Source organism: Spermophilus citellus (genome assembly GCF_964194105.1).
Source record: "Spermophilus citellus genome assembly, chromosome: 4".
Taxonomy (NCBI): Eukaryota; Metazoa; Chordata; class Mammalia; order Rodentia; family Sciuridae; genus Spermophilus; species Spermophilus citellus.
Window position 1 is genome coordinate 64,112,643 of NC_138185.1, and position 72,089 is coordinate 64,184,731.

A 72,089-nucleotide genomic window follows, 5' to 3' on the forward strand; every position below is an offset into this window, starting at 1 on the left:
AGACACTAATTCTAGACCCTGAAGAGACTGAGACCACCTGCTTCCCTACCACACTGTTAGAATTTGAGATTTCCAGGGAAAATCACTGGAGATGGTCCCTGGTCACTGCAGTAGCTCAGCACCATGGGGAAGACCACTGTTCACCTTTGCCCTGAGCAACCCCCCATTTTTCCTAGGTGCCGATTTTAAGGTTTTAATGATCCCATTAGCTATACTATTCCTTTCCCTTGGATCTTGTTCATGGAGAATAGTCATGGAGTGGCTGCTTGTGCCTCTTGATTAGCACACTTCTGTCCTACACGGGTGAGCCGTAAGGGGCAGATTTCATTACTATGACTTTTTGTTGCACCTGAGGCCACCTGCTTCCCTACCACACTGTTAGAATGAACGTATTAGTGTCACACAATAAAGACATCCTGGAGAGGTGCTGTCAAGGGGAACTTATACCCACCCCTGAAGATTCTGATATGCCCTGCTGGGTGAGGCAGTGTCCCCTGTGCTGCAGTGAGCCACTGTCACCAGTGGACAAGTTGAAGAATACAGGTCAGAGATAGTCCTATGGTTTAGCTGCCTCTGGGGTCATCCCAAAGGTAAAGTGGCCCATGCATCACTACAGAAGCCCCGAGGACATCCTGCCACCATGCACATGTTGTACTGTGTTTAGAGGTTCAAGGATGAATGACAGGTCTCCAGCTTAGTAATGAACATGCAGGTGGCCCAGCCATGGATTTCTGTCAGGATGTAATTTTGCTTCATGAAAACTAGGAAGGCTTGAATCCAGGACTGGAGTTTCTTGAACCTATTCATTTCTTCTGTCTCCAAATATTAGACATTGTTTCCCACATGTCTTATGTGTTTTTTGCTTGATACCTATATTTTGGGTGCAGGTATAATTTTGTGAAATCCCTCTAAAGTGAGTGGCAGGGACAGTTAGCCCCACTTCCTACATGAGAAACGAGACTCAGATCAGAGCAGTGACTCTTCCAGTTCACACATCTCATCACTAGTGGAACCTGGGCCTTCAGCTCCTCTCTTCATTTCCAAGCTCTTGCTATTTACCAAACCTATACTATTAAAGAACCAAGACTTTGTATTTGAGAGTAATGAGGGATTCTATAAAAAAAAAAACACCTTAGTACTGCTTAACTAATTTGAAAGCGCAAAGGAACTGAGTCAAAAAAGACTGGATAGGTGAACTGTTTTATTGTTATCAATTGTAATATTGTTAATAATGATTGATGCCAAATTTATATATCGATTAAAATTATGTGAGATTTGATACAAGGTCAAAATGACACATTGAATTGGCTCTCAAATTGTGCTAACTCCACATGAGAATCTCATTGTAACCACAATTTTGCAAAACTGATGAAATGAAGAGAAAAGCATCCAAGTGTCAAAGGCTGTGTTAGGAATGGTTGATAATAAGCTTGACCTCTCAGAGCTGTCTGGATGGATGCACAGTAGGTGCTCAATAAGTGTTGATGGATGTTTGGGTTTATGGAGATTTCATTTGGCCTTTCACCCCAGGGAGCATGATTTTTTAATGTGGTCGTTAAAATGATGCTCTGAAAGCTTATAAATTTAAAGACTGACTTGGAGAAATCTCAAACTGCTATTTTCGTTTAGGTATTTCCCCCTTTTTGGGCTGGAATACTATAAAGGAGTTCCAAATGTTGTATTTTTCACCTGCGAATACATCTATGTGTACTTCCAATAGATAAACATTAAAAACCCACCACAGCATCAAGGCAATGCAATTACCCATCATCCCTTAATAATCCAGAGAATCTCCTCTGTCTTGGAAGATTGTCTCAGAATGGTATTCTTGCATTAGGGTCCTCAAATCAGAGATCATAGATTAAAGGAGACCCAAAGCAGATCAACCAAATCCAATGTGGTGACCATGTCTGAAATCTGATTTGAAGAGAATTAGGGCTAGAGGCTTGATTAGATTCAGATACTTTAAAATACTTTATAGATAAAATAATGTACTTTAACTCACAACATTTTGAAAAAAAATTTCTATGTTTCATGAAGACATATCTTATTCCAGGTCTCAATTCCTGAACAAAATTGCTAACTAAAATGAGGAGTGATTTTGAGTCAACGGTTGAGATACAGTCCTCAACCACATGTTTGGGGTCAGACTCCTGGAAGTCACTGGTGCTGAGCAATGAGAGAAGCCACTGTGTTCCAGAGGCAACTGCCATGAACTCTCTGATGAAGGATTTAAGCCAGAGTGGAGGCTCCGATTTAAGGTCCATTTTCTCTGATTTTACCCGTAAGTCTAAGAAATGCCATTTTATTTTGATTGAAAATATGAAACAAAGTTAGAAGAAACAGGAAATCTGAAAATAGGAGAAGGGATGGATCACACCTACATGATCAGGCAGAAAACAGAAGAAAATCAAGACAAAAAAAGAAGAAATACAGAAAGCACAGAATCCAGGATTAACTGCTACAGAGGCCAAGGGACTTATTTTCCTCTTAATGAATGTGTTACACTTGTCTATTTACTTATAACATTTAATATGGCAGCAATCTTATGAGGTAGGTACTGTATGTTCTGCATTTTGCAGATAAAGAAACACTGAGAAATGATTCCAAAGCCACCCAGCTGGGGAGAAATCCCAAGGAGTGTTGACCTTTTTGCTCTGTGATCAAGTACAGATGTGCATCAGATCTGAGAAGAATGTTGAGATGTTGAGAGAAGAGTTGGTGAGACCCACATCTCCTGGCTAAGTAGTCAAGGAGCCGCATGGTTCATTTTGGGAAGACTTACACAGGAAATGGGAAAAACAAAAGGCTTGTAATCACTTTAGCAGCTTCAAGTTCCTAGAAAATGTACATACATCGAAGTGCAGAGATAAATGTTTGCAAGTCAGCACTTCAAAAAATTCTACAAACCAGAAACAGAAATGTTACAGCACTGGTTAAGTTAATGGGTTGATTTATCTTAAAGTATTATTTGGTATCCTTTCAGTGACATTGATATTTCCCGTTCCCTCTCTCAGCCTTGACTTTTTCTATGAATTTTTAGAATTTTTTGATAGGCCACAGCCAGTAAGCTCTACTCAGGAATTTTATTTTCTGTCCTTTCTCCTCTGTAACTGAAGATTAGATCACATAGGTGGAGTTCCCCATTGCATCCTGTAAGTGACTGTGATTATTAAAGAAATGACCTCTGTATTTGCCTCTTCCTGTGGTTGGGGGTGGAGGGGAAGAAAAAAAAATAGAAAGAGAGCTGGGGTTGTGGCTCAGTGGCAGAGTGCTTGCCTAGCATGTGTAAGGCACTGGGTTCTAGTCTCAGCACCGCACATAAACAAATAAATAAATAAAGTTACATCAATAACTAATACAAATATTTAAAAAAATAAAAAGAACATAATTGGAGCCCTTAGACTGGATAAATTCTCGATGATGACTATCTTACACAATTCTTAGGGTTGAGGATTTGGGGGAGATAAATCCGTTATCATTAAAGATGACACCCTGGTGGTCCACTCCAGCATCCTGTTACCTTCCTGAGACTCAGCCTTCTGGGGTCTGTGTGAAAGTCAGGAAACAGAGAACTCCAGCAAGTCGTCCACGTAAGATATATCTAGCCCAGCAGTTTGTGGCAATTTAGTGAAAGGACAAATAACCCACAATAATTCATCAAGTCCTTGGACCTTCAGCAGATAATTTTTGGTGTTCATGGTGGGGACTCAGTGAACAAAATGAATCTACTCTATATAAAGAGGGCAGGGAAATGTTTGGGAGAAAGAAAATTCTTTTGCTATTTAAAGAAGTTTCCTTTAGCAATCTGAAAAATTTAGCCATCCAGTAACAATTCATCTTTTGAAGATTTTCTAGCTTACCAAAGTTTCATTCTACTGCCCTTTTGAAAAAAATCATCCTTTGTTTCATGGCAGAGAAAGTTCTGAACCTCATGGACTAGTCTCACCTGGCGTGACATTTCTTCTGCACTTTCAACAATTTTCACAGCATATTGATTCTTCATTTCATCCTCAGACACATCAGTTAATTAGCTAATCTGGATTTTGATTCACACATATTAAACACCATCTTTTTTGAGCACACAAAAACCCCCTTATGTGAAATAAATGGCATTATGTCCAAAAGAATGGTGTTAGATTGTCTTTTACTTTGGAAGAAAAGGAGGTAATTAGTTTGATATATATTTTTTTTATTCACGAATGTTAATGCCATTTTCGCTGCGGAAGGAAAGGTGAATGGCTGTGCCAAGGCACTGCTACTGATTTTTGAGGTTCTGACATTATATAAAGGAGTTTGGGGAAATGGAACGGAATAAAAGGGCCTTAGTTGAATATGTGGGTAAGTAGTGTTCTTAATACTTCAACAAAATCTAAAAGGGTTTGCAATTCATATAGCTTTTTTGAAAGGCTGCCAAGAGGGATATTTTCAATAGATTGGTGGAATGAGGAATTAAATGTATATTATTTTGGAAGAGATTGGAATTTAATGCAGCATTTGAACAGGTTAAATTTATATCAATAAAATACCAGGTGGAGAATGGGACCGTTTAATTTCCCGCACACAGAAGACACATAACATTTCTAGAAAGGATGAACGCAACATGGCCTGCTGTTTCAAGACTCTGTGTTCATTTTCAAAAGCAGCCTGGGAAATTTCTGCCATTCTTTGGAATTCAAGGCAGTGGCAAAGCCACGGTCAGATGTGATAGACCACGCAGCCAATTTGCTTGAAGTTTGTGGTTCATTAATCCCGCTCTTTGAATTACAAAGAACCAAAGTGATGTCATTTGGAAAGTGCACCACAGAAAATTAATGGGGTTCCTTGGTCAGAAGTGAACACTGAGACAATGTGACAGAGAAGAAAGGGATTGGTGTTACTGATTTCTGAGGAGCCCGGGGGGGGGGGGGGGGGGGGGGCTGGTTCCCAGTGGGAAAACCTGCTTGGCTATTCAAAGCCCACCCATCCCCCCTGCAGCCTCTGAGAGAGCATTCTTTGTGGGTCAGCCCTGCTCCTTCTGAAAAACCACAGTGTGGCTTATTCTAGTGGTTCCTAAGAATTCAGCAGCATCTAAAACAGTAGTTTTCATCTATGGAACACAGTACAGAACTGCCTTGCTCTTCCTTTTCCCAATCCCCCAGCATACCACCCTGTCTGGCAGGGCTGGGCTTAGACTGGTGGAAGCCCTGCCCATGAGGGTGCAGTGCTGATAGTGGGTGCCTCACGCTTGATGGGCCTGAGGGAGAGTGGGAGAAGAGAGACTGAATCGCTGCCAAAGAGGCAGGCTGGGAACGTGGGCTAAGATGCGATCCCGCGAAAGATCCAAGAAAATGGTGAATGGGAAGGAGCTTCGCCTCTGCCAAACTGGGTGCTAGGTGCAATTATAGTTCATTGGATCACTGCAGCAATCATCTATGCTAGCAAGAGAAATATGTGCTTGGTACAGAGTAGGTATTCAGCAAATATTTTTTTTTGAATAAAAAAGAAAAGAAAATAAAACCCCAACTACAATTGTTCAGTGAGATTGATGATATTGTCCTTCCTTTTCAAATGAGGAAATAGATTTTCTCTCAGGACAGGAAGAGTTCTATTCTTTGTACTCTGTGAACTGCAAAAGGTGCTCTCCAAATGTTAGCTGTCATCACTGCATCATAGAATAAGATCACTTCCTGGAAGCCTTTGTCTCTGAAGGTGCCTGAATTTTCTATCGACTCAATAAGTTTATCCTTTGAATGACTCATTGACCACTGTGCAAGGAGGACTGATTGTATCTTAGTGGAACTATCACCTGACTAGGAGATTATACACATGAACACAATTCATGGGGCAGCGTGAGTCTACTAAGCTTATAAGAAAGTTGAAGTTTGTTATGCATTAAAAAAATAAATAAATAAAAAGAGGACCTGAGATGTTGCAGGATTGTTTTCCCCTTGGAAACCTTAACTTAGACTTAGAGGTCTTGAAAATTCCATTAGGACTCAAAATATACTAGCATTTTTATTAGGTAACAATATAATCTGAAAGAGTGAACAATTTTCTGTTTGGCAGTGCTGATGGTAGTTCTATTTCATATTAATAGTGGAGTCTAATGTGGGTAGTAGTTTTTGTTGCCTGTATGTTTATTAACATTTGAGTGTGATTTGAACTTGATAGCATGTTTTATTGCTCCTCTAACTGCAACTACTCTTTCACTTTAAATACTTTTATGATATTACACCTATATTTCAAGATATAATAAAAGCAAATTTGTAAAAAAAAATAATTCCAAACAGCTTTATGCATTCTTTTTTCCGTCCCTTACTTCCATTTGGGGTCTGATAGTCTTGCAAGTAGCCACTAAAAGTTGCTCAATAAACTGCAGCATTTAGAATTCAGAGAGAGAGAGAGAGAGAGAGAGAGAGAGAGAGAGAGAGAGAGGAGAAAGAGAGAAGAGAGCACGTGCTCCCTCCTTTGAAGGAGAACCCTCATCCCTGCGCTATCTTTCTCTAGGTGGTGAAAACCTAGATTTTTTTCTGTCTGACTGGAGCTGGAATCCTCACTAGCACTGAAAAGGTACAAAATCACCTGTAGGTGGACATTCTCAGAATGTTTTTCATAAGTTAAAAAAATAAAATTTTTATAATGGAAAAATTCCATACATACAAAATCTAGAAAGAATAGTTTCAAGAATTCCTATGTATCCTTACCTATATCCAATCATCATTATTATTTTGCTCATCTCTCTGTATCTCTTTGCCTCCATTTATTTTCCTAGACTGTTTTAAAGCAAATTCTATTCTATTTCACTGGTAAATAGTTCTGGTACAGATCTCTTATTGTTAAGGGCTTTAAAAAAACTATTTTGCAATGATGATGCCTAAAGCAATGAAAAGTTGTTCCCTTACCATCATCTATATGTTGCCCATATTAAAATTGTCCTGATTATTTTAAAGGTGTTTTTGGAGTTGGTTTGTTTAAGATCCAATTAATGAATGTTTTTCTTAAAGTTCAGATACCCTCTTGGGGCCCCTTAGGGGACCTTCAGAGACTAGGACTTAGGTCAGAAAGGTAAACTTGAGCTCTAAAGCATTATGATTCCGTCTGCTAGTTGGGGCCTGTGTGTGTGTGTGTATTTGTGTATGTGTGCGCGTGCACATGTGTGCACATAGCAGGGTTAACTTGGAAGATCTCTTTTGCTGGTATGGGATAGGGTGCCCCAAAGGACCAGCTATAATTCTATAGCTCATTCCTAATTTCATCCTGTGGTTCAAAAACAGCAGTGGAATTTTTGGAGACTGGTGGAAGATAGCAGTCTTTCCAGAAATCCACTCTGAGAAGGCAGGGAGTATCAGGTCTCATGGGGAAGAGGATTCTCTTACCCAGCCAATGAGCTTTATCTGTAGGAAGTAGATTACTAGGCAAAGAATTCAACAGAGGAATTGAAGCTAGACAGAGGGTGCCACCCAAGGTGGAGGGAAGAAGGGATGTGCAGCTGGCTCCATAACTCTTCAAGACACTAAGTAGCAAGTATGTTTGGACACAGATTATGCAGCTCATAAGGTAGGATCCCAATAGTAGGATATGGCTGTTGGGTCCCAGTTCTGGAAATGTGACTTAATTTCAATTCCTGATGGATTAGAGAAGAAGAAAGGGAGTAATCCACTCACATGCTGAGATGAGTCTGGGAACACTGTGACACTGTGAACATTCTAGGGAGAGATCTGATCAATGAACCCAGGCAGAGGGTAGCACTTTGGTGGGGTTGATGTTTTTTTATTTTTTTTTTAACAGAAATATGCATTCTATATGCTGTATTGCCAATCTTAATAAATTAGAACTTTTCAAATACATGAAATTGTTTAATTGTCCATATTACTCATAGTATTATCACTAAGTGTAGTAGTGATAAAAACAGGCATTTGAATAGTATTTCATGGTTTTGAAAACATTTTTGTAAACATTACTTTCATCTTTAGAAGAACCTGGATATTTAAACTTGGCTGAGTTTTATTGTTCTTACCATAATCCACAATTGGTGCTTTTTATGCCATATGTGATCTTCTCCCTCTATCCCTTCTTTAAGGGATTTTGTTTCTAAAATCTCTACTTCTTGTATCAGAAAGTGTTCATTCAAAGAATGGGAGTAACTATATGGGTCATTTTGTTATGGGGAATTGGTTTTTTGTAATGATGGATGCTCAGTGGTCTCCCCAAGGCTCTGTCTAGCCTAATGCTGGTGCCTGAAGCTCCCAGGCAGGTGGTCAGAAAGGCAAGGTCGCCAAAAGGTAGGAGCCCCATGTGCATAAGTGGAACCCTATGAAGACAAGCTGACCCCTTCTTCTGATCTCGGGATGAAGGTATCCTGCAGATGCCAGGCCTTCCTCACGGACCTGACCACACATCCCTTGTCTGGAGTGAGAGAAATGAAAGGAGAATCCAGGGGATGAGGAATGCATGAACAAGCCCTCATTAAGCCAATCAGCAACAAACACAGGCTGCAGTAGAGTTCCACAGCCTCCCTTCTGCTCTTCAGCTCCCCTGCAGCCCTTCCTGAAAGGAAACATAGGAGAGAGTTGAGCTCTGGGAAGTGTAGTTCAGCCTAACCAAGCCTGACCTTACAAAGCCAACATATATGTTCTGTTCTTGTTTTTTATTATTATTTTTACTTATATATAACATTAGGATACATTTTGACATAATCACAAAACCATAGTATGTGATTTCTCAAATTCAGTCCCCAGTACTTCCCTCCTTCTCCCTCCTCTTACTCCCCTCCCTCTACTCTACTGATCTTTCTGTAATTTATTTATAGTTTTAAAAAATGATTGCCTCATTGGTATACTTGATGCTGGGATTCACTACACTGTATTCATGTGTGTACATAGTTTGTCAGATTCATCCCACTCTTCTCCCTGTTTTTGGTCCCTCCTTCCCCCTTAATCTACTCTACTGATCTTTCTGCTGTTTTGATGAAATTTGTGGTGATGATTTGGTATGCAGGGAGGGAGGGACAGTTGGACCTGCAGGTGGGGGAGGTGGGGTTGACCTGTAGTATTCTGAGAGAGGATAAGGCAACTGGACCTTAGTGACCACTGAATCTTCCAGTATTGCAGTAGAAGCTTCACATTGTAAGGCTTACGCTGTGGTCTACTTGATACACTCAGCTCAATTTTGCATGAAATGGGGCAACATGTTTTGAGATTAAGTAATTAGCAGGGCAACATGGAGCACAGGGCCTACTTACACTAAAGGGTCATTCATTTGGCAGCCAGTGGCTGACTCTGCATTGCTGTTGTGCTCTTTCTTTGCTCTGCAGGGGAGTTTTCAGCATTACTTGGGGGAAAAAAGCTGCATCCTGGGGTGTGGCATCCCAATTGTAAGCAGCTAATTGTCATACACCCGTTAGCCCTGCAGGTCCATGCCTGGTAGATGTTTGCCTCAGCCTGATGGGTACCTTGCCTGTCATGATATCTTCCCTCAGTGAAGCCATCTTTTGGTCGCTGTAAATATAGCAAATTCAGGCTCAGGTAAAGATATATCTGGACCAACCTAACTCTCACTAATTTAGAAATACACCCCCCTCCCCCCCACCACCAAATACCTTGTAATTTGGGATGTCTACTTCTGAAAATCTGCCACTGTGCACACTGCAGGGCGAAGAGCAGGGATCATCTGGATGGGTTTGAGAAGTACCTGGATGTGGAAGGAGCTGACAAACCCTCATCCATCTTAGCTGTGATAATGTGACTTGGAGCCACCTTTGAAATCAAGAACAGAGAATGCAATGCCTAGCAGGCATCCAGACAATCCCTAAGGACAAGCTTAGAGATGGTTCGGTCAGCAGAGTCTATTGCACAGCCCAGGAAGCACACTGGGAGCACTGCACCTTCAGGGCAAGCCTGAGCTCTGAGTGCCTGGAGCAAGAAGACAAGCCCTGCCAAAGGGCAGGGCATGCTGGCTCTGATATCAGTGTGCTCCCTGGGAATATCTTGCCATTAATAATCTTTACTCTTTGATCATCACTTAATGGAAAAGAAAGCTCTGTGTATTCAGGGGAGCAGCTGGCATCCCTGGCTGGGATGTGGAGCTCAGGCAGGCAAAAGTGTAAGACGGTGCTGAGCCTGTCTATAAAGTCAGAGCTTTAACGTTGCCAGTAGACTGTACTCATGGGCCAATGGCAGGTGAGGATTTTTCTAGGCTTTTGACATCAAGGAATCCAGATTACTTGCCTAATGTCTCAGTCTCTGTTCCTGTCTCAGAGGAAGGTGCGTACCTCTCAGGAGTTCAGATGCCTGTATGGTTCAGCCCTTGACATGTAGGCTGAATCTGTTACCCCAGGAAGATTGAGCTCAAAACCCAAAGGACAAAGTTTTCATATTTTAAAAAAGCCAAGTTTGTCTTCTGGGTGGATTTTGTAAGTTATTCTATGCATTATAACAAAACTAATCAAGTTACTGCTCCTGGACACCTAGAATTCCCATTGAAAACCAGTGGGGGCATTTGAGAGTGACTTTTATTTGGAGAGTTTGGTTGGTGGCACTTTTCCTGTTCCCTGCAGTCAGCTCCTGTGCATTTGTAGACGAAGACAGATGAAACAGCTTGAGGACTATACAGCTCTTGATCCTTTTAGGTCCCTTCATTATTTATGAGTCACACCTGTTTCCCCACTAAAGATGCCAATCCATCAAGGTCCAGTCAGATCCACTCTAAAAAGGTGTGTGTATGTGCACACGCATGCTCTTGTAACTGTGATAAACTGGTGTTTTATTTCCTTTCCCTAATTAGCAGGAAATGTCAGAACCCGGGTGTATGGCATGGTGTATTTAAGACCTGCAGGATCATGCTCCACAGAGGAGCTTCACAATGGGATCTGCTCAGTGATGCATCTGTGTGCTTTCCTTTGCCTTCTCATTCTGACAACCCTAGAGATGCTAATAGGAGATATGCTTTCAAAATGTGTTTTGTTAGCCTGACCTGGTAGAGGATTTGGCAGAGGAGCTCTTGACTGTAGATCAGGTATGCATTCCCCTCCTGCTCACCAAGTAGAGGCTGGGTGTCCTGAACTCTGTTTCTCTGGGATCTAGATGTTACCTTCTCTTTCGGATATCTGTGTTTTTTTTCTTGCCTTCCCCCATTTCTGGATCTGCTATTCTCATTTCTACCCTTATAACTCTTAGTCATAACATTTTGTTTTGAGGCCAAGATATAACTGGAGGATTTATTTTTCTGGAGAACTGACCCTTGCTCCATCCCCACCCTACTCCACTCTACCTAACCAACTTCCCTCCCTCCCTCCCTCCATTTTTCCTCCCTCCCTCCCTCCCTCCCTTCCTTCCTTCCTTCCTTCCTTCCTTCCTTCCTTCCTTCCTTCCTTCCTTCCTTCCACAAACCTCTATTGAATGCCATGAACTGGGATAACCATAGGGCTACAAAGTCAAATAATAACATGGTTTGTACTTTGAGGAGCTCATAATATTCTAGGATTGACACCCATTTATACTCAGTTTACTATCTTGTTATATGCATCCAATCATGCGACTCTCTATTTGTTTTGCATGTTTGAATTACACCAGCAACAAGATTACTAAACACCCATGTTTTGCATGGTTCACGGTGCCCATCTCAGTGATATGTTCAGTGGTACAGATGAGCTTCCTCATCTATAATGTGGAGATAAAACCACCTACTACTTAGTCCTGCAGTGAGCTCTGAGTTACATGAAGTCTCTAAAAGTATAGCCCAGAGCTTGGCCCAGAGTAGGTCTCAGTAAGTAGTAGTTGTTATGATTACTGTGTTTAGAGCAGCTTGGTAAATACTCGTTAAATTCATTTGAAATGTGTTGACAGATGGGCAGAGACAGGAGGTGAAATTCAAACCTGTTGACTTGTTAATAGAGTAGTTCCAAAATCAGATAACAGAGCAGAGAGATCCTTGTATGTGTAATATTATATACTTTGCAAAGACCTTCAAATCCTTAGCAAAAACTTATGTTTTTTTTCAGATTGTCTTAGTTTGCTAGGGCTGCAAAAACAGCAAATAGCAAAGTATTACGGAGTAGGTGACATAAACAACAGAAATGTGTTTTCTCCTAGTTATGGAGGCTAGAAATCCAAAACCAAGGTGGTGTTATAATTTGTTCCTTCGGTGGCTATTAAGGGAAGAATTTGTCCTAGGTCCTTTTCCTTGGCTTGTAGACGGTCAGATTCACCCATATATCTTCAGGTCATCTTCTCTTGATCTGTGCCTGTACCCCAATTTTAAAGTGTTTTAGAGATACTGGCCCTACTTGGATGTGTTAGTCAGATTTCCATTGCTGTGACAAAATACTTGTGAAAATCAACTTAAGAGGAGGAAAGGCTTATTTTGGCTCATGGCTTCAGAAGTTTCAGTCCATGATAACTTGGCCTTATTGCTTTGGGCCTGTGGTAGCATAATACATCATGATAGCCTACTCACTTTATGGCAGCTGGGATGCAAAGAGAGACCGGCTGGGGCCAGGGTCTTACTATCTATGGTAAGAGCATGCCCCCCTTGACCTAACTCCCTTCCACCTAATTCCCACCTGTTAAAGGTTCCACCACCTCCTAATTATACCATGGGCTGGGAACCAAACATGTAACCATAGGTCTTTGGGGGACACTTCAGATCCCAACTATAGCATTGCCTTAGGTTTCTAACTAATGATCTCATTTAAATTTACCTCTGTAAAGATTGTATATCCAAATAAAGCCACATTTGAGACCATGGGGGTGCTTAGGACTCCAACATAGGAGTTTTGAGGGGACACAATTCAATCATAACATAGATCAAGACTGGTTATCATTTCCCCATCCTTTAGAGAAGGGAAACAGGGGCTCAGAGAACTTTGGAGTGGTCTGGTTCATCTGTGGAGTCCTGGGAAGGGAAATAAGATTTCTGTTACACTGCAGGTCACGAGGCTGCAGCAGAATCTAGGTGTGTGAAGCAGGTCCTGAGGGCCTTCAGGGGGCGTGTCCATAATGAGCCCAGTGTTTATGTCAGTATTTATTCCTGTTCAGGGGTGAGCTGTCAGGTGACATTTCAAGTGGCCATTGTCCTCAGCTTGAAATGAGGATCTCTCTTCTTCTTCCCTATCTACAGGTACTGGGATGATGGTGAAATTTCCATACCAGAATCCACTGCTGGGAGTAACTGTTAAAACCACCATCTCTGTGACTTACCCCTGGCCAGCACTTGGGAATTTTCCTAGCCCCTTCATATGTGTGACCATTTTCATCATGATGACAATCTTATGGGGTAGGATTGTGGAAATCCAAAGCTCTGGCCTGGCAGTTGTCCGTGGAGTGGGTCGATGGTGGAATGTTCTACAAGGATCTGGGCAGTAGTTCCATGGCACCTGTGACTCACTGATCAGGCAAGGCCCCTAGACACATTTTTCGGTTCAGTTGGCATTTTGGCTTTAACAAGCCTGCTTCATGTTGTAGTAGGAAAACACAGCAATTGACCTTGGCTTTGTGGGACCTGAAGCTTGTAAGACTTGAAGGTCCCTTTTATGGAAAAGATATAAAATTAGGCAAAAAGTGAATTTTTCTTTAGAATGAGGAATCACAACAGATTACAAACATAAAAAAAACACGTAATAAACCAGGGCGAGAGTATGTCTGAGGTGTTATTGGGGACTCTTTGTACTTTATGCTCAATTTTTCTGACTCACCCCACCAGTAAAAAAGTCTATTAATAAAAAAATTCTGCCAAATAGATTAGACATTGCACAATACAAGAGAATATAATATTTTTGTTAATTAACTAGCAGCACCCTCTTTAATATACTTTTTTTCCTTGCAATTTTTAGCTGCATATTCTTTGATTTTTCTTTTCACGATATAATGATTTTCTGATATTTTTATGGAGAGACTATAAAAATCATCTATAAAGATGATTCAGGCTTCCCTCTGGAATGGTTGATCAAATTGGTTTTTTATTATTGAGAGTTTAGGAAAGTTCCTTTTAGGTTTGCAATGCTTTATTGGTAATCTCATGTGAATTTCTAGGATTGTTGACAAATGTGAGATACCCCTGCTAAGCTTCATTCATCCGTGAGCATTTCTTTAGCCTGATGCCAGTCTCTGGAGCACTCACTTTGGGGAGAGAAGAACGGCACGAGCCCTTGACAGGCATGACTCCAGGCAGCCTGGTGCATGAAGGGAAGAGGAGTGGGTTGGTTGGGCCAGGGTCTGGTTCTCACAATGAAACCTTCTCTTAAAAACTCAATGCCATTTGCTTCTGCACTGTGAGATCAGCCCTCCCACAGCTTCTAGAACAATCATTAGGCAGGAGGATTTTCAGCAGCTTTGTCTTCACCAAGCTCTGGCTCTCATTGGGACTTTTAGATAACTCTTATTCTGCTAGCAGGGCCTTTGTTTGGTATGGGAGCCATACCTAGCACCCCAGCTCCTCAGATGGAGACCCAAGCTGGCTCCTAGCCTCTTCCTTTCAGTGAACCCCTTCATCTGGATGCCCTCTTTGTGGATTTCTGAGTAGTACTTTTCTCTCTTAAATGTGAACTCCCTGATGACAGAGGTATATTTTTATCATGTTTGTGACCCCAGAACTCAGCACAGTGTCTGACACACAATTGGAACTTGAAAAATTGGGGAGAATTAATAAATGGATGAGACATTGTTCATCTGTTTTGTGTTGCTATAATAGAATGCCAGAGACTGAATAGTTTATAAAGAAATGTATTATTTCTCCTCCTCCTCCTATTCCTTATTATTATCATTATTATTTTAATGAAGAAATGAGATCTTGCTATGCTGCCCAGGCTGGTCTTGAACCTCTGGGCCCAAGCAACCCTCCTGTCTCAGCCTCCTAAGCTGGATCTGCAAGATGTACCATTGTGCCTTGTCTATTTCTCACAGTTCTTTTTTTAGGGGGTACTGGGAATTGAATTCAGGAGCACTCAACCACTGAGCCACACCCCCTACCCTATTTTTTGTATCACTGAGTTGCTTAGTGCCTTGCTTTTGCTGAGGCTGGCTTTGAACTTGCGATCCTCTGGCCTCAGCCTCCCCAGTTGCCGGGATTACAGGAGTGGGTCACTGTGCCCAGCTTTTTTACATTTCTTTTTTTCTCACAAGTCCACAGAGCATGGTGCGAACATTGGGAGGGGACCTTCATGGCTGCATCATCCCATGATGGGACAATTCAAGAGCAAGTGGATGTGTGCAAAAGAGAAAAGAATGGGGACACCAGGGTTACTTTGTATCAACTCACTCCCTTGATGATTTAATTCATGAGATGGGGCTCTCATGACCTACGCAGCTCCCATTAGGCCCCATCCCAACACCATCCCAGTAGGGAGAAGTCTCAACATAAATTCTGGAGGAACATTCAATCCATAGCAGTCATGGGGGACTGGACTTGCTTTTTTGCCAAAGGTTTTCTGGGGGCCTCCAGAGCAATACGCACAGTGTTTCTGAGTGTGAGAGAGGGAGATGTGAGGGCTGAGGGTGGGTGATGTGGGGCACCCTCATATTGCTAGGGCCACTGTAACAAAGTACCACAAACTGGGTGGCATTGACTTGTCTCAACAAGAGACATGTATTGTCTCACAGTTCTAGAGGCTAGAAGTCCAAAATGGAGGTTTCGGCGGACAATGCTCCTTCTGAAAGATATACCCTGCCCCTTCTTAGCCACTGGTGTTTTTTGGGCAATCTTTGGTGGTTCTGTTCTTGTAGATGCATCCCTCCATTCCTGTGCTCTCCCTGGGTCTCCTCAGATCGTCTTCCTTCTCTGTGTATCTGTGTCCAAGATCCCCCTTCTCCATAAGAACATCAGACGTATTGGATAAGAACCTACCCTACGACCTCATCTTTACTTGGTTCCATATTCAAATATTTCAGATAAGGTCACATTCTGAAGTACTGGGGTCAGAACTACTACATACCTTCTTTTGGGGACCCATTGAACCCATAATGATCTTCCAAAGCCTTTAGCTGGGTGTGTTGGATATGCCCATGACTTTCAAGGGATGGAAAGGAGGTAAGGTATTCTCATGGACAGAAGAGTAAGGGCCCTGGATGGGGATTATCAGTATCATCTGAGTAATGGGTTAGCTAGCACTTGTGCAATGGATGGAAGTAACAAAGATAAACAGAAGAAAAAAGACTAAGTGGATATCTTCTGTGTTGTGCCCTACAAGGAAGATAGCCTGGTGACTTCATCCTGAACATGCAGTGTTAATGACCTTGCCTGGACAGAGTGTCTCTGGATGCTTTTGGATAAAATGCTGCCAGACTAGGTCATCTTGATGCCTACAGCTGGGAACCAGACAGATCTGTGTTTGCTCAAATCTTGGCTTCACTGTCTTTTAATTATAGGATGCAGGTCGAATCACTCAATCTACAAGAATCCTAGTTTTTTCCTTGTTGACAATGAGAGTGGCTATAATAATCTTACAGAACCGTTGAACATTAAATTCAATAATACATGTAATGCATATAGCTCAGTGCTGACAGGCAGTAAATGCCCAATAATGGTGATCAGCCTATTTTTATGATCGTATCTGGCTTTGTCTCTTCCATGATTCATCTAGCCTGGCTTGTTAATTTGGTTCTGGTTTCTTCTTCAATGTCACTTTCCTGCAGCTGTAGTTAATCAGTCTAAGCCCAACCACTCCTAGAAACAGGCCAATCAGATGTCCAGACCCAAGTTAGGTATGGATTGCAGGAAGCCTGTCTTCTGGGCTAGATTGTCAAGTTGGTGACTCTGTGGATCAGATCATCTATCTTTTCTGTGCTCTGTGACTTCATTGGTAAATTGAAAAGGTTCTTGGTCTAGTCCTGTGTGTAGTTCTTGTCAATCCATCAGGTTTTGTGTTCCTTTGAATGCAGATGGTAACAATTTATTAGTACTATTACTCTGCCATAGGAAAGCATTTTTGTTTACTTATTTTTTTTTTGTTGTTACTGGAAATGACATGGTGTGAAAGACCTGGAAAGAACAATGTAAGAAGTCATGGACTGCAGTGTACCCCAGAGGGAGGGGAAATAATTATGTCTGAGGCTCATTTATGGTTCCTGTATTTTGCCATGTGCTTTTGTGCAATAGCATCTTAGATACACCAGAGCCTGTAGTGGAACTCCCACTGTACAGAGGAGGAAACTGAGATCTGGAGAAGTGAAATAACTCACTGGAGGTCTCAGTGAGAGTCGTGGAAAGCTAGAGTTTGACCTAGGATGGCCGACATTCAGGGACCCTCTGGAAAAGCCACTGGAGCTCAAAAGAGCTGAGAACAGCCACAAGTCTGAAATCCACAGAGGTGGGACCTGCCTTGGGCTTGAGTGATGGTCTGTTGAAGAGAGTTCTTGTGGGAACAAGCGGCCATGACTAAAGAACCCCTGACCTCTAGCCTGCCAAGCACGTCTGCAGGAGAAAACGAGCTGTTAAGAGGATAATGAACTCAGCCTCTCAGGGAAGTCAGCAGGCAGCTGGTGGAAGTGTTCCTGTGCAGGCTTAGCATCTGCCCCAGGGCCCCTTGCAGCCTGTTTCACCCACAGCAAGGGGCTCACACTAAGGAAGAAACATGGTCTTCCTTCAGCTCAGAACCCTGGGAATATTTATGGCCGTCCATTGAGGTTCCCAGACTATTTTCCTTTCAGTATTTAAACTAAGCAGGTGCCTTTTGCACATGAACTCTCTCTCAAGAGCAAATTAAAATGAGAATTCATGCTTTTCAGTTGAAACTCTAAGACAGTATTAGCCAAGGATTCCCATTCTGCAAAGTGAAATGCTACAGGATGTATAAAGGAGAGGGTTGAAAACTGGTTTTTGAAAAACCTTTATCCACTGCAGTGTATACAAAGGGAGATAAAGAAAGAAGGTAAAAGTTAGAGATCTGGAGAGGGGTGATTGGAAGTTGGAGAATTTCTCTGAGCTGTGCTGTGATCCTTGCACTGGATGGATGGAGGAGGAGCAAGACAGATTTTCCCATCCAAAGGAGGGTCAAGAGTGAGAAGACGCAAAGATCTTGGTGTGTATTCCCTGGTTGTTGAAAGCCACAGTGGACTGAAATCTATCTTCTCCTGGGGAATCTATAAAGAAAAAGGCAGAAACTGGAGCAGCCTGTGGGTGACTCTGAACAGAGGGCTGCCTTTGGGAATCATTCCACCTCCAATGAAGGAGGCAGATGAGAGCATTTCCAGGGGACAGGAGGGTCAAAGCAAGTCTGAGAGCACCAAGGGGTTGCCAACCAGAGAGGTGAGAAGACCGCGGAAGAAAAAGAATGAAGGTATACTTTGGGATGCTCAGGAGCCAAGGAAAAATTGTAAGCAATCTGCCAGAAGATGCATGTGCCCACACCAAGGACACTGCAGCATTTTTTAAACAGGATCTTTGTGATAATAGCTCATACATGTATGGAACTTACCAAGGGCCGGGTGTTATTCTAAGGACTCATTTTATCCTCATATCAATGCTATCAAGCAGATGCAGTTAACGTCTCCACTTATAGATGAGGAAACAGAGAGGTCAAGTGACCTGCCCAACATCACAAAGATTTAAAGTGGTACAGCTGGGATTTGAATCCACGTAGTCTGATTACAGAGTTCAGGCTGTTAATCAAAACACACAGCTGAGTGTTTTAGTAGCAGCAAGCTGTTACATGTGCCATGCAGGAAAATGTTGCTTCCCTCCCAGGATTCCATCATGGAAGCCAGGATCCTGGGAAAACTCATCCTGGCCTGTCTCTCCTCACAATCCTTTGCCATCCAAAGGCGGTGGCCTGAGTCCCTGACCCACCCTTTACTTGGCAATATCTCTCCACATGTTTCCCCAGAGGCCTGTGCTGGGGACACTTCCATCGATCCTCCTGGCCGGTTGTCAACTCAGGGTCTGGAGACTTGGGCACAAGTCCCAGATGCCTCCTCAGAGGTCCCTCTGCTCATTGGAGCTCATAGAAATCTGGCCCGGAAAGAACCTATGGGCATCCCCTCCTTCCTGAGGGACCCTCCAGTTCCAGGTTAGAGTTTCCTGTTGCTGAAGTTAGCTGGAGAGCCCCCAGGTCTTTCCATCAACCCCATCTCCTCTTCCACGGAGCCCTCCAGAGCCTAAGGTAGGAGACAGCTCTGGTGAAGGGAAAGATATTGGACCTGGCGAGGATGATGTGTGAGGTCCTTGTCAACCTGCCTGGGCCTGGGCCTGTACCTGGGAGAATGAGCTTCTCAAATGCAGAAATATGTTCCCTGTGTGATGGACTCCTGATGCTAGAGAGCCTTTGAAAAAGGAGGCCCTTCATAAAATCATGTTTTGAGGAGACTCAAAATTTATAAACATATGTGTATGTATATATATGTGTATATCTATAATAAATGTGTCTGTATACATACATGTAATCAACAAATATTTGTATTTATATGATCATTTGTGCTTGTGTTTATTTGTATATGTGTGTATGTATCTTTCCATTTAAGATAGGTATATAAAAATAGATGTATAAATATGTGTGTGTATACACAGATAAAAATGTAAACACATATCTGTATTTCTATAGTAATTTGTATTTATGTATATTTGTGTGTGTATATATGTATGTATCTACATACCTACCTACCTCTGGTTTTTCAGGATGTATAATAGAGCAATAGGAAATTTAAAGTCACAAGGAACTCTAGAGGTTATAACTCCTGATTTAATGTCACCAAAGTAGTTCTCAGAGATGCTAAGTGATTTGTCCAACATGGCACAGCCAGGCAGGGGTGCAGTGGGGCTGGTTCCAGGTCTCCTGACTTCCAGGACATTGTTCCTCTGAACTGAGTACTCACTCTTATTTCCTAAGCACGGATTCTGAATGAGGCACTTGTCCCACCTTGCTCAGCCAGTCTTTGTTTTAAAGGCAAAGACACTGGGAAGCAGAGTGGTTAAAGGCCTACCTAGGCAAATGTCCAAGGTAGAACTTAGCGGTCTTTTGAATTCTGAGCTCTCCCCAGAACATGCAAGGTTCCACCTCATGTGCTGCCTCCTGTTTGTGGTCGTAGCTACGCAGAGTGCTTTGGGGACTGAACTAACTCAAAGACAGGCTTCAGTTTCTGTGAACCTGGTCCATGTCTGATTCACCAGATGCTTAGCAAAGAGTGTTTTGGATATCTCAACGAAAAGTTTGAATTTCTTTAGAGAGCTCTTCCCGTGGGTGGGCTGTGAACTCCAATTTTGTCCCTTGGAGCCCTTAAGATGTCTGTGTATTGTCCAGCCTGTCTGACTCCAGTCATGGTGCTGGAATTGCCAAATGCCTTGAGCAAGGTCTTAAGTCCACTTCTGTGCTTCTCTTCACTCTGCCCTTGACCCTTCAAGTCCTTCCTGCATTGGCAACTCTCTGAAATCTTCAAACAAATATTTTTTAATGTTTTTATTAGTGCATTATCATTATACATAACATTAGGGTTCATTTTGGCATAATCATACGTGCATGGAATATAATTTGCTCACTTTAGATCCCAGTATTTCCCCTTTCCCTTCCCTCCTCCCTCTCCCTGTTCCACAGCCTTTACTCTACTGGTCTTCCTTCTATTTATTTATAGTTTTATTTTTTAAATTAGTGCTTTATAGATATACATAAACACTAAGCTCACTTTGGTTATTCATATATGTACATAGAATAAGTTGGTCAATTTCATTCTACCATTCCTTTCTTTTCCTGTCTCTCCCTCCCTCTCCATCAATCCATTTCCTCTCCTCCTTCTATATTCATGGATTTCTGCCTCCCCCTCAGCTTTCCCCCCTTATTTTTGTCTAGGTTTTGCGTGTGAGAGAAAACATTCAACCCTTGATTTTCTGAGCCTGGCTTATTTCACTTACAGCAACCCAATTCACAATAGCCAAATTATGGGATCAGCCTAGGTGCCTTTCAATAGATGAATGGAAAAGGGAAATGTGGTATATATACACAATGGAGTTTTACTCAGCTATAAAGACTAATGAAATGATGGCATTTGCTGGTAAATGGATGGAAGTGGAGAATATCAAACAAATATTTTATGTCTCATTTATTCAGTTACTCTAGATGTTTCTAGCAGGATGTTCAGTCTTCCATGTGCTAGTTTACCCTTCCTAGAAGCAGAAATCCCCTATATTACCATGTAAAGAAACCAAATGTGGAATTTCAGTGTTAACTTGAGTTATTTCAGAAAGCAAGAGGCTCTTCCTGAATGAAGCTACACCTCTGAAACTCTCCTCATTCCAGGCAGACTACCCTGGAAACTCAGCAACGGAGCTTGGAAAAGATGGCAGTTCCTTTACACAAAGGAGGATTTCCTCTGCTGTTGGGCTCTGTAGCCCAGTGGTGTTGGATGAATGTTACATTGCAGTCTCCAGGCAGAGCTGGCTAACTAGGGAGATTGTATCTTCCAGTATGAAGCTTTAGATCCCTGGTTCATGTGCTCAAAGGCCACAGTGAGGATCAAATAAAGCCCATTAAGTTCCACTAGGGTACAGGTTGGTTGGGCAGGCTGGACAGGAACAAGTATATGCAGATCTGAGGATGATAAATATCTGCCCCCATCTTTCCACTGTCATCCTGGCAAATCTTCTGAGAAACAGACATTGCAGAAGGAGCTATTACTAGCTGTGGGCTGCACTCCTATTTCTCAAACAGTTGGCTGTAAATGGTCAGAATAGGTAATGATGTATAAAAGAAATGAAATGGTGACAAAATGGACACGTTTGTAAAGGGCTTGCACAGTATTTATGGTCTAGATACACCATTTAGTGCTGTTTGGGGAATGATGGATGCTTTAGCAAAGCCAAGTGCATTACTTTGCTTTGCAAGAGCTAGTGGTAGGTAGAAAGGGCACATCTCTGCAATTTGGAGCATCAAGATACTTCCCCTGTCTGAGGAGTCAAGGGCAAAAGCCTGACAGGTTGTCCTTCTTTTGACCTTGTATTGTTGCAATTCTGCATCTCCTGTCCTTTTCCTTCTTACTCATGAGGTAACCCTAGTGCAGTCAATTCAGGAAAAAAAAATCAGAGGAAGGCAAGATGTGAGATGTTATCTAGGAGTAGTGAGGTTTGAGGAAATGCAGGTCACAGCCAAGCCAATGAGGAACAGGCAGACAGAAGAAAGGCCATGGTTATTGTAACGTTGGACCTCACTGGTTGGAAGCCTAGCTCTGTGGCTTTTCAGTCCTTAGCCTATCACTTAACCTCTGAGTGTCTCCTTCATCATTTGTAAAAGAAAGACAATCATGCGGATGAGACAGCTTTGCTGTGAGAGGGAAATAAGACACTGCTTGTGAAGGGTAATGCATCCAGCACCCCAGCTTCTCAATTTCTCCACCAGCCTCCTGTTACACTGAATCCTGGCTACCCCCCCACCATCATGGATATGCTTTGGATCTTATCACCACCAGAAAGAGCACCTCATCAGAAATCTTCATTCTAAATATTCATCCTGCAGTTGTTCTCCAGCTCTTCTGGCCTGTTCAGGTCCCCAGCTGCTGCCATGCCTATTCTACTGGATCAGGGCCTTCTATCCACAGGGTCTGTGTCTTGGAGGATAGAAACAAAGTGGACTTTTTCTTTTTCTCCCACCGTCTTTCTCTACAAAGTGGATGGAGCAATGTTCTTAAAAATCAAATCAGACCATGTTCTTCATCTGCTTGAAGACTTTTAGTCGTTTCCTAATTGCTACACAATCAAACAACTAGCCCATAAATGCAGATGAGCATCTACTACGTGCCAGCTGCCACACTAGGTTATGTGAGTAAACAGGACACACACGGGCCTGCCCTCAGCCCCTCCTTGTACCATGATGAGAAATTGTCACCACTTGTTCACATCTTCCCTTTACCAATTGGCTGAGTCCCTTCATCATCTCTGGCTGCCAAACCCCATGTCTTCTTTATACCACCATGGAAACCCTCCGTTGAGCACCCACTATGTGCAGGAGCCATTTCAGTTCCTCTTTATAATAAAGTTGATGTTTTTCTTCAGATGAGGGAACAGTTTCACAGAGGTTAAATGTCTCGGGATCACACAGCTGATGTGTTTACACCAGGACTTGATCAGCCCATTCCTCAGTCCATGTGTCTAGTAGTTCTGGGACCATGGCTCAGCCCAATATTTACCAACAGGGTACTATTACTCCTCATAGTAAATTCTACTGTATAACACAGGGCATTAAGACCTCGAAGGCACCTGACTCCCAGCACACTTCCTCGGTGAAACATCTCAGGCTCTTTCACAGGCAAAATCCACCTTCTGTATTCTCACATTTTCTTATTTCCTGCAAGTACCCTTGTTTCAGGTTTCTGGTCTTATGTTGTCTTTCTTCTCACTCTCACTAACTTCTGGGTCCAATGGTCTTGTGACATAGGTGGGATCTTATTATCATTGTGTTAAATGAAGAAGATGAAGGCTAAGAGAGTCTAAGAGATTTTAATTTATCTGCTTATGCCCAGCTAGTGAGAAGTAGAATAAAGATTTGATATCAGAACAACTTCTTCCATATTCCACTGTTTTCCTTCTGTCATTTCTTCTGCAGGGAGTTCCAACAGGCTTCATCTCATGCACTAACACTGGCTGATTCCAGTAGTTACTGGAGGTCTGTGATAAGATGGACTCTGAGGCCGTAGTTGGCCTCAACTGAAGCAAGATTCCAGATGGATGAGACAGAACAAGGGGGCTGAGCACTGGCTGCCCATGCATTTATATACCATCTCTTAGGTGACATAACGTGGAAGTGTCTTAGTCTGCTGTGTGCTGCTATAATAGAACAACACAGACTGGGGATTTTATAATGAACAGAAATTTATTTCTCATGGTTCTGTAGGTTTGGAAGTCCAAGATCAAGGTGCTGGCATCTGTTGAGGCTCTCCTTGGCAGAGTGCAAAGCATGGTGGAAGGACAAAGAGAAGGCAAGGGAGAGAGACAGAGAGGACTTATCTTTTGGTTAGGGCACCAAGTGCACCCATAAAGGGTGGAGCCCTTATGGCTTAACCACCTCTTAAAGGTCTCACTTCTTAACTATTTCAATGGCAATTAAATTTCAACAAGAGCTTTGGAGGGGTTGAACATTCAAACCACAACAAGATGCATCTGGCATAGTGCCTGGGTACAGTTGCAGTTCAGAAAAAAATGTAAAACATCTTCTAGAAATATTTTTAGAGAGAATAGTAAAGTATGAATTCCTTTAAAATACCCACCTCTGCTTTTATATCAGATGGGGGTTCAGGACTGAGTTTGGGAATAGAAAGGTTGGACTGTTGGGTCAAACACTACAGGCATTCTGATATAATGTGAAGAATTGAGACTTTGTGGTTGGCATACCTGTGTTTGAAATCCCCCTCTGTCATATGGCAGTTGAGTGACCTTAAATAGTTTTTTCCAACATTATAAACTTCAATTTCTGAATCTACCAAATGAAGATAGTTATGTACTCATCAACTATGTTGTTGAGAAGATTAAATGAGATAATGTATAAAAGTGCATGGCACAATTCCCGGCATTCCATAGATGTTAAGTATTAATAGTATGACACATGAAATTCATAGCATAGGTCCTGTCACATGAAGTTACTAGAAAAACTTCCTTTCCACCTTTCCCTTTCTTCCTGCTGCAAGAAGTCATGGAAAGGAAACTTCTCTTTTCTGCCCTGGATATTCCATTTGCAAAGTAGAATCTGTACATACAGAACTTGAGGGCGCCATGGAGACGTCTATAAACCTGCTGCTGCCCAGAGGACAAGGACAAGGAAAAGATCAGGTCTGACCTTTTTCTTGTGAGTGTAATGCATCCCACTATTGTCATGTATGTAAAAAACAAACAAACAAACAAAAACCTTATTTCTTCCAGTGAAAATTTTCTTACGGATAGCTCCTGCTATAGGAGACCATGCCTGGTCCACGGAGTTATTTGGGATAGATACAGAAGCATCTCAGGTCCCACTTGTTGGGCCCCTGGGCTGTTGGTAAGCACCTTTTGGTTCTGCCCTGAATTTTTCATCTTTTGATTCTGCCAGTCAAATTGCAGTCATCTCTGGAATGTGCTTTGGGCAAAACAGTTGGCAGAACAAAAGGAATCAGCCAGGCTGACAGATCATCTAGAAAGGTGACCAATTTGCTGGATGCAGAGCCTTTCAGAAAGTGTCTGTGGAATTTGAAAAAAAAAAAAAGACTGGTGGGCTAAAAAGATACCTAAGAGACAGGTTAGCACTGTTTTGCTAGCTCTGTCCATTTGACAGTGCTCACAATTGTTTTATTTCCCTGTGATTGTTTTAGACTTTTACTTTGGGGGCTCTTACTTGAAACTCAATTTAAGTTTTGAGAAGCACAGGGCTTAGCAGTGACACAGGTTTATCCACCCATTCAGGTTTATCCACCCATTCAGACCTGGGTGCAACTCACGGTGCTGTAACTCTCTTGCCATTTGACCTCAGACCAAATAATTAACCCCCTCTCCTAGTCTGTTAAGTGGGATTATGAACCTTTTTATATTTTAGTTGTGAGAAGAATGAAAGAGAAGAGTGAAATGTCCACCACAGGGCACAACCCAGAGTAGGTCCTGGGGGCTGCCTTGACATCACTGCTGGAAAAGATTTTCTGGGCAGTGAGGGTGAGCTCATTTTTTAGCGATCAGAATATGTGGTTCTCCTACAAGAGGAATGAGCTCAGAGGTTCTCTATTTCCTGGAGATCATAATGCACTTTGCCTGCTTTACCAAGTTGTGAAAATCAACAAAAATAACAGGCAAGAAAAGTGCGTGGTTAACTATAAAGCATTATTCAAGTAGAAGTTTTTTTTTTTTTTTTAATTTGGTCAGATTTATTGGGTAATAAATCACATAGAACAAAATTCCCCTTTAAAGTGTACAGTTAGATAGGTTTTGACAAATGCATTCCCTGGTGGAACCTTTACCATGGTCAAGGCAGAGCTGGGTTCCATGATTCTAAAAAACCGCCTTCCATTCCTTTTGGTAAATCCCCTTGCCCAACCTCCAACACCTGGCACCACTTATTGGCTTTCTGCCCCAATAGTTCTGCTTGTAGTAGAATGTTACAAAAATGGAATCACATAGTTCATAGTTTTGGTCTGGCTTCTTTTACTTAGCATAATGCTTTCTGGATTCATCCATATGGGTCTGTGAATCAGTAGTTTTGTTCATTTTGAGTAGAAACTATACCACCCTAAGGTGCTATGGGCTGAATTGTGTCCTTGTGTTCACACCAAATTCCTATTTTAAATGTGATGGTTTCTGAAGATAGGGATTTTGGGAAATCCTTAGGTTTGGATGAGGTCTTGAGGGTGGGGCTTTTGGAATTATCGTTCTTATAAGAAGAGACGTCTGAGTTGTACTTTTGCTCATTTCTTTCCTTCTCTCTTTCTTCCCACCCCAACCATGTGTTCCCTCTCCCATGTATGGCCATGGCAGAAAGGCAGCCATCTCCAAGCCAGGAAGGGGGCCCTCACCCAAACCTTACCAAGCTGGCAGTCTATCTTGGACTTCTAGTCTTCAGAACTGTGAAAAAATAAATTTCTGTTGCTTAAACCACCCAATCTATGGTATTTTGTTATGGTAGCTCGAGAAGACTAAAACATATGGATGGAATTTTTAAAAAATAAACAATGGAATAATGTTAAAAATTCATTTCCATATTAGTTCCTTTAGCACAAAGTATTTTATTATCAAGAACGCTGTTTGTAAATTGACCATAATTTTAAAAAAATGCATTGAGAACTCTGTAGAGGTAAGACATAGAATTTCAAGTGCTGTCTTGACATCTGGGAGCCTCCCGGATCCCACAGGTCTCGGTGAGTTCCTTTACTCCCACCAGAAATGTCTGTCCCAAGAGCAGGAAAGCCTCCCCATCTCATCCAAGGCAGCTCCACCCTACCTGGTCTCTACCTAATGATTTCACTTCCCTGCCAATCCAAAGAGTTATTCTAACCAGTCACATCCTCTTGTAGCACCACTGCCCCCACAACTGTCCCTGGTTGTTCAGTCTGTGCCTGAATACAAACCCATGTGACCTTGCCCTGTGCAGAGTCTTCCTTCCCTGGGCTCTGAGTACATGTGACTAACAAATTGTCAGCTATCTCATCCGCCCAGTGTTGAGTGTGTGTGCCAACTTGTATTGTGGAGAGCAGGGAGTCGCCCCTTCATCAACAAGGTGAATAGGAAATGATCAGAACAAACACACAGCGGATTTTGTGGTTTGGTATAGGAGTTTAATGTCCTCACTGGTCACCTTCCTTCAACACTTCAGTGTTCTGTTATGCACGGCTTCACTTGCAGGTGTTACAAGGCTTACTTTGTGGCCTGTTTGGATAGGGGACCTATTGAAATGATCCTCAGAAGGTGTTGTTTTTAATCATTTTGTATCACTGACCTTTCCAGAGAGCCAAAAAAAAAAAAAAAAACACCTAGACCAGGATTAGCTAGAGACTGGGAAGATATCTCCTGAGGACAAAGGAGGTTAGTATTAGTGGAAGGAACATGATTGGTGGAGATAAATCGCTCTGCTCTCTACTCAGTACTTGGATATGATTCCAAACTGGTTCTAGTTTTTCTAGTTCAGTGATCTCTTCACAGCAAGTCATGAGCTTTGTGAATCCAGAATGTATTTCATGAAAAAGGCAGGGCAAGGCCCAGAGAACTGAAGAGGAGTCATCTAGCTGGGGTTCTCCTCATCTTCCTCAGCCCCTCATTCCTAATCCTGGATTGACCTTCATGAGCCTCTCAGTGCCTATATTCAAGTTCTCCAGGGAGACAGAACCAGTAGAAAAAATTTGGAGAGAAAGAGAGAGAGAGAGAGAGAGAGAAAGAGAGAGAGAGAGAGACTCTGAGAGACTGACTTTAAAACAGATCTTTTGGGGAAATTTGCTTAGGTGATTGTTGGCAAATTGTAGTGTGCAGGATAGCCCCAGTGAAGACCTGTTGCTGTAATTCAAGTCCAAAGGCCATCTGCTGTCAGAATATCTTCTCAATCAGGAGAAGTCAGTCTTTTTTTTTTTCTATTTAGACCTTCAATAGATTGGATGACGCCCACACATAATATGGAGGGCAACCTGCTTTTCTTGGAGGCCACCAATTTAAATGTCAATGTCAACCAAAGGCCCCCCCCCCAAAAAAAAAGCCATAAATAAAAAACCAGAAGAAAAAAATATATGCTCCCAGAAGTATCCAGAATAATGTTTGATCAAACATCTAGGCACCATGGCCCAGCCAAGTGGACATGTAAAACTAACCATCACGGTTCCCACACTGAGTTGTAGCCATGGCCAGAGGAAGTCACATCTCAGGGCTGCCTGGATTCTCCTTAAATACAAAGCCTTAAAATGTATTCTACGTCCTGAGAAGAACATTGTACCTGTCCCCATGCCCTCTGTCCTTAACTCCACAAATGGCACCACCATTCACCTAGTAATTTCAGCTCAAACTATTTGAGTTGTGAGCCCTCTCTTCCTGGATGGTCCAAGCTCCCTGCTCCATTATCATTTTTTCCTATTGTGCCCATTTTGTATGACCTGAGTACAGAGACTCAGCCTCTCTATTCACTGCCAACCTAAGTCCCCACCTGTATTTGGACTGACCCCCTCACTCTTCTAGGTGATTACCGTTGAAGGAAGGGTCCCTCCTTCTACTAGAAAACAGTTTCCCTATGAGGGCTCTGGGCTTCTTCCCCTCTGTCCTTCTCAGGGACCTCACTCTTGGCTTCTTCTCCTGATCACTAATCTCTCTCTGCAGAATTGCTCTTATCAACATACTTACATGCATGGGATTCTTATCTTAAAATAGATTTACTGGATGCCATGTCCTCCTTCATTTCTTTGCTCCAAACTTCTTGAAAAGCTTCTCTACTCAATTTCTCTTCCCTCACCAGCAGTTCCACTCTGGCTTTTGTCTTTGCATTCCCCTAAGCTTGTTAGTGTCAGCAACCCCCATTTCCTGCTGGCAGGTGGCCTCCCATAGCTCATCATGTGACCGACCAGCTTCTCTTGAAACATTCTTCTTTCCTGGCTTTTGGTCTTTGTCAATTCCTCCCACCTTACTGGCAGCTTCTCTTCTGTTACCCCTGTGGTCTTCTCTATCTGACATCTAAAAGTTGATGATTTGTTGGGGTTTGTCCATACATGTCCTGGTTTTTCCCTCTTTACTTCCTCTAGATCTAAATATCATTTTTTTTCCAGAAGAGGATTTCCAAAAGTGCTTCTCTAGCCAGATCTTTCCTCTGATCCGCCAGACATTCATCCTAAACTGATTCTTTGGGGTTTGTTTTTTACTCAATTATCATATACAATCTGACATGTTTAAATTCTAGTTTCATTGACACCTGTGTCCATGTCCCTGGTCCCTAATTCTGCAAGTGTCACCATCATCTAATTAGTAATTTTAGTCAAAAATATTTGTGTTGTTATGATTCCTTTTATATGGTCTGTATTAATTAGCTTCTTATTATTATAATGAAATACCTGAGGCAGCCTACTTTATAAAGAAAATAGATTTATTCAACTCACAGTTTAGGAGGCTGTATGACACAGTACTGTAGTTTGGACTTGAATGTTCCACAAAGGCCTATGTGTTGAAGGATTGGTCTCCAGCCCATGGTACCATTGGTAGGTGGTGGAAGCTTTACCAAGTGGGACCTAGTAAGAGGAAGTTCATTAGCAGTATGTCCTTGAAGGGATATTGGGATCCCAGCCTCTGCCAGTCTCTCTTTGCTTTCTGGCTGTTCTAAGGTTAGCAGCTTCCTCCTCCATGTTCTCCCACCAAAATGTACTACATCACCAAAGACCCAAAAGCAATGGGACTAACTTATTATGGGATGAAACCTCCAAAATTGTAAGTCAAAACAAGTCTTTACTCTTTTTTGAGTTGATTATCTCAGGTATTTTATTAAAGTAATGGAAAACTGACTACCCAAACAGATTCTGGTGAAGGCCTACATTGGCTGCATCATATCCTGGTGGAAGCATGTGTATATCTCTGTGTGGTCTCTCTTCCTGTAGCCACCAGGATTCAGTCATAGGGGCTCCACCCAAATGATGTAATCCATTCTAATTGCTTCCCAGAGGCCTTACCTCTAAATACCATAGTTAAATTAAAATTCCAATATCTTATTAACATTAATATAAGACTTTGAGGTTTATACTCTTGCATGAGTTTGGGAGGCCAAACTAAATTCAAATCACAGCACAGTTCACCCTCCAAGTTAAATGGCTCAATCCCCCCATTTGGACCAGCTCCACCCTCACAACCTGAGCCTAGGGAGACCTCCTCAGGGGGAGTCCTGCAAAGCCACTGCTTTCCTTATTCTGCTTCTATCCTACTATAGTTAATAGTTAGCACAGTGATAATGCAGTTAAGTATAATACATGCAATACTATATATGTATATTAAATATATATTACATATATACACATGTATAATACACATATGATCATGTCAATCTTCTGCTAAGTCTTTCCAATGGCTTCCCATTGTATTTATAATAAAATTCAGTTCACTTCTTACAACCTGCTTGGGCTGGTCCTAATCTGTCTCTCTCTTTGCTGTCCTTGACTTTGCTTCCTATGTTTTGGCCACACTGGCCTTGTTTCCAGTCTGGGGATACAACAAACTAAACTGATCTCAGCTTAGATTTTTCTCATCCTCTTCCTGGAAGGTTCACTCAACAAATCTTTGAGTGGATGACCCCTTCTCATACTATAAGTTTCAACTTAATTGTCACTGCTGTGCCTAACTTTCCAAAGTGATTCTTACCTCTTGAGATTCTCCTCCTAACCTCATGGATGATCTCTATCATAACATCATGCTTTTAAATTATTTATAAGTTTTTTGGGGGAAGGGGTTCAAATCTTCTATTGCAATATTAGCAAAATGACTGAAAGGCTCTTCCTTTTTGGGTTCCTAGCATGCAGCCTAGTGCCTGGTACAAGTAGGCTCTTCATGAACATATACTCATGGCCCTAGTGAGCATAATGCATGTCCTTAGGGAGTTTACAATCTAGAGCAGTAGTGGGGATCCTGGAGGATTTGGTAGGAAGTGTACTTTCCTCCATGCTCTGTCCCAGTGAGCTGTGTGAACTTGGAGAATCACCCCATCTTTCTAGGACTTAACCTCCAAGTGTGTGTCAGGCTTATGAACGACAAACATCCTACAGAGCAGAGCAAATCAATAGGAGGGGATAAGTTGTTAATGTAGGGGCAATCCTGCACTTTTTAATCTCATTAACTTCTCTGTAATAATAGCATCTGGGGGAGATGACATTTACTGCATGGATGCTACAAACATTCTCAGGTTTCCACATTAAGGAGTATATCTCCCTAAAGCAGTCTCCTGGTCTCCCCATTGTGCACAGAGAACTTTCTCTTGCCATTGTGGTAAATCACCCAGATGATCTTTGTCATCTACTGGGACTGGCAGGAGGTGCAAAGATTAGTGATCATCTATATTATTTCTAGTGGCAATCAGTAGAAAATGTTTCTCAGGATTCTAGCTTTCAAATCCAGATGGGCTAGGCTGCTCATATCTGCTAAAGCTCTCCTCTTTAATCATCTTTAATCACGAAGCACAGGAAACTGATGGAAAGTTTTAATGACAAGAAACAGGAAATCCAGAAGGACACCCAATAATACTGTTGCTTGGAGAAATGGAAGGATAATCTTCAGAAGTTTCTAAGAGAGGATTAGGAATTGGGGTAGAAAGACTTTGGCACTAAAGCAAGCAATTTTAATTGAACACTTCACTTTAGATATTATTATTTCCACTGGAGCTTATCATGTTAAAGCAAGATGTTAAGCACATTTTTGAAAGTTATGTAAGAGATAAGCTTGCTTTCCAATTATTTGGGGGGTGGAGCAGGGTGGAAGTCAGCCATTCAGAATGAATGGTATCAGGAAGAGAAGGGGTTGAAAAGGGAGTGAGAGAGATGTATGCTGGCTGAAAAAAAAATGGGATCAAATATCAGCTATGAAATTTTCCCAGAGAACCCTAAGCCAGGATTTAAAATGGGGTTTACAATTATGCTGTAAAGCAGTATTCCCCCGGATCGGCCTTCCTCTGCTCACTGGAGAATTCAGCTCTACTCAGATTCCTTCCATGTGGTCCAGAGAGTACTTGGGGTGTCCATATTTGCCCTCCTTTCCCCCTCCTCCAGTGGCTTCTCAAACTTTCCATGTCCTACTTGAAGCTCAAGTAAATACAGCTTCAGTTGCAAGCTGAGCCTCATCTCCCAGTACAGCGTGTTTTCCCATTTCATCCTTTCTGAGGGTGCTCAAGGGCTTTCTTGAGCAAAGAGCGACAAAGCAGTTATCCAGTGGGCAGAGAGCAGCTGTCGTTACCTTAGCCGGAGCTTAAGTGCTCAGGCTCACTTTGGAACCGATCAGAAAGGCAAACTACAGCCAGGACCTGTTGACATGCTTCCTGATTCTCTTTAGCCATGCTCAAGTGCTAGGCTGAAAAAAACCCCAATGAGGTGGAAGAAAACAAGAGATTTTACATAAAATTTAAAGGACTCCCTGAGACACCAGGCCAGTCCTCTTGTGCTGGACGCTCACCACTGGGCAACACCATATCTCACCTCTTGTCACTCCTCTGGGTCAGGCACTAGGTCACTGGGGACGGGACCTGACTTGTGTCAGGACTATCACTGAGATGAATGACTGCATCATAGGACAAAAGCTAGACAACCTTAGAAGCTCTCCAAGCATATGTTGCTCCTCTACTGAATGCAGTACTATGCTGACTCTGCAGCCTGGCTGCTGATTCTGCCGTTTGGCTCCCTCCTTTCCCCAGAATTTTCCTCTTATTCCATTTTACTCTATACACATAGTATCCAGCAAAGTGTCCTGTCCTCTCACCTTTGTTCCTTTTGTAATGACTCTTATTGTTCCACCGTGAAATGAATGCCTCCCTCCCACTCCCACCTGTCCCAATCCTACTCCTCTAGCGGCTAGAGTTCAAGGACTTCGGCCATCTATCGGGCATCTGGGTCCTCCCAGAGTACTCTGATCCTCTCCTCATGGAACCTATTTTCCATAGACCTTAGTGTGCATGGCTTGTTTTACTTTCTAGTTGTAAAATCCTTGAGAGGAACCATTGATCTTGTTCACATTTTTACAGAGTAACTTGTTCATTGTTCTGCTCATGGTAGTTGCATAAAACATCTCTTTTTAGTCAAATAATTTTGCCCCAGGTATGAAAACCCACTGTATAATAAATCAGGAAGGCTGGCAATGCAGTCCTGAATTTACATCATCCTTAGGGATAGACAAATTAAGGTGGGGACTTAGATTTCTAGGAGTAATTCATACAGTGTCGCAAAAGAAGTTTGGTTTGTCACATTTTCTTAGAGCTAATATTAATCCATTTTGATATAGAACAGTAAAAATAAAAAGGGAATGAAGAAGTAAAGAACCTTTAAAATGTGTCTTAATTATTAGTAAGAATATTTGTGGTTTTGAATAATCAAGTCTCAGATGGAATTGACTGTTCATCATTCATTCAATCAATAAGCATGTATTGAACAAATATTTGGAGGGCATCTGCCTACTGTTTGCTGTGCCCTCTGCATAGGGGATGAGGTGACTAGCTTAGCCCTCATTTCAGAGTACTCTCTTTGGGCCATTTATGATGTACTAGGCACCTGTTGCCTCTGGGCACATGAGAATGGTCAAGTTAACCTGTGATTTTACTGCAATGGATAAGGGTTGGGAGAAAAGAGGCACCCATTGAAGTAAAGGTGCCAAGGAGAGGGAGGAAACTCAAGCAAAGGAGAAGCTGTTTCTGGAGCTTGAAGGGTCTGAGGTCATCCCTGGAGGCTAAGTTAGAGGGAGCTAGGCTGCCTGGGGAAGGAGAGAGAAAACACAGAAGCAGTTTACCAATCAGACAGGCCTGGGCTCATACGCCAGCTCTGTGACTAGCTGATGGCTATGACTTTTATTGCTTTATCAATAATAGCATGCTCAGGCCATATTTGGGAACTCAATTCAGTGCCCATGAATGAAGGGTCTAGAGAAATCTAGAGCTGCTGGTGTAACATGTTGTTTTTCATAATATGGCACCAGCATATATGTGTTTCCACATAATAGTTTTTTTTTTGGGGGGGGGCACATTGTTTTCCATAGTATGGGAACTATGTCTGGGAAGGCAGAGCCACTACTGAAGGGCCCAGACCCAGACCCCATTTGAGGCATTGAGCTTTCAGGGGCTGTGAACTTGAGGATTAATGGCCTCTCACAACTGTAAGGAGGCATCCATGAAAACACACCTCTTGCTCTTCCTATTTGTTCTTGGTAGAGCAGGGGGCATCTGCACTGGGTTTTGGCCATGCCTGTCAGAGCCTAGCTGCACACCCCTGCCCTCCACAGGGGTGGCCTTCAGGACACTTCACTGCCCCTCAGCTGTTTTATCTTGGCTGCCTCAGCTTTTGCTCCAAACTAATTTACTCCCCTCATCAGCTGTCCCCCATAGCTTACAGGTCTTTCTTATTTTTCATATACCTGAAATCTTCTGGAATCATCCATTCCCTGGGGAAAGGCAGGGTGGTCTTGGGGTGTCATGATCAGCTCAGAAATAATGAAGCCCCCCAAAATACGGTGGGCTGAGTTGAAATTCCTGAAAAGTTAAGGGATGAGTTGCAAGGGGGAGAGAACAAGAGGTTGAGCTAGTTAACTCTGGTCACTATAACAAAAGGTTTTTCATTGAGAATTTTCCAAAGGAGGTTGTACTTACGATTTATTTGTTATTACTCTTTTGGTGACCTTGTTATGCCCCTTCTTTCATACAAACAAAATTGCCCAAGACTTACCCCACCTCTGAGTGGTTCACTCAGGAGGTTTGAACAGTCTAAGGCCTGGTCAGTATGGGTGGCCACATCGGTGCTCAGGAGAAACACCTGTAGGAATCTGAAATCAGGGTGGAAGAAATCAGGTGAAGACAAGATAGAAGCAAATATGAGAAATGTGAACAGAATGCTTTTGTTTTCTGCATGTTTTTGCCTGAGGAGATCTAGGCTGTCCATCATTGATGTCGTCCCATGCTGCTCCTGAAAGGCAGCTCTGGAACATTTGGTCTTTGCAGAGAGCTACTCAAGTCTAGTGGAAAACTTGAGTGTTCATAAGATATCAAAGTGGAAAGAAATACATTGCTTGGCCTTGCATGTCCCCAAGGTCCAGCCTTGACTATAACTCTTTTAAGCTTGTATTCATTCAAAATGGGTCCAAGGATGCCTACTCCATCTGCATCAGAGACCATGCAGCACTGTCTAACTTGGAGGAACTCAGAGAACAAGTCATTCATTTTAAAAGAGTCAACCAGGGTATGTTATAGTTTGGATTTGGAATGTCCCTGGAAACTCAATGCAGCAGTGTCCAGAGGTGGGGTTTAGGGGAAGAGATTGGATCATGAGAGCTGTAGCCTCATCAGTTTATCAATCATCTTGTGGATTAATAAGTTGAATGGACCACTGTGAGGAGGTGGAAACCGTAGAAAGTGGGGCATGGTTGGAGAAAGTAGGTCACTGGGGGCATGCTCCTCGGGACTATATCTTATCTATGGCCCCTTCCTTGCTCTCTTTTGCTCCCTAGCTGCCATGAACTGAACCTCTACCCTTCCTCCATGATGTCTTGCCTCACCTCAGGTCCAAATCAATGGAGTCAGTTGACCATGGAGTGAAACTTCTGAAACAATGAGCCAAAATAGATCTTTTCTCCTGTGAGTTGTTCTTGAGGATTTGTCACGGCTGCACAAAGGTGACTAACACAGGGTACCAGGAAGGCCTGGGAAGTGTCAGCTCTTCACTTGCCTATTCACAGGGTGCAGGTTGGAACCAGGATTGAGGATCCCAGTCCCAGGAATCGAGGTCTGGCACAGCTGGATAAATGACTAGGATGACCAACCATCCTGGCTTCCTAAGGACTGAGGGGCTTCTTGGTAAGCAGGACTTTCAGGGCTAAAACCAGTGAAGTTCCAGGAAAAATGGAACAAGCTAATTGCCCTAAGGGACTCAGAAGTTGACTCGAGGATTATGAGACATGCCCCCTGGCCAAGGTGAGAAGGCTTGCTCTTGGGGGTGGGGAGAAGACTTTGCTGCAGAGCTTGGTGGACTCAGTTTTCCAGAGAAAGTTATTTATGTCTAATCCTTCAAATAGATTCATTGCCTTATGGAATTGATGTTCTGGATGCAGTAGGATGCATTTTTTTTTGTTTGTTTCCTTTGTGATTCTCCCTCTGGAAGCATTGTTTCTGTTAATGAGATATATCATTGGGCATTTCTAAACAAAACTCCACGGAAGTTTTTCCTAATTGAATAGACTGTTGCCTGTTGTGCCCTTGTTCTTTTGGAGCCAGTATATTTATGAGCTGCTCTCCACTGACCTTCTGGCCTTTACAGAGAGGAATATCTATTTTTTTAAAAAAAATCTCTTTAAATTATTTTCCTTGCTTTCCCAGAGGAGAAGAGGGTGCTGAGGGACCAGCAACTTGGGGAGGGGGGGGCGTAGAGAGAGAGGTGAGATGAGCCTCCCTCCGTGCCTGTGCAGGGGACTCTGCAGAGGGTGGGAGGTGAAGTTGGTTTTGGGAAAAAGCCCAAATCCACATCTCACGGGCTGTTTTGGCATCCTTCTTTGCTCTAGTTCTCCTTTTTTTTTTTTAAGCCTTTAACTCTGACACACTTCCCCTCTCTTCCTTTTCTTTCATTTGTCAGTTGTGAGTATTTTGGTTTGAGTCAAGAGAAACAGACAGCTGGTGCAGCCTTCACTGCTTCGGTAACACCAGGGTGTTTATGTTCGCACTTTCCATCCGATGAGTGGGGTGGGTGTTAGGGAAAGCAGCTTGGTGTTCAGAAGCTTTGTGGGTGGGGTAGCAGACCAGGGTGGGATGGTCTTCTCCAAGTTCAAGGTCATGGTGAGATCTAGGGGGATGGAAGTGGTGAAGAGTATGTGTGTGGAGGGGAGGAGAAGGCAGGAGGGGGAATAACAAACATCATTCTGGGATTACTCCAGATGGTCACCTGGAAAGGAGGCTGGGTCATTGTCATTTTGTAGGCGTCACGGGTTATTAGGGTGGGGAATGATTTTTTTTCAGACTTCCAACAAAGATGGTATTATTATAAAATTCACCCATCTCATTGGCAATTTAAAACCTGATTTTTTCCTTGTAATTATTCTCTGGGCAACTCATGACCCTTAGAACTTTGGCTGTATCCTGGAATTACCTGGGAGCTTAAAAAAATACTGATGCCTGGGGCCCACCTGCAGAGACTTTGACTTATTTGGTATAGGGTGAAGCCTGGGTATCAGGACTTGCAAAGCTTCCCAGAAGATATGAATGTGGCAAAATTTGATAATCATTTCATTCCTGTAGCCACAAAATGATGGTAGGTGAGCTAGCACCCAGCATCACTGGGGAACTTGTTAGAAATGTGGACCCTTACTCTTATATGAATATATGACCAATGTAATTCCACATGTACAACCAGAAGAAAGGGAAGTTGTACTCCATATATGTATAGTATGTCAAAACACATTTTACTGTCATGTAAACAACAACAACAAAAACAACAACAAAAAGAAGAGAAAGATAGGAAGGAAGAAAGGAAGGGAGGGAGGAAGAAAGGAAGAAAGGCAGATCAGATGCTACTTTTTCATAGATAATTCCTATGTACAAAAACAGTTAAGAAGGTGTCTTACAGCCTGTGTTCCTGGGCAGGTAAAACCCATAGCTTTGTTGAGCTGTTAGACTAGTGAAAAGCCATGGAGTGGTTAAGAGCATGAATTTGAGGTTATCTATATCTGAATTCAAATCCCTGCTCTTCTGCTTATTCATTGTGAGATACCGAGCAAGTCAGTAACCGCTTGGAACATCAGTTTCTTCATCTGTAAAGTGGGGATTATATGCAGCACCTGTCTCGTAGGATGTTTATGAAGAGACACTGTGGTGGGCTTATCACACACAGGCTTTGTGGGCTCTCAGTCTTCACTACCATGAGGTTGGGCTGATTTCACTGTTAGGACGGAAGGATCTTTCTCAAATTTAAAATTTGAAATTCAGTGATTATGCAGCGGGTACATGGAAAAGAGGGCCAACTTTAGTTAAACTCAAACAATGTTTTGGTTTGCTTTTCTGATAAAATCAACCCCCAAAGAATTTCCAGCAACTATTTCCTGAGATAGGCAGTTGCTAAAAAAAAAAAAAAAAAAAAAAAAAAAATTATAAAACCTCTTTTTTCTTTTCTTCCTGATAGTTTCAGAGACATTCTGGGAACAGTGTGTTAGGAATATCAGAGACAAATCACCTCCTTTGAGCTCTTCAGGTTATAGCCCCTTGGTGAACCCCTTCACCCATTCCCAGGGCCAGCCAGCCTACTTCTGGGAAGCTGTAGACATGCTTCTACTATATGGGAACAGGCCTGGAGCCAGCCTCTGAGTTTCTTGGCCCAATAAAAAATTGCAGTCCTCAGCAGTGCCTGGCCTCAATGACTCACTGCTCTAAAGCATATAATTCATAAATCTAGATGAGAGGCTCACATATTTGCTGGACACTGTTGCAATGAGTGGGGTGTTACTGAAAGCCAATCAGGAGCATTAGTCAAACGTATGACCTCAATCCCAACCAATCAGGCCATTTCTAGGACAGCTGGACCTTCCACAGTTTTCCTGTTATTTTGTTATTCACTCAGGGGACATAGGTCAGGGATGCAGGTAGAGCATAACTGTTTGGAGAACTATTGCAAAGGGAAGAGGGGCATTACTACTTGGGAGAAGGGTTCTGTGGCTGTGTAAGCTGAGAACCACTGCCTATTATATCCTTTTCATAGAAAGCTAGCATGCAATTAGAATATTATTGACTAAAATGGACGTGCTATAAAGAAAACTCTGCAACTTGATTTTCTTTCAGTTTTTATAAGGATATTTGTTATGAGGGCATAATTTAAAAATAATGCCTATTGAACATCTGGCTAAATGAATGTATCACAGAACAAATATTAGGAGCTGCTTAGAGAATTCTAAATTCTGTAGCGGTTATGCTTCCGCTACTTATATTGCCCTCAGTCAACCAACTAAGCACACAGTTGAACTCTGGGCTTTGGGTCTATATTATAGGACATCATTAGCGAGGGACTCTCTGAGAAGGTTGCTTGAACGTGACACCTTGAAGGATAAGAAGGAGGTGGGTCTCTGAAAAGCTAGGGAGGAACATTGTAGCTGGAGGGAAGGAGGAGTAGGACAATGGCAAATATGTAAGAAGGAAACAGAATACTAAGGGCTTTGAGGACTGTAGAAAATTGATTCTTTCCTTCTCCCCCAACTGTGATGAGAAGCCCTTGAAAAGTTTCCAGCAAGGGTGTGACATGACTTGGTTACTTTTAGAAATATAACCTTGCTTTTCAAACACGAGATGATCTATAGAGAAAATACTAAAGGGGAGTAGGCCAGATTAGGTTTTCCAAAGAAGACCACAAACAATATCGTTCATCTCACATTTTCTTCTAGAACCTTCCAGGGTTCTATCAAGAGATGAAGTATAATTGACTTTCCCTGGAACCTAGGTAGGATTTTGGCTTGCTTTTAATCAATAGCAAGCAGTGGGAGTAACACTGGAGGACTTCCAAGGAGAGGTCATAAAAGTTAACAGCAGTTTCCACCTTGTTAGCTGGAACTGCATTGGGAGCCCTGAGAAATCATGAAAGAAATCTGACTTTCCCTCCCCCGCTGGCCACCATGCTGTGAAGGGCCCCACGTAGGTGCCCCAGTCAGTGGCCCCAGTCTTTGATTTCTCTCAGCCCAGGTGCCAAACATGTGAGTAGATAACCTTTCAGATGATTCTAGCTTCTAGTCATCAAGGCACTCCCAGCCTTTGGATCTTGCAAGTCGAGTCCTCAGATATCTGGGAGCTGATTCAGGTGTCCTGACTGAATCCTTCCCAAATTCTTGATCTGCAGAATCTTGAGCAAATTAAAGTGAGATTGTTCACGCTGCTAGGTGTTGGGATAATTTGTTGGACAGCAGCAGTGAGCAGAAAAGAGAGAACACTCAAGACGTTGTTGTAGCGGTTTAGGTAGAAGAGGATGGCTTGAATTTAGGGTTGTCAATTTTCATCAGGTATAGTTCATACAAGAACACAGGTGTTGTAAAAAAATGTTAGGTTTATTATTAGCTGCATGCAACAAGGGAGCTTACACATCATGGGAGCAATGGGATGTGTCAGAAAAGAGGAGTTAGGGGAAGGGCATTTGTTTTAGTCAGCTTTTTTGCTGCCATGACCTAAAGACCTGTCAAGAAAAATTTGAGGAGGAAAAATTTATTGGGGGCTCATGGTTTGTGAAGCATCAGGCCACAGATGGTGGACTCTGTTGCTCTGGGATGAAGGGGAGGCAGAACATCATGGTGGAAGGGCATGACAGAGGAAAGCAATTGGGAACATGGCACCAGGAAGCAGAGAGAGAGAGAGAGAGAGAGAGAGAGAGAGAGAGAGAGAGAGAGAGAGAGAGAGAGAGAGGGGGAGAGACTCTACTCAACAGGGACAAAATATAAACCTCAAACGCACATCCCCAATGACCTACCTCCTTCAGCTACATGTTACCTGCCTTCAATCACCACCCAATTAATCCTTATTGGGGGATTAATTAACATTGGGTTAAGGCTCTCATAACCCAATCATTTCTCTTCTAAACCTTCTTACATTGCCTCAGACATGAGCTTTTGGGGACGCCTCAAATCTAAACCATAACAGTATTTATGCAAGCTTTTGGGAGCTTGAGTTAGTCATAGATGGTGTTGGTAGGATCGTCAAGACCTTTATCTTAGAAGCTGCTGCAACAGTGAGTGGTCTTATCTTCAGAATTCATGACTCTCTCTATAGAACTGCTGGTTTGTCTGTAAGGTCAGCCTGGTCTTATGGAACACATAAGTCTGAATGAACTGGTGTGAAAAGCATTTTCTCTTTAGTCAGTCTGTGATGTCGGCTTAGTCTAGCATAGAGTATCTGTTTGTGAATCAGGGTACATTTTGTGAGTTGTGAATTCTGCTTCAACTCTAAATCCTACTCAACAGTTTTGCTGCCAGCTGTTAATTTTAAGAGTGAGATTGTGATTATGCTAAAAAAGTCTTCTTATTTTTAAAAGATACAAACTGAAATATTGACAGTATAAAGCAGAAGTTCTGAGATATGTTGGCCTTGAAACATTTATAAACTTACAAACTGTTGAAGACTCCATAGAACACGTTTAATGTGAGTTTTAGCTATTGTTATTTATCATATAAGAGATCAAAACTGAAAAATTTAAATATTTAATAACATTGATTTGTAACATTCATTAATTTTGTATAGCAAATGAGACATTTTTAGAAGGAAAAGTTATTATGTATTTTCAAAACATTGATGGAAATATATCCTTGTATTTACATTTTTGCAAATCTCTTTGATATTCTGGTTTAGTAGACTATGGATGGATTTTCTTTTCTGTTTCTTAATTTAATCTACTGCGCTACATTGTCTGGTTGGAGTGTATGAAAAAAAGCTGACCTCACACAAATACATAGTTGGTAAAAAGCAGGAGTGTTTTAATAGTCTTCTCTATAAATGTAGTTATTCTTCGATATTGCATCAAAACTTGATTAGTGGTTGTTTCTATCTTTTGATAAACTTTTGTACACTGTATAACAAAGTACAACCAGTTGGTGTATATTGTACCTTAAAAGTGCAATATCATGCTAAGCAAAATAAGCCAATCCCCCAAAACCGAGGGCCAAATGTTTTCTCTGATATGATGCTAATTCACAATAAGAGGGGGGACTAGGGAAGAATAGAGGAATAGAGGTACTTTGGATTAGGCAGAAGGGAGTGAAGAGAGTGGAGGGAGTATGGGAGTAGGAAGGATAATAGAATGAATCATAATTACCCTATATGCATATATGATTACATGACTGGTATGATTCTACATCATGTACAGCCAGGAGAATGAGGAGTTAAACTCCATTTATGTATGATGTATCAAAATGAATTCTACTGTCATGTATAACTAACTAGAACAAATAAAATTTTTAAAAGTGCATGATTTTGTATTATCAACTATTGGTCATTTGCAAACATGGGTTTTCTGAGTATTCAAATCTTCCAAATATTGGCATATTTAATTATAAAATATTTTAAAAACCACATTTGTTAATATCACTCCTGACAGCATCAGAAAAGTTTTTAAGTATTGGAAGGCTGTCAAACTCATGATGGCAGATACAATTTTCCCTCAATTCTAATTTTTCCTGTAAAGTTTGAATTGCATCATTGGCAATAAATGCTGTCAGTTGTTTTCCTTGAAATGACAGGCACACTTAATTCATTTTTGAGAAAATCTGTGCCAAATACCTGAGTCTGAATAACCAGAGTTTGTCTGTCAGTCAAACTTTCAAATAAAAATAGTGTTCCAAAAGTGGTTAATGTAGCTCACTCAAACATTTTCACAATAGTTGGGATTACTATTATACTTCGGTGTGCAGCATAAAGAACTTTATTTATAAGTCCATTTTGTCATGCATCATATTAAAACAATGTGTATTCAAGAGTTGAGAGTTAATAAAATGAATAATTATTACTGCCTTCCCCAGGACATCTTAAGTGTGACTGGTATTTATTTTAATAGTAGTTTTGAGACTACAATGCTGCTTTGATCAGCGCTGAGGCACCAGCTATTTACCCTCCATGGCTTTGGTGCCATTAGTGTGGATGTCAACACAGTGAAAAAGGCAAATGATTTCTTAATGTTATAATAAAAATAAATTTAATCTGGCATTTTTCCTGAAAGGATTTTGCAGACCCCTCTACTGATCAAACTTTGAGACCTAGGATTTGCTTCAAAATAATACAGGAAGAAGAGGATGGGGGTACAGATGCAATATGAATGGGTAACTGTTGAAATTGGCTTGTGGGTATGTGGGGTTCACTGTATTATTCTTTCTGCTTTGATATGCATTTGAACTTTTTCATAAGAAATTTAAAATGAAAAGGATTGAGTCCTAAGATGTAAGCTTTAGTGCTGGGTAGACAGTAGTGCTATTTACTGATGGGGAAGACTGGGGGAGAGGGGACAGGTTTGAACAGGAAGAATTCTATTCCCAGACACGTTACATTGAGACATGAGTGGAGCACCCACTTGGGCTATGTGGTGGAGCACAGAATCCCCATTGGTTTGGTACCAGGGATTGAGCCCAGAGGTTCTTGACCATTGAACAACATAACCAGTCCTTTTTATTTTTAGAAAGGGTCTCACTAAGTTTGCTTAGGGCCTCTTTAAGTTGCTGAGGCTGGTCTTGAACTTGCAATCCTCCTGTCTCAGCCTCCTGAGCCTCTGGGATTATAGGCATGTGCCACGGTGCCAGGCTTGGTATTTTAAACTCTGGACCTGACTGTCAGGGTAAGAGTACGTGGAGAGGTGAACCCCACTAGAAGCCTCCCTCAGTGTTCTGTGTTTGCTCATTGAGACTTGGTTAATTGCCTCCTGCCCTGAGGGCCTTCACAGGTCTTCCTGTGCTCTGGGTGCTTGGCACTGTCCCCTTGGAATTTAATATTTCATCCTCTGGTGCTCTGATTATCTCCTGGGATTAGGGAGCATTAAGGCCCAGGAGAAGAAGGTAGCTTTTGAATTTCCTTGGAAAGCTCCAAGCAGATCTTATCCCCTCTCCATCTGTTACCATGGGAGTAGGGGGAGGGACAGTCATCCCATGAAAGTGTAAATCCGCGGACACTCTTCAAGCCTGATTTTAACTAATGTTTGTAGACTCTACCTACCAAAATCTTTGCTGGAACTGTTGAGAATTTAGACACTGTCATGTTAGAGGCCAGCTTGGTGGTGAGAAGCAGTCTCTAGAATTCAGTCGACTTGGACGCAGAGCCCTCCCCGTTACTGGCTGTGTGACCTGGGCCAGTCTTAATTTCCTCCTGTCTAAAATAGAGTAAACCCCATCTTCTTCGTTGGCTTGGAGGGTGGATCAGTGAGCCAGTGCACTCGAAGGGTTTAGCGCAGACCAAGTATTCAGCTGGCACAGGTTTATTTTTCTCCTTCACCTTGCTTCTCCCTCTGGAATTAAGCAGTAGCGTGGAATGAAGAGGGGCAGTAGGACTCATATAGGTGAGCAGATGGCTTTACAAGTGGCCATTTTTATACGTCTTGGATCTTACCATACTTTCACATAAGAGTTCCCCGACTCAGTGCTAAATGACCTCTCAAAGAAGTCAACCCGCCCCATCTGCAGCCATGCGAGGTCCTTCTGTTTGGAACATTTGGGAGCCTCTAGAGGTCTGGAGAGCATCATTGCTTCATTCCAGGGACAGGATGAATGAGGCAAGGCAGCACCTGCTGTTCCCTACCTTGCTCAATTTTGCAGAGCCTACATGCTGATTACAGCCCCTGAAAATCCCAGCTCCTGTGTGCTTTTAGAACTGAGGTGACAGGGACTTGCCTCATGCTCAACATTTGCTCTGCTGCTCTGAGTCATTACCTTTTGGTCATTACCATAAAATATTTGTCCTAAGGGCAGCTAGGCTTCTATTCTGCTGGAGAGACCCGTACCAATTGGTGGAAGATACACCACAATTGTCTATTCTTCTAGCATCTTGGAATTACCTAGTGTGCATCACAGCATTTTTTTTTCTGATTCAAAAATCTATTATTGCATACCCTTTGATGATTGTTGCTCAGCAGGGGATATGAGGAGTGTCCTGATATCCTGTGTTGCAGACCTAGGTTCTGTGGTATTTGTGATCCAGGATGACTTATCAGGGGTAGACTGATAATTGAGAGAGACATTGAAGAAGAAAAAATTTTAGTAGCTGTATTTGGTCAGACATGGGAAAGCGTCAAGGTAAGCTGCAGTTCAAGCCAAACTGGGGTCACATCCCTTTAGTTAAACCAAGATCCCCTATACATACCCCATGTTATCTTTTTCATTCTTTTGATTTTACCAACCCTTAATGTGTATCTTTCTATATCTGAATTTCTATTGTTCCAGGCCTAGACTTTGTGACAGATGTGACTTAGTCAAAATACAAAAATGCATGTCACACTGCTGTCCAGTACTCTCACTTTAGTGGGCTGGATAGATAAAGGAGGGGTTAGAGTTGGTGTTATAATTCGAATGTCCACAGGGGCCCATTAGTCACATGCAGGAGGGATGAGGGGCTGGTGTGAGCGACACTGTCCTCTTCACTTGACTAAAAGGAAGACAATAGCACAAGTGAAGTGATGGATGTCAACTGCCACCCTGCCTTGGTGTTAAGAAACACTGAGATGTTTGTGTGCACCTTCTGCAATAGCGGGGCCTCTTCTTCCTTGTTCCTTGTATCAGCTGGACCTGAAACAGCCTGGTCTATTGTAGACACTCAAGAACTTTGACCAATAAATTAATGAGAACTGAGCATGATGGTGAACTGGAGAATATTTGCTCTATATAAAGAAGGCTGCGGCCCACTTAGCTCTCACCAATTTTATTGTGTAGAAATGTGGACCCAGTGTTACCAGATCTTCTGATTTGTTTCTTTAAGGAAAGCCAGGAATCTTTATTTTCAGGTGAAGTTCCCAGGTTTAAAAAGTATTGACCAAAATAAAACATGCTGAAACATCACATGGTACCCCATTAATATGTACTATTTTTATGGTTTTATGTATTGGTTAAAAATACATTTAACAAAGGATAAAAAATGTGCAAGCCATAGTGTGTTGACTAAATTTATCTTCAGGCCAAATGTGGCTTTCAGGCTGTTTTTTTTTTTTTTCAAGTTCTGGGCTAAAGCATGTCATGGAGATACTCTGCATTTATGTTCTACCAGAAAAGTTGAGATTGGGTGCCACCTGGACCTGGGCTATGTTTGCTCTGGGTCCTGGGATGGGTTAGGGATCCCTGAAAAGCCAACATCAGATCTAGGGACTTCGATCAAGTTAAAGAGGCACCTACAGAAAATGGGTCCTTTTAAAAATTAATTTGCCTTTTAAAAAGTCTCATTTTTCATGGCCCAAAGTGCCAGAGAAGCATCCAAAAAGAATATTTTCTTATGACTTCCAGGAAAAAACTTCAGTATTAGGTGTCTCAGACCAAGTGGGAGCTGAGGTGTCCCCAAATGTAACGTACCCACGTATGCCCAGCAAAGCCTGGGTCAGGCTCAGCTGCATTTTCTCAGCACTTGGAAAGGAGGGGGCTCCTTCACGGGGATGTCTGCAGTGCCAAGATGGCAGGAAGAAAGCCAACAGAATACAAGTTGGCTCTTCTTCCCAGAGCCCTTGAATCGTGGGCCCTGAGTGGAAGAGCAGCTCCAAGTAGTGAAACTAAGTCGCGTGTGAAGAGCAGGCTGGTAATGGAATGCCACTTGGCACTGCTGGGGCTGGCTGCCTTGAGGGAGCTATATTTATACCAGCACTCTCAAGGCAAGTTCTGCAGCATCTCAGGAGATGATGAGCTGGCTGAGGGCTCCAGAGGGGGTGCCTGAGGTCACTGGTCCTTAGCTGGGTTCACATCGAAGAGCGTTTGTGCACTGCCCTGCTCAGCCATCTTCAGAAAGGGTGGACCCCAGCCTGAGCCCAGCCTATAGGAATGAGAACAGAAATCAATGCAGCGCCAGTATTCTGTGTCCAGGAAGACAAATGAAACTTCCAGGGATCTCCTTGACACTATACTGTGTTCATTGCAGACTGCTGTGGCTTAGCATTAAGAAGCCCAGGGATAAAGGAGATGATCTTGTCTCCTGTTTACTCCCTAGAAAAGGGCATCAAGGAAGGGGTGGCAGCCATCTGTGTTCTCAGTGAGTCTGCTGCTATTGCAGAGATCTTTACATCCAGGGAGGTTGGAGGAAAGGACCCCAGAAACGGGTCCTCTGTCTGATTGGAAGTTTTGGTAAGGATGGTAAATTTTGCATGTAAAGTGTTGGTCCAAGACTCTGACAGCCAAGATCCTCATATTTATTCCCATTTCTAATACAACTTATCAGGGCCCAAGCCTAGGTGCTCAATCACCGCAGGCCTTTTCTGCTTCAATGCCTCACAACTTTTTGCTATTTTTTATTCCTTATGGGGCTGAAAACAGTGCTTGGTGCATAGTAGGTATGCAGCATTAAAAAAATGAATGCAATGGAGTTCTCACCATGTGTGAAGATCTGTGGTTGGCATTGGGCATCTCTGGTCTCATTTGATCTCCCCAACAGTCCCAGAAAGTAGCTAACATTATTCCATTTTATAGAGGAGGAAACAGAGACTCACAGAGATGAAACAAGCTTTCAGTGTGGTGTCCAGGTTGAATTTCACACTAACCCTGTGATCCTGGAAAACAGAGAAGATTAAAGACCCCCCATCACACACGTGTTTTGTCTCTGATCTACTACCAGAACAGGACACTTCCACTCATTCATCCCACTTCCCTACAATGGGTTCTTTGTAAACCTGTTTGCTCTTCTCTATAAAAGAAAAGCTCCTTTCTCCCTCACCATTGAGGCATTTGCAGATCTCATGGCTGTAGCGTTGTACTTGTCCTTGACTCCTTCTTCTAACAGCCTCTTTCCCCATCTTGCAACAATTCTCTCAAATAAAGTCGCTCTTTACCTAAGTCCAAAGCTATGTTTTATTTGATGGTAGCCAACATTCTTTGAGGAATTATTTAGTGCCAGGCCCTGTACTAAATACTTAGTTCTTAAAATTAAACTTTGTGCTAGTGTCCTTAATGTCACTGCATTTTAGAGATGAAGAACGGAGCCTAAGCTGATCCACTGGGGATTTTAGAACCAAAGGCTTTGGAAGTTTGCTCCATTAGCCTTGATGATGGCCCATGGTGTCTTGGGCCCTCAGAGGGACACTGACCTGATAAAGAAAGTATGGAAAATAGAGGAAGTGGGAGGTGGGTATCGTCCAAAGGCAAATTATCGTTGAGTTAACTCATATCCCTGGGTGAGAGCTTGTCATTTAATTAGCATGGGGTTGGCTCTTTGACTTAATACACCCTTGGGTTTAGGCTCAGTAGGCCTCAGGATAAAGTAACCCCTATGGCTGATATGATTTTCCCTACATTCCACTACCTCCAAGTATATGTCTTCATTTCTTCTATCCTTTATGTGATGTGGGGAACTATCTTACCCATTCAACATATATGTGGGAAGAACCAGGGAATGGGAAGTTCCTGCCATTTGATCCAGGCCAATCCACAAGCTCATGGAAGGCAAGAAGAGAGGCAGCCAGAGGTTAGCAGCCTGTCTGTCCATGCTCTGCCAATGCTTTGCCTCAAACCAGCTAGACACATTTCTAAGTCAAATCACAAGCTACAGTTGAACTCTTCTGGCTTCTTGTGGTCCAGTGTAGCCAGAAGCCAAATTTTCTGAACTGTGTTGAGTGTCCAGGGATCCTGGAGGCAAGTAGCATGGTAAACAGCCTGGACTTTGGGATTGAAGAGTCTTGTTTGAATCATAGGTCCATCATGGCCATATCTCGAAGAGAAACTTGGACAAGCTGTTAACTACTGTGAGGCATATATTCTCCATTCTGAAATGTGATAATACCTCTGATCTCATGATGATTGGTAGATAAGGCATTTGAGGCAAAGTTTGATGCACATTTCCAGGCACCTAATACAGTGCTGTTAGTGATGCTTGCTTTTCTGTCATGGCTACCCTGGGAAGTGGGGTGTTCTGTTCTGGTGCCACTTTCTTCCTGGTGTGACTCCTTCCTTCAGGTTTCAGAATCCACCCTCCATAATTTCCCTGGTGCCTGGGGCTTTTCAAGATTTTTTGAGTTCTCCCCATCACATAGGTAACTGATGATGTAAACTAATTCAAAATAATTTTATGCCGATTTAATGAATTACTCCTTCAAAAGGTAATTGCATTTTTAAAAGAAATTAGCCATCAGAGGACATTTTCAGAAAGATTCACCTGCAGAAAGCAAATAAAATAACCTGTCAGCTTTCAACATAGGGTTTCATTTTTCTCCAGGACAAAGATCTTCCCAGTGATCCATTTCCTGTGGAAAAGTGGCCCAAAGGTACACCTAAGCCTCACATCAGCCAGGACAAGGGTTTACTTCCTGTCATTCGCATTCATTTAGTCTTTGACCATCATCCAAGCTTAAAACTTCAGTTCTCTTTTCACTTTTTGCTATCAGTGAGTCAATCAAAACCAACGAAACAAAACAAAACAAAACAAAAAACCAAACAACAAAAAACACCCCAATCACACACTGACTCTTTTTTGGTGTGTGGTCCCTCATATTCACTTTCCTTTCTCTATTTCTATTGCCATGACCTTGGGCTGGTTTCTTGTCACTCTCACACTTCTGTCACTGGAATGAGTCCTAACTGCTCACCCCTTCATATTAGAAGCTGGTTTGGAAATCAAACTTACTCTGGAGCTTTGTCTTCAACTGGGCTCATTACTTCAACTCTTGGAGCCTTAGTTTTTTCTGCTGCATGATGAAATAATGATGGTGTCTACATAGCAAGGTTGTTGAGAAATACAAATGAGATTCTGTAAAGACTGAGGCCTGTTCCAGAATAGTGAAGGACGATACAGACATGGTGCCTACATGCAATGTGCAAGGCTGAACTGGATCGTTTTACTCTGAAGGATATTATTAGAACCCCTGATGGAATTTGAATAGGGTCTGAAATGGTGGTAATGATTAACATTAGTTTCTGATTTTGAGGACTAAAATATTGGATGTGTGGGAGAATGCTTTAATATAGGAGATTCAACACAAGAGAATCTGGAGGTATGGGATGGGGATTCCAACAAGCTATTCTGAAATAGGTCAGAAAAAAAAAACCTGTAGCTATAGATTCTCTCTGAGGTTGTGATTGTTTCCAAACAGAATATTATATAAAAACTTTAAAAAGAAAAAAAAAACCAAACAAGGGTCTGTAGGTATTTCTCTTGAATGGGTGAACTTGAGAAATTCCTCATGTACTGCTTTGATCATGTCCTTTCCTTGCTCAGAGGCCCTTCCTGTGCACCCCTGAAACTCAGACTCCCTACCTGGCTTCAAAGCTCCTCCTTGATCATTCTTCAGTCTATCCTTCTGGCCTTTCCTCCTCCATGTGTTTTGGAATCCTTGCTCATCTCTACCTTCATACTTTGAACTTACCCTCTTAGAAAGTCCTTTCCCCTTGTTCTCTTTGGCCCAAATCTTCTATCCACTCTGAATCTGGTCTAGTGACACCTTTTTTCCCAGGAAGACTTCTAGATCTAAGTTCACACCTTGATTGGGTCCCAATGCCCTTGACACTTGAACCTTTCTACAGGTATTTAACTATTTGATCTATGGGGATTTCATTCTTCACATTAATTGCTCTTTTTTTCTGGCTTGATTTACAAGAGTGCTGAGCTCAGGGTCCAGAGATGCAAATTCCATCGGGTCTGGGAATTAGGTTTCTCTTGTTCACTGCTGAACCTCAGAGCCCAGTACACTGGCATGCAGTAGATGCTCTAAGAATATTTATGAATTTTGCATACATATCACACATACCATTGACTATCTTACAGCATGCAGCATAGTGCTGTGCAGATGAGTACTTAGAAATATATGTTGGGAAAAAAATAGATAGGTGGAATTGACCAACGTGAGCATCACGCGTTATCACGGATAGTCTGATGTCTCCACTGCAGGAAGGAAAGTTGAATAACTGATCATTAACTACACTTGTTTGTAGCACTAGAATATTGACTATTAAGTCCCTGCAAGAGGGTCAGTAGAATTTGTGGCTGAGGATGACAGCCCTCACTGCATTATTTATAGGCCTCTGGTGGGTTTCTTTAGAAGTCATTTGCACATGATCAATTTTCTCTCCTTGAGTGAGGCATCACTCTGGCCTTTGCAGAAGCCTGCCTGATGAGAGGTCCACCTGACAGGACCGGGAGATAAAAGGATGAGCAGGGAAGCCTTATGGGTCGATCAGTGCCCCCACTGGGGTCAAGGTCAAGATGAAATATCTTTAATGCTAGGTCTGACAGGGAGCCCTGACAAATTGTCAGGAAGGCATCTTTGGGAAGATGGATGACTGATTAAATGCAGGTGAATTAAAGGGACAGAAATTTGAAGTTTTGAACACTTACCGTATCAAGTATTATGATTCAGCCTTCACATACATTTTCTCAAAAGTCGACAATGAGCTGTAGGTCATGTGATTCCCATGCCAAGTCTTTGGTCTATACATGATGTCCCCATTACTGTACCTCCCAGTATCTTATCTTCTTTTCAATCAGGTTTTGTCCCATCACCTCCTGGGATAGTTTTTATTAAGGTCACCAATGATATAATTTGCCAAAGCTGATTCTTCTTCCTCATGTAACTCCATTTCTCAACGTTGGACTCAAATGACAACTATTTCCTTAAAACCCTTTCTTTGCATGTTTCTGGGATAAGTCACATGATTTTTCTCCCTAGCTCCTTAAACATTCCTTTTCCATCTTCGTTGACCTCACTTTCTACCTAAATTCTAAATGTTGGAACATCCTTTGCCCCTCTTCTCTAGTTATATTCTCTTTCTAGAAGAATCCCTTGCCCAATCCCTTTTGTTTATTGATGACTCTCAAGTTTATTTTTTTCTATACAATCTTTTCCTTTGAGTGCTATACTTAAATATTCAATTGTCTTCTTGAGCTTTCTACTTGGATATTGAATTGATAACTAACCTTATCATGAACAAAATGCAACTATTGATTTCCACCTCTGTACTTCATTTTCCTCCAATAGAGGAAAATTGTGTGGTCAGCTTTTACCCACTTCTCTACTGCCTATCACCTTCCCTTCTCTCTATTTAGCTCAGCACCAACCACTATAGGCTTACAGAATCCTGGATATGAAGGTGGTTTGGGGATTTGGCACTCAAATACCTTCATTTTTCAAATGAGAAAACTGAGACCCAGAGAGGGGAAGTGATAGACTCATAACACCTTCAAGTTAACTGCAAAGCTGAGACTAGAAGCAAGGGTTTCTCTCTTGTAGTTTTCATTTTATTGAGACCACATTTTGTATTTCTCCTTTGAGCACCTACATATGAGAAAAAGAATATCTGTGGCTGCTTTTTTTACTAATTGGTCTCCTGGCCTCACTTATTGGCTTCCCCCAATCTCTGATAATTTCCAAGCCTGCTCCTATATTTTGTAATCCATTGATATATACCACAGATATGCTACCTGGTCCACATGCTGCCACTTCCTAAGCAGTGTCCATAGCAAACATCACTAATCAATCATGATACTGCTGAGTTCTGATGCAATCTCAGAAGGCATCATGTGATTCCCATGTCAAGTCTTTGGTCTATACATGCCGTCCCCACTACCGTATCTCCCAGTATCTTATCTTCTTTTCAATCAGGTTTTGTCCCATCACCCCCTTGGATAGTTTTTATTAAGGTCACCAATGATATAATTTGCCAAAGCTAATTCTTCTTTCTCATGTAACTACATTTCTCAATGTTGGACTCAAATGACAACTATTTCCTTAAAACCCTTTCTTTGGGTGGTGTTTCAGGCAGCTACTATCAGTTGATCAGAGTTGACTTTCATGGTGAGAGCTATTTTCCTGTATACAACTTCAAACTCTATCCATTCCTGTCCGTTTTCTTTCTTTCTTTTTTAATGAATCTGTCACTTAAGGCAAGGCAATATGATCTAGGGTATTAGAGAACTAGGGAGATGGACATTTTAGCAACAACATCTGGAAGCAACTGCTGTACCAAAGACAAAACATTTTAACAGTAAAGATCTGAAGTATGCAGTCCATTTCTCTTCAGAAAATCAGGTAGACAAGTTGAACTCTAAGCAACTTACCAGCTGTTTGACTTTGGAGTGGTCTACTAATGACTCTGGGCTTTATTTTCTTTATCTAGTTTACATATGCTATTATGATTTCTTAACATAAATAAGTATTGGACCCCAAAGAGATTCACCCTGGGGAAGCCATTAGTTTTCCAAAGTCCTTAAATTCCCAGGTAGGTTTTTGATTTTGTTTGTGATTAAAACCAGGGATGCTCCACTGCTGAGCTACTTTTCAAGCCCTTTTTTATTTTTTATTTTGAGATTGGGTCTAACTTGTCCAGGTTGACCTCAAACTTGCAGTCCTTCTTCCAAGTTACTGGGATTATATACTCAGCTTCCAGGGTGGTTTGAGGATATATATGGCCACGAGTTTGTAGTGTTATAAGAATAGCCCAGCTTTCAGAGTCTGAAATCTGTGTTTTATCTTGTACCTGATACTGGTCAGTGGTCTTTTGACCTTGGACAAGTGGCTCATTCTTTCTGATACTCTATGGAATCCCATAATATCCTTCGAAAGTTTGAGGAATATAGTAGATGCACTTGGAATATAGTAGATGCATGCCAATTTATCTATCAAGTAATCAGTCATCAATCCACTCAATTACTTTTCATTGAGCATCTATGCTGTGCTAGGGATGGTATTAGTGATAAGGCAATAAACAAGATAGGGAAAAGTCCTGTCCTTATGGAACTTATGAAGCAGTTTATTCTCATATTGATGATTTAGTGACTATTTCTTAGAGGCTGAAACAGAATTTTCTTTGTATTCAAGGCTTCAAGTTCTCCCAGCATCTTGTGCCCCTGTGTGGGTACCAAATCCAAGAGAGAAGGAATGAGGCATCTACCATTCCTCTGCACCATGTTCTCAGAGAAGGATAAAGGAGTTTGCCTGAAAATCCCAGCCATGGACCAGAGTGGGGCTGTAGAGGTGTTTGGTCTGGCAAGAGGCCCATGCCCAGGAGGCATGTCATGTTGGTGCCCAGCGCTGGGCATTTCTTGGCTCCCTCTGAAGCTCACAGTACTAGGAGTTTCTGCCAACTTGAAAGCCATCCAAGCAAAGAGCAGATCTTCCCAGGAATGGCTATAATTTCTTGGTAGGGAGTTTAATTCTGTGGTGGCAGTACAAAGTTCTGTGGAAGGAATATCATGTCAATGCTATTTAATAATAAGGTAACCACTGACCATTTAATTACACGGTAATTGTCACTTAGTGGCTGGGTAATTGCATAGCAAGTACCATCTAATTTCAGGGTAAAGGGTAAATACATGATTATTTCAGGCTCCTTAGGCACAGTATAGGTCACCCAGGAATTAGGTTTGGATTGACTGAGTATAAATTACCTAGAAATCTGTTTTCGGGTGATTACTCCTGTCATCCTTCCTAGACAAAGCTCTTAATGGTTACCATATGATTAAAGAGAGATTTCAAGATTTTAGACCTCAGTAACTTAAAGGCACAGTGTTTTGTCTTATAATCAATCATTGCCTGCTGTGCAAGAGATGTTGCTTGTTTAGGGAGGAGATGGAGAGAGAGGAGTATATGATTCTATGCTTTTCCATGTGGCTGCAGAGTTTTCTCAAGTTGGTGTGGGTGATGAACACTTGATATTGAGACTTGTGACTACTGACATCACAAGACATGAATTCATCATTCAATTTCACATTATATTCTTGTTGTGATCCCTGGGCTAGCAAGAGGGGTGCTTTTTAGAGTGGCTAAATGGTGTCCCCTCACCTCTCACCATGCTCAAGATATGCCCACTTAGTTCCTGGAACCTGTGAATGTGACTTTATTTGGAGAAAAGGTCTTTGCAGATGTAATTAGGTTAGGGACTTTGAAATGAGTTTATCCTGGGTTATGTAGATTGGCACTTATAATCCAATGATGAATGTCCTAGAGAAAGAAGAGGAGACAAAAATAAGACAGGAAGGCCATGCGAAGACAGAGCCAGAGATTGGCATGACTCAGTCACAAGCCAAAGAATGTCTGGGAACAGAAACTGGGAGAGGCAGGGAATGGATTCTGCCCTCGTCTCTGGAGGGATCATGGCCCTGCGAACAGCTTGCCTTTGGACTTCTGGCCTCCAGAATGGTAAGGGAATAGATTTCTGTTGTTCTAGTACCCAGGTTGTGGTACTTTGTTACAGCAGTCCTAAGAAACTGTCTCTTAAGAAGGAGCAGGACAGCAGAAGTTCCAGGTTTTGCTAGCATCTGCCCTTCCCATTGGTGCTAGTGTGGCTGGAGCTAGGAGCAACAACTCAAGTCTCATCTTGAACAGAGCAACCTGCTGTAGACCACAGACGAAGGGTGCCCCAGATCTCATCTCCACAGCTAGGCTCAATCGAGGCCTCCTGTTTGCTAGAGTGTCACTTGGGAAGGGGATTTGCAAAAAGAAGGTTTATGTACATCACTATGAGAGAAATTTATGGTCCTTATGGGCAAATGCAAAACAGCTAAAACATTCTAGGCTCCCAGGAGGAAGACAGAACTGCTCTGGTCTATTTCCTTCAGATCTTTAGCATTGGCCACAGCTGGCTGCTCAGCATGATGGAAAGAATGAGATTTTGGGGCTTGGGGTCAGATAGAGTGGGGTTTGTAACCTGGTTCTGCCATGCAGTAGCTGGGTGACTTTGGACAAGTAACTGAAGTCCTCTGAGTCTCAGTTTTCTTTCTTATAGACCATAATAATAAAATCTACCCATTGGAGTATTGATTGAATGAGATTTTATATTCTCTCTCTCTCTCTCTCTCTCACACACACACACACACACACACACACACACACACGGAGCAGAGTTTGTGCTCAGTCAAGTTTAGCAATTATTTCTATACTGAATGAATGGGGTAGTGTGAAATGAACATTTCCTATCTTCTTATGAACAGTTCATAGACATTTGTTAAATGGCTGCATCATAGACCATCAAGTAGATGTGGGAGAGATTAAGCTGACAAACTGATGCTGGTAGCAGCTGCATTGCCTCCTCAGGGTCCCTTAATGAGTTTACTGCTAATTATACAGTCCCTCTACCACCCCACCTTCAAGCTATTGGTACCCTCCTTTCCTCTGCTACCTTTCCCCCTGCTCACCCCCTGCCATGAGCTCACAGTTTTGGAAGTCATAGAAATCAGCTACCTGTTTATACACCTCGGGTACCTTAAGCACTCTGGTTTAGATAAACAAGTGCTTGGAGACAGAGAATAAGGCCTCAAAATAACCTACTCAAGATTGCACCCAGCTTTATGTTTCTACAAGAAGGAGCTCTCCAGCCAATAGGAGGATTAGCCAATAAAGAACTTAAAAGGCCTCACTAAATAAAAATAACACCATTCTCCAGGAGGCCTCCTGAGTCTTCATTGCATTAAAGTGCTGCATGTAAAGTCAGGTTTATTTTTATGGGGTTTGAATCTTTTTCCCCCCATAGCTCTCCTCATTTCTGTAATAGACTCTGCTCAGTTACACGGGGCATCCTAAACACCTCTCCCTCCATTTCCCAATTGGGCTGTGGGGAGGACACCCTATCCAAGGGGCTGGGGGTAGCCAGAGAGGACCCATTTTCAGGATTTCTTTCCTAATATTACACCTTGGTGGTCAGTTTTGAACTGTGGTCAGCATCTCAATGGTTTATCTTGCTGTTTGGCAATTGTCAGGTAGGCAGGATGATACTGTGGGGCATAGTGTCAGAAAAGAGACTATTTTCTAAAAAAAGTAATAAACAATGAAAATCTTCTTTTACTGGATGCCTCTATATTCATAGTAAAGAATTTTCTAAGAATTTTTTTATGTGCATACTTACTTAAATTTTATAACAAATTGAGACTGGCCTTGTCAGCCACATTTATGTAGAGAGGTCCTTTGACCCATCTAAGAGCCATGTGGCCAACGAATGGAGAGGTTGGGATTCCAGTTCAGTGGGCACATGGAGGGGTGAGTGATAATCATTTTAGCTTTAGAGCACAATCTTTTTGGGGTTATACGTGTCTTGTTTTTTTCTGCTTAACAGAATATCTGAGATAGTTCATAATATGTATGGTACTTATTTATATTTATTTATTTCTCATTGTTTTGTAGGCTGAGAAGCCCAAGATCAAGGTGCTATCATCTGGCAGGGGCCTTCCTTGCTGCATCTTCACATAGTGGAATGAAAAAGGGCAAGAGAGTATGAATACTCTGTCCTCATGGGCAGAACAGAAGAGAGCAAACACTCCTGCACATCCTTTTAATAACAGAACTAATTCATTTCTGGGGGCAATGTCCTCGTGAACTGAACACCTCCCAAAGACTCTGCCTCCTAACACTACTGCACTGTGAGCAAGTTTCTAACACAATGAACTCTGGGGGACACAGTCAGACCACGGCAATGAGTTTAATGGTTCTCCATGTTGGCCCCAATACTTGACTGGGAGTCTTGCCTTGACTTTTATTCCATCCAAGAGTTATCAAAATCTGGACTGAGAGGAGTAATACTTATATATCAGGAGGCTTTACCCAAGAATCCAGGTCTAGTGAGTGGTTCTTTAACTTGACCAGGAACCAGGATTGTCCAATCAGACTCTGTAGGGATGGAAGTTTGGGCATCTGTAACTTTTTACAGGCAATTGGCAGCAATCCTGATGCAAGTGGTCTATGGACTAGCCTTTGTGAATCAGAGCATAAAACATTCTAGTCTTATTATTAGAGAGTTACAAATCAATGACATCTTTGGAAATCATGACTCTTGCTGTCCTGTGTGGACATTGGCTGAAAATGAAGGGTGTTTTATGACCCTTTAATCAATCAATCAATCAATCAATCTATCTATCTATCCATATATATACATAGATATAGATATGGTGGGATGATTGACATTGTTAAAGATAAAAGTTAGTGATCAGAGAAATTCCTTACTTAATGTTAGACTTCAGATTCAGAAATAACTTTATATCTCCTGAAAACTAATTTTTTCTCTCACTTTGTGGATATTATATTATGTAACTGTTTGGATTTCTTTATTTAACCTGGTCATTAAGAAGCCCCAAACAAAATTTACATCCTTTTTAGTAAATTGTAAAGAACCCTGTGTATTTTGTTTCTAACTTTACTTCTGGATTCTTTTCCCTTCCTGTTCTTTTCTCACAATTGAACTACCATGTGTACTTTTAAAATAACTGTATGCTGTGGTTATTGATTCATAAAATGGAGATTTCTTTCAGATTTTAATTTTTCAGAAATTGAGATAAGACCTGCCATAGAGGTATACACCTACAGTTATACCATATTAGCTTCTGAGGGCTACTGTAAGAAAGTGCCCTGAACAAGGTGGTTTAAAATAACAGAACGTTACTATCTCACAGTTCTGGAGGCCAGAAGGCTGAGGTCAAGGTATTGGCAGGGTTATGCCCTCTCTGATGGTTCTAGGGGAGGATCCTTTCTTGTCTCTCTAGTTTCTGGTGTTTGCCAACAGTTCTTGGTGTTCCTTGGCTTGTAGCTGCATCTCTGTAGCTATAGAGACATTTTCTCCCTTTCTCTGTGTTCATATTTTTGCTTTTGAAAACCAGCACCCCAGTCAGGTGGATTAAGGTCACCCTGGTGACCCTCATTTTGATTACTGTTTTAAAAATCCCATTTTTTAAATAAGGTACTGGGAGTTAGTACTTACATTTTTTTAAAAGGGGGGGGGGAGTGCTATTTAACCCATAAAATAATCTTTTACTTTCCTCCCCTTTCTTTACCCTTCTATTCCATTTTTTTTCCTTTGACCTTTCTTCTTGATGTTTTTTGGTTATTTTCTTAAAGTTGTTTTTTTAAATAACTGAATTGAGTTTAAGAAATACCTGCCAATCTTATTGCCCTGGTCTCCCTGATCTTACACAGCCTGCATAATTAATTAACCATTGAATTAACCACTGAATATATACCACCCTCTTCTTAAATCTGCCTTCAGCAAAGATGTATGCATGAACTGCATCAAACCTTACAAAACCTTTTCCTTTCCTACATCCCCTTACTCTCCAGGACCATTTTTGTTTCTAGACAAAGGGACTGAATCACTACAGTGTGATGCTTTCTTGTATAATCAATGTTCATTATTGTCCCTTTTGTAGTGTCCTAGGCCAAGGAAGATCGTAGCAGAAAAACTCACTTGAGAAAGCCAGCTCCCACCAACCAGAGTCTCAAAGGTCTTGAAGTAATGGAAGGAGAAGCTTCCAGGGGGCAATCTGTACCCAGACACTCCAGCTGGAGATCATATCTGTAGGTCTCCTTCATATCTTTTTCTGAAGGATGTTTGTAGAATTTTCACTTCTAGTTTCACTTGCATGGGACAAGACAAAGCAGAATATTGTCATTACTAAAGTCTCTGCATGAACTTGGGGCAATGCAGAAACAGGTGTCCAGATAGAACTCTCAGTAAAAAGCTGGTTTGGCTCTGATGTGGGCAAGTGGCTGGTCTAACATAGATTGTCATGGATCATCAAGGATCTTGGGCTGGCGTAGGTCATGGAAACAGAGCAGAGGGGATGAAGCCATTAGACTACAAAGGAAATTGTAAAACCAGCCCAGCCCAGCACAAAGATGCTCTCTGAGTACTCCTGATGGACCCCATCAGTATCTCAGACAGAATGAGAAGCAGTTCTCATGAAACCCTACTAGTAGACGTGGCTTTTCATTATTGTATTTTATGTATAAATCAATATTTAAATTAGCAGTTTACAGAATGGTAAATTAAAAGCTTCTCTTGGAATACTGCTGCAAGGAGGTACTTAAATTGAGGGATATTCCTGTCATAGTCACAGCCTTGGTTGCTGGAGTGTGCAGAGCAGGAATTCATCTGCATTGCAGAGTGATAACTCTTCATTTTTCTGAATGCTCCCTGCTGGCTCCCACCCACATCTCTTCACCAAAAACAGTTATCACTGAGGTCACCTGAGTGCCACCTGTTGTCTGGAATCATCTTTCCCTCTTTCTGTGCAGTCCTCCTCTTCCTTTACCTCCTAGCAGCACTGGATGTTTTTCTTGAGGCTGTTTGTAGAACTTTCACTTGAATGGGACAAGACACAGCAAAAACTGAAGTCTCTACATGAACTTGGAGCAATGTTGAAACAGATGTCCAGACAGAACTTCCAGTAAATTCTGGGTTTGGTTCTGATGTGGGCCTCTTCTCTATCTCTATTGCAGGCTCATTCTCCTCCACTGGGCTGTTAAATATTCGGTGGTTCAAGAAACAGGCAGCATTTTGTGCAGCTAGTATTATGGGTCAATTGTCATGAGGTGAGTTGGTGGGTACATGGTGTTTAAAAAGTTAGGGATGGGACAGCCTTTGAGGATGTCTTTGAGTCCTCATCTGAGCTGTGATGGTTATCCAACCATACCAGGTGCTCAGCAATTGCTGACACTACTTTGTGATGGGATTATGGGATGCCCTTCCGAGGCTCAAATTCTAATCAGCTACCATATTGCCTATTCTTGGAGAAAGAAGGAATTTCTTTTTTTCTATGTTGAAACAATGAGACAGCAAAAGTAGATATGATGCAGTGACATCAGAGGTTGGAAAAAAAAGAGTAGGCCAAATGCTTAGAAATCATTCAGAAAGGAAGACTTGACAAAAATCACTAGTGATTCTTGCTATGTTTCCAGTGATTATCCTTCCAACATTGCTTGCTTTGTGACTTCATTAGATTACCCCTGTAAATCACTAATTATTACTTGGACCAGTTTTTCAATGGATGGGTATGTAGCTCGATTGATTTCTTTACTAGGCTGAAGAGCTAGGCAAGAAACCAAGTTGCTTAAAGTTTCGTGCTCCCCACCCTGCATGTTTATGATGCTAAATAAAAGTTGCCTTCATTGCTGACTGCAGAATGTAAACAAGTGTCAGCCATCTTAGTGGAGAGGCATCATTTGATTTAATTGCAAATTAAAAACCATAAACCACCTTAAACATGGAGCTAATGCTACATCAAATCAATACAATAATTGCAAGAGGGCAATTGAGAGGCAAAGAAAGTTTCCATACCTGGCATACTAACAGAAGCCAGTCACCGGGGAGCTGGGAAGCTCTGCTGAATGGTGGGCAATTATGGTAAATTGCACTGACTGCCTTTTTCTTTGAGGGTGGACCAGACAGGCTGACTTCATCATTGTCTGTCACAACACAAAGGAAAGGCCCCTGTCCCTGTAAAGAAGTTAATAATTCTTTCTGTGTGTTGGGCTGGAGAAGTTCTTGAAGTTTCATAGTCAGGGGAAAAGAGGGGCTCCCTGGTCTACTTGTAATGCCTCATGTTGAGCATGGATTCTCCAGGGACTCAGCAATGATTTCTTTACAGACCTGACACATTGTGGCAGCTAAATGATGCCAGTGGAGTATGTTTGATTGACAGACTCTAAGCCAATTGTGCTTTGTTGAGCCATTCAGGTGACACTGGCCCTTTGTTTAGCCCTGGAGCACAGAGTAGGCCCTGGCAGACTCCATTCCAAATGGGCTTTTGTTCCTTTAAAATGGTCCTCAGTCTTATTCTAGGGATCACGTGGAAAGAAAGCGGGGTGAATTCTATGATTCCCTTTGTCAGGGGTTCAGAAGCATACAGGGAAGGCCTCCATTTCCAAATGGCTCTCCTCTGTCATCAGATGCAGTCCTGAAATAATTTCCTATAGACATGCATTCCTTTGAGTGTCTGAAGCTCCAGTTAAAATGTAATTGCCTCTGGGAAGGATGAACAATTTAAACAATTAACAGCTATTAATATTGCAATGTCAAGTTGATTCTGGAGGAAACAACTTTTGTGTCCCCATGAGGTGTTCATGAAATAATGTCTGATAGCAAGTCTTGATTAGTTTATCAAATTAGCCTGTCCCCTCATAGGAAACCAAGGGAAGGACACTCCTGCATAAGCTTGAATTGCAGGACTAGGGAGGTGGCTTGGCTGTGGGCTCCTGGCTCCCTTTCCTTCCTGGATTGGTTGTGGGTGGGGCAGGGACTGCCTTGTCTTCTCCAGCAGGTGCTAAGGTGTGCATCTGTGGAGCGTAGAGAGGTCTCCATACCTAGGAGCCTTGGCTGTCTTCCTGAGGCCTCTCCTGCTGTGTGCACTGGGTATGGGATGAACCTCTGGTTTATTCTCCTTTCTCTCTCTCCTGTGCTCCCTGAGCCATCTCTGCGCTCATTGGCTGGACCTTCAACCACCTATGCAGTTTTTCAGTGTTCTCTTCTGGAAGAGAACAGTCCTCACTGGTCTATTTCCTGGCTGCCATAAGTGGAGCATCTTTCCTCTGCATTATGCTTCTGCCAAGGTGTTCTGCCTCACCTTGGGTCCCTAGCAATGAAATCAGCCAACCATGGACTGAACCTCTGAAACCATGAGCCAGAATAAACTTTCCCTCTTCTAAGTTGTCCTTGTCAACCTGCTCACTGTCCAATGAGCATAGACATTTTAAATTTTAATTGAAGTACTGTCGATTGTCCTCTGAACCTTATGATTTTGAATTATGTTCCCCCGGAAGATATGTTGAAACTCTAGCTCCCTCTTCTCAGTATCTCAACATGTTACCTTGGGACCAGTTTTTGCAGATGAAATTAAAGATTAAGTTGTGCAAGGGGAGAGGGGGCCTGAAATCCAAGACTGATGACCTCATAACAAGAGTGAGATTTGGACACAGACACAGAAAGAAGACAACCATGTGAAGTCAGAGACAGACTGAAGTTTTGCTGCAACATGCCATGGAACTCCTGAGGTACCAGAAGTTTGAAGGGGCAAGGGAGGGAGAAGGCCATACCAACATGTCAATTTCAGAGTGCTAGCCTTCAAAATTGCAGGAGAACAAATTTCTGTGTTCTAAGTCACTTAGTTTGTGATAAGGACTTCGTTATGGCAGCCCTAGCAAACAAGTATAGCTAGTAAGTTCCAAAGGTGGAAATGCAACCTAAACTAGTCTGCACTTAAGCTAGCTCAACTCTGTCAATCAATAACCACTTCCCAGGAGACACCAGTGAACTCAGAGATGAAGGCTTTTCTTATGGTTTGGCCTCCAGTAGGTGATGATGCAGAAGTGGGTAAAGTCATTGGAAGCAGAAGGCCAGTTCTGCCCATTTAGTGGCTCCTCAGCTTTATGGCAGGTATATTTCAGGTGAGCTCCACAGAATTCCCTCCTGGTCAGGATATGATTCTATAAACAAATCTATCCACTATGTGGTGGTATCAGGGTTATCAAACCAAATCTAGGCATTGCTAACGTGATATGAGAGGAACAATGGGTCCTGATAGCCATATGTGTCCATGAAGGGTAGCCTGTGCCCTTTGAAAACTGGTTTTGAGACTGCCAAAACTGTTTGGTCACTGTTTACAGGATTGCTCATGGAAGAAAACAATGTCTGGCTTCCTTGTTTCCATGGTAACCGGGAAGGACGTGGTCTGAATTCTGAGGTCTGACTTTTTTTTTCCAGTGTGCAGGGGTTTTAGCACATTCAAGCCTGGACTGCAGGAATCAAGCAGGGGGCCTTTGCTGAGCTGCAGGAAGACAGAAACATAAGTATCCTGGGAGGAGGGAGAATGGGACCAGACAGAAGCCCAAAGAAACTGACTTCATGAGTCCTTGTTCCTGATTTCAGCTGGAGTTTATGTCAGAGATTTCCCTCAGCATTTGAAGGAAGTGAAAACAGTGAGTCTCCCAGGGAAGGAGCATGCAGAGCAGTGTTTGTAAGGAAATTCATTGGAGCGCAAGAAGAAAATCACAGAAACTTGAATTTGATTTCTTTCTTCAAAATGCTCCTGTATGTGCTTTATAAAATTCGTGTCACTAAACTTATACACATAGAAAATAATTGATATAGTGGAGGGCATACTTAGTTTTTGTAAAACTGATAAAGGTATGAGCAAAGAAATTTGGAGATACTTAAAAAGATCCAGCCATGACCAATAGCCTGACATTCAAGGTCCTTACTCTTGGCTCACATCTCTACTCCTCTATCCAAATTTTCTGTCCATTGTTCCTCAAGTTTGGCCTTTGGGGTTTGATTCATGCCATCATCCATTTCCCCTGAGTGTTGTACATGTGACCATATAGTGCAAAGCTTGGCCTTAGAGTCAGAGATTTAAAGGTATGAATCTCACCTCTGCCAGTTACTAGCTGGGAGACCTGTGGAAAATTATGTGAAGCTCACTTTCCTATTGTGTAAAATGGGACCAATAACCTTTACCTTAGAAGTTGTTAAGAGGCTTAAATCATATAATATGTATAAAGTGCTTGGTGGTGCCTGGTAGGAGCTCAATAAGTGAGTATTACTATTTCTTTACCATCAGGATCTTTTATTTGATTATATAGTGTTGCACATCTTTCTTGCTCTTCAAGGATTTGCTCTAGGATGCTCTTTTGACTTTGCTCTCGGCTCTAAACCCCCTTTTTCCCAACTTGGACAGCCATTTGTCTCTAGGACCAGTTCAACCCTAAATTGTACCATCTCTGAAGAAAAGGTGGGCATTAAGACAACATGTCCCCGAATGTCCCCTTTCTGTTCCCTAAAACCTAGCCAAGTTAAGGGAACAATGAGAACAACCTTGGGCCAGAAAATTCAGATACTTATTATCTTGAAGGGCCCTGGCTCTCACTGTGCACACTGGGAACTAGGGCAAGTCCGAGTTATCTATAGAAAGCTACTTTCTTTCATATATGCTGGGAGGGTTGCTCCTTGGGATGCTGGTTAGCAAGCAAACAAAGAAAGCCAATGCTGATGATGTCACTACTCCTGTAGCTTGAGATGTAATCCCTTTGCTCAGTAGAAATGGGTGCTGAACTGAGGGCATGGGAAAGGATATGAGTGGCTTGTCTGGCTGGCCCCCACTGGACAAAACCCCCTGAGGGAGAGGAGGCACTGCTTGGCAAAGCACCATGAGGGACAGAGGTGCTATCTGCCAGCCATTGCCACTGAACTCTTCTTGGAGCAGTCACTGATCTCTTGTAAGTTCCCCAATATCTCCCATGCTGTCTCTGGGCACTTTCTTCTGCTTTCTTGCAACCTAATCCATTGCCTTATCCCTACTGGCCTGTGGATGTGACACTTGCATATTGCTCTGTGTTAAAATTCCCATCTGTAAGTATTTGTATCATTGTCTGCAGGAAACTTCTATATCTTGTGCCCAGTGGATGGTTGATGGGATTGCTGATGGTACTTAGATGTTGAGGGCTCGAGTCATCCTACTCCTAGTAAGCAGTCCATTATTGTCTTTGCTCTTCATGAGACCTTTATCTTGTCTTATTTTAACCCTCTCCCCCATATCCTGTTCCCTATACCCATTAGGTCCCATAGATATTCACTGTTTCATGTTTGCAATGTCCTTAATAAGCTTCTCTCCTTGTAGTGGTGCATTGTTAATTTACATATTTTGTTAATATTGTTAATTTTCCTACAATACAATGCTTAAAACTGCATATTTTGCAGTTTTCCTCTCACTAAATACTGCTTTAAAGTTCTATCCACATTGCCATATGTACATCTATTTGATGTTTCTATATGCTACAGATGATTCTTTAATATGCAATTCCCTATTTTTTGCATTGAACCACCTGGTGAGGGACATATACTTTGTTTCTACAATGCTATGATGAACTTCCTTGCCCCATATCGGAAAAACTTTGCGTGATTTTTAAGGATGGGCCATGTCCCTGAGGGGTCTGCATGTTTCTAGGGTGAGGGATGTAAGGTGCCAGAGTGAGCAGTGCAAGGTGGCGCTCACTCACAGGGTCATGCAAATGCACTTTTATGAAACTCTCCCAATTTGCTTTCCAGTGTGGTTGGATCCCGTCAACATTGCAGGACATCCCTTCTGTCACCAGTACTTCATGTTATCTACCTTTCTATATTTTGCCAGAAAACTGGGAACACAGTGACATCTCCCTGTCATTTCATCTCTTTCTTCTCATTCTTTCAAATTCCAAACAATTCCAAAGTGCTGTGTCACCCAGTAGTTTTATCTGGCTCTATATTTTTTATAACTTTAATTTGTTCTTTTTAGATAGACATGGCAGTATAGGCTACATATATATACATGTTTTAAAAATTTTATCATGTTTTATTTTTATTCATATGAGGATTTTTATTCAAATGAGTTACCTAATTGGTGGTACTGCTGGAAACAGACATCTTTTCTATTGTTCTATGAACATTAATGATTGAACTATAACTTCTTTGACTCTGAGCAAATCTTTATTAGATTTCCAGGTCTTTCCTGCTTTTGACTTGAGAGACAGTCTGTTTTTTTAAAATTTTATTTATTTATTCTAATTTTTTATATATGACAGCAGAATGCATTTCAACTCATAGTACACATATAGAGCACAATTTTTCATGTCTCTGGTTGTCCACAAAATAGAGTCACACCATTCGTGTCTTCATACATGTACTTAGGGTAATGATGTCCATCCCATTCCACCATCTTTCATACTCCCCTGCCCCTTTCCCTCCCTCCTTTCCCTTTGTCCTATCTAAAGTGAGGCTCCATATATTTTTGATAGAGAAAGTAATACATGTTTTAGGATCAGAGTTCCTTTTGCAATTCATTTGGAATAGAGGCATGTGAAATGCCAGAAGCCAAGATCATACCTGATGCTGCCCTCTCCCTAGTTTGGGACTATTCATGCCTGTGCAGCAATGAATGATAAATTTATGAGCCAACCCTTTCTAAACCCACTTTCTCTGGTTGAAAATTTTTGATGATGGTGAGATTAAAAAGGAAAGTTTTGATGGTCAACAAATGGAATCTGAACTTTATACTTGTTTTGTTTGGTTTCTTAGTGTTTTATACTTTAGGAATCTCACATTAACATTTGGATTTCTGACTGTTTTTGAGAAAGATCGTAAGAGCCAGCACCTTGTGCCTCCACAAGTGACTAAATCAGTCAGGGTCACTCCAGGTAAATTGAGTTGGCATTGAATAATCACACAGAGTCAGAGAAAATACCTTTTTCTTGAGGTTCAGCGACGGCTCCTAGGTCCCAGCCCCTACAAGGGAAAGGAGAGGTGGGAGTGGAGACAGAGGGGGGGGGGTAGAGGGAGAGGGGGTAGAGGGGAGAGAAGGGAGAGAGGGGGTAGAGGGGAGAGAGGAGGGGGTAAAGGGGAGAGATGGGAGAGACAGGAAAGAGAGGAGAGAGAGGAGAGAACTCCGAAGCCCTATTTATCAAGGGGAAGACACTTGAGGAAGTTCCACCCAAATAAGGCAAGGGATTGGGTTTCAGGGGGGTGTAGCCCAGTCTCATTGGATGATGCCTACTTCCAGAGCTTCATTCCCCTGCGGAGCGGGGGTGAGATCCACCTGTTTCCACGCACAGCGGAAATCAGTCTCACACCTCCATTGCTCAAGGCTAAGGGTGCTGAGCTCCTAAGCGGCAGTTCTCACCAAGGTTGCTTGTGCATCCCCTAATGAACCTGTCCCACCCAAAGTTGATGTGTGGAAAGGATTCTTGGTGGAACCTGTGGCCTCACTTCTCAGACCTCATTTCCCCACCAAACAAACCCATAACCTGCATTCTCTCACAGCTGGGGCACATCACTTATTTGTGGCAGCCACCTGACCCCTGTGGGCATTTGTGCTTCCAACCCCCATTTTGAGGAATATCTTGTGGATACGAACTAGGAACTTGTTTGGGAGTTAACAAGCCCCTCACTTCCAAGGTAAGGTTGGCTCTGGACAAAGGCAATGTGGGAGTGTTAGTGAAGGAGTAGGGATGAGACTTAGGGGAGGGGGGGTGATGAAGAAGAAGCAGAAGGCTCTTCCTGTGAACTTCCTCAGAACTTGTTCTATTGGAGATCAAAGAGGGGGATTTGCACCAGGCTATATCTCCTGATGGTAATGGAAGATGAAAAGACTGATTCTAACAACTGATTTTGAAGTAGAGATATTCAAGGCTAGAGGTGGGAGGCTGGCTAGGAGAAGATCACACAGGTTTCATTATTTCAAGGACCATACAATTCTGATATTGAATATTGTGAAGGAAAAGTGATGGAGTACTTATAACAGCTACACATCTGCTGCATCCCTCCCTACCCCTCCTTGCCTACTTCTGCAGTGCATTGGTGAGTGGGAAGGCTGCCTTCTGTTGGTGTGGTGTGCAGCAACATCCTCGGAGCTGAGGAGCAGTCGATTTTGAGTTTCACTCTTCCCTCACTGTGGAACAAACCATTCCCTGATGGCAGTGTCAGGAAGATGGTGCTCCAAGTTTTATTGTGCTATCTCAACTTCCCTAAAGTGATTATATCCCGAGAGGCCACGAAATAGAGTGTGGAGATGTCCCAGGTGGAGGCAAGTGTTGGGTTTATGGACCACCTTTGATCAGAACATCCAAAGAGGACAGCCCCATGACAAGTGAACTGAAGTGCAGCCTGTACACAATGAGACTCATCCTTATTATTATCGACAGGGAGTCCTTCACTATACTTAGGAGCTGTGTTCAAAGTATCTACGATGTTAGAGTAAGCAATAGGTTTTCTCATCTGAGAGGTTGGACAAAAGCTTATTGGAGGGCTGGGGATGTGGCTCAAGCGGTAGCGCGCTCGCCTGGCATGCGTGCGGCCCGGGTTCGATCCTCAGCACCACATACCAACAAAGTTGTTGTGTCCGCCGAGAACTAAAAAAATAAATATTAAAAAAATTCTCTCTCTCTCTCTCTCTTTAAAAAAAAAAGCTTATTGGATAGAATTTTGCCAGTAGAAACCTGGTTCTTCTGGAATCTGCCTAAATGAGGCTAATATCCTTCTCTGCATCCCCTTGTCGATAAGCACATTTTCACAACTTCTTCAGTGGAACTTTTGCATTTTGATGACACATTGGAATTTGTGGGTGAAGTGGTGGTTTCTGGCATCATTCCTGCAGCAAGGTCTTTTGTTTAAATCCACAAGAGTGGAACATTTACTTCCCTGAAATGTGAAAGGGAAGAACTTTTCTATCCAGCTTCTGTGCCTTTGAGGATGCCACTGATTCTGCCTGCAACTCCCCCTCCGTCTGCATCAGGCTGACTTCTGTTTGTCTTTCATAGCCCAGCCCAGAGTGCCCTTGCTCCACAAACCCTCCTGCCTTTCCTATGCTGCTCCCTTCCCACTCCATCTTTCACCAGGGTCTGGCTCTATGCAGCACTGATGAATCTGTAATGGTCTGGTGCCTGTCCAGTCTGTAAGCCCCTTGTGGCCAGGGCTATGTCTTGCTTTTTTTTCAAGGAGGATTTTCCCAACCACATCCTTCTCTTCCATGACCCACTCCCTGCCTGGGTCAGATGCTTCCCTCTGGGTTTCCCTCAACTCTTACTGACCCTGCTCTGGACAACCAGAACCATCTTTTCTTTACTGAAGTGTATTGCTTTCAGATCTCCTTGCAAGGATTACCTTAAATCCCCCCTCAAAGAGGCCCTTTTGCTCCCTCCTGCAAACAAATCACAGTGTTGGTGCATTATAAATGATATTTATTGTTACTATTTATTTCCATTTTTATAGTGATAAGGCTACTTCTAGATATTATTTCTGATGAGCCAGGGTGTCTTCTGTCTCCTGTGTCCAAGTTGGGCTGACTCAGCACTGGGTGGGTAGGCTGAGATTTAGGTGCTAGACTTTGGTGGTTTTTGTTAGGTGGGAAGGAGGAGAACAGGGAAGTAGCACATTGCTCCTTAATCACAGATTAATAAAAGTTTGGAATCAACATTTTTCACTTTTCACTCTTTATTTTGAAATTTTTACTCTGGTTTCCAAAGTTCAGTCCCTAAAGACCTTTGCAAATAATTCTCTCACTATCTCTCTCTCCCAAGAAAATTAATTCTCAGCTCAGAGTTGACAGGTGAATGTGCATGTCTTTTTCCCATCAAAAGTTAAAAATACCAAGCACACCACTGTTATTTTATTTTTATTTAATGAATTCATTCAATAAGTACTGATATTTTAAAATCCAGTGCAATACACTGAAGTTAGTTTTGTGGGAGCCTCAGAAATAAGGAAGATATGATTTTTATTCTCAAGGTATTCACTGACTACTAAGAAAAGATAATAAATACACAGGAAGATAGAAAGTGTTACAGACCATGGGATGAGCAAATAGGTTGCTAAGGGAGGTAGGAGGCAAGAGCCATCCCTTCCAGCCCAGCAGAATCAAGGAGCTGACTCTGGTAATAGATCTGACATGTACTTATTCACCCAGAGTCTGGGTTATGGCTTTTGTAAAGATTACCCCTTTATTTATAGCCCAAAGAGGTATGTTCTAAAACAAAGGTTTAACAAGATTAAGTAACTGGCCCAAGGACACAGGATTAGCAAGGGACTGATTTTTATTCTATTCTCACCTGGGGTCATGCCAATTCTCTTCTTAAAATCCTCTAATAGTGCCCTTTTCCTTTCCCACTCAAAAGAGAATAGAAATTCTTTTCCATGGCCTCCAAGATCCTGCACAGCCAGCTTCCTTCCTGCTTCTCAATATCATCTGTATTATCTCCCTGTAACCTGGCATGACCTGGCCATCCTCACATTCCTCTCCCACTCTATAGACTTCCATTTTTAAGGGCTGACCCACAGGCTTGTCTCTCCCCTAAACCATTGCTTTGCATGATTCCTTTATTTGGAATACTTTGCCTTCAGATTGGCATGAGAGCTCACTTTAAATATGCCTCTCAGAGAGGACTTTCTGGACCACTCAAACTTCTCAGTTACACTCTCTTGCCTGGGTCATATTTTATTTCCTTCCTGGTCACATATGGCTGGGTATTTTCTTTAGATCCCCCCAGGTTGAAGGGTTGCCCATAAAGAGCAGCACCTGGCCTGTCTCATGTACCATGATTAGGACAGTCCCAGCTCACGGTGGGCTCTTCCTAATGGAAGTCTATTGAGTGAAAGAATGAACCCCAGGAGCTATAACTCAGAATGGAAGGCATTTTAGAGCAGAAATCATATAAGGGGAGGTAGGGAGGGAGAGAGAGAAGTGGGGAGAGGGAGAAAGAGATGTGTGTGGCGGTAGGGAGACCAAGGAAGGAGGTATGTTTTAGAAGGGGAGGTCATGTATAATTTTTTTTTCCCCTAGACTTAGTTTCAAACACCAGGCTAAAGAGTTTGAACTGAATTTGCTAAAGTGCAATTTTGGCAAAAAGTTAAGTCCTGTGAGAGTAAAGTCTTATTATTGTGGTGTTGGGAAATTGCTACCAGTGTTTCAAAAATATCTTCTGAATCTCAATGGGAAGGATTTTTTAAAAGATATTTTCATGAGTCATGCACAATTCCCTTCTCCTGGTGGAAGAGGCAGGACAAGGGGAAGACCCATGAATAATGAGGCAATGTCCTCTCAGGCCAGTCCCCAGGCATGAATCAAGTATGGAAAGCCCTGCTGCAGAGAGGATGCCAGAGCCTGGCCTCCCTGTCCAAACCAGGGAGAGAGATCTAGGTTTAATGAATGAGAAGCACAGAAGGGGCAATCAAGACCAACCATGAGGAACAGTGCAGAATTCTGGGATCTGGAGCAATTGGGAAGTTGTGCCCATTCTAGGGAATATGCCAGTTGTGTTAACAGAAGCTTCCCCTTCTCCCTTGAGGGAGAGAGGACTTTCTTGTGATGGCAGCTGGCATCACCTCTAGAAATAGTATTTCTTCACATCCTGCTTTGCAGACATCTCTGACAGAAAGATGGCTACTCTGGAGCTGGAATGATTTTCTCTAAGTCAGTGTTTCTCAGACTTTTCCATCAAAGGTACTGGGAAGAACCCAATGTAGTTGGCCCTAAGCATGAAATTTCTTAGGCTACATTTGTATGAGATTTGAATTTTACATTTATGCTTGTTTAATTATCAAATAGTGCTTTAAATAATCATCAGGTAAAAATTATTATAATTATTTTTAACCAAATCTTTGAATAAAAAGCATTTTTCCCCCAAAAATGTGCAATGTATACACTGAGGCTTTGCATGCTTTCATGTTCCTCTGGATAAAGATGAAGTGGAGCAGAAATTGACCTACTATAGTAATACAGCCACCTCAATGTTTATAGCAGCACAATTCTCAATAGCTAACTTATGGAATCAACCCAGATGCCCATCAGTAGATGAATTGATTAAGAAATTGTGGTATATATACAATGAAGTTCTGCTCAGTCAAAAAGATGAATGAAATTATGTCATTTGCCAGTAAACAGATGGAAATGAAGAATATCATTCTAAGTGAAATTAGCCAAACTCAGAAACTCAAAGTTTGCATGTTTTCTCTCACATGCAGATGTTGGAGTAAAATAAAGGAAAAGGGGGGTGGTGTGTGGAAGGATGGGATGACATAAAGATAAAGGGAAGATCAGTAATGTAGAAGAAGGAGATTGAGAGGCAGAGTGGAGGGATGAAGGGAAGGCAATGCAGAATGAATTCTTAGAAAAATCATGATATGTG

General features: G+C 42.1%; 1 long non-coding RNA gene across 2 annotated transcripts; it reads left to right on the plus strand.

The window, feature by feature from the left end:
- Window positions 1-10,858: 10,858 nt before the first annotated feature.
- Window positions 10,859-57,831, plus strand: LOC308646984. 2 transcript variants are annotated; one of them, XR_014021553.1, is made up of 4 exons: window positions 10,859-10,995; window positions 13,099-13,169; window positions 54,631-54,824; window positions 56,802-57,831. It is a non-coding gene; the product is annotated as an uncharacterized lncRNA (long non-coding RNA). The 2 variants fall into 2 exon arrangements; XR_014021554.1 differs by lacking the exon at window positions 54,631-54,824.
- Window positions 57,832-72,089: the final 14,258 nt, after the last annotated feature.